Source organism: Hemiscyllium ocellatum, chromosome 23, assembly GCF_020745735.1.
Source record: "Hemiscyllium ocellatum isolate sHemOce1 chromosome 23, sHemOce1.pat.X.cur, whole genome shotgun sequence".
Taxonomy (NCBI): domain Eukaryota; kingdom Metazoa; phylum Chordata; class Chondrichthyes; order Orectolobiformes; family Hemiscylliidae; genus Hemiscyllium; species Hemiscyllium ocellatum.
In genome coordinates this window covers 30,436,836-30,490,326 of record NC_083423.1, presented here as the reverse complement: position 1 = coordinate 30,490,326, position 53,491 = coordinate 30,436,836, and the positions used below count along the sequence as shown (strand labels likewise).

At 38.7% G+C, this 53,491-nt stretch overlaps 2 protein-coding genes across 3 annotated transcripts; one reads left to right on the top strand and one right to left on the bottom strand.

The window, feature by feature from the left end:
• The first annotated feature begins 5,656 nt into the window (after positions 1–5,656).
• On the top strand, positions 5,657–41,880 carry hdac10 (histone deacetylase 10). 2 transcript variants are annotated; one of them, XM_060843165.1, is made up of 21 exons: positions 5,657–5,706; positions 6,806–6,872; positions 9,954–10,088; positions 11,610–11,706; positions 13,727–13,824; positions 13,916–14,020; positions 14,100–14,168; positions 14,618–14,744; positions 15,110–15,175; positions 15,266–15,325; positions 15,786–15,875; positions 17,465–17,571; positions 18,264–18,331; positions 24,920–25,208; positions 27,065–27,155; positions 28,958–29,040; positions 30,257–30,313; positions 31,860–31,941; positions 35,742–35,930; positions 37,594–37,744; positions 41,731–41,880. In XM_060843165.1, exons 2-20 carry the CDS (start codon positions 6,808–6,810, stop codon positions 37,735–37,737), a joined length of 2,022 nt encoding a protein of 673 aa, XP_060699148.1. In that variant the 5' UTR covers positions 5,657–5,706; positions 6,806–6,807; the 3' UTR covers positions 37,738–37,744; positions 41,731–41,880. The 2 variants fall into 2 exon arrangements, with proteins under 2 accessions (XP_060699148.1, XP_060699149.1); XM_060843166.1 differs by lacking the exon at positions 37,594–37,744.
• A 6,706-nt stretch (positions 41,881–48,586) lies between these two features.
• On the bottom strand, positions 48,587–49,943 carry szl (sizzled). The gene is made up of 4 exons (XM_060842555.1): positions 49,666–49,943; positions 49,327–49,496; positions 49,065–49,157; positions 48,587–48,897 (listed from the first exon to the last, which is right to left on the bottom strand). The coding sequence occupies exons 1-4, from the start codon at positions 49,941–49,943 to the stop codon at positions 48,587–48,589; spliced, it is 852 nt and encodes a 283-aa protein (XP_060698538.1).
• Positions 49,944–53,491: the final 3,548 nt, after the last annotated feature.

The following is a 53,491-nucleotide window of genomic DNA, read 5'->3' as shown; positions in this document are numbered from 1 at the left end:
ATAAACCTATTGGACTCTAACCTGCTGTCGTGTGACTTTTGACTTTGTCCACAAATATTGCCAGATCTGCTGAATTTCTCCAGCACTTTGTTTTTACTTCAGATTACCAGTATCTGGAGTATCTTGCTTTTATTTTAGTGGAAACTTCAGCCTTTTCTCTTGCCTTATCCACACTTCAATGTACAGTACATGTATTAGAATTTGGTTCTGTCACGTGTGTCCCAAGTTCAAAAGTACAATGAAAACTGTACTATGTTGCCACATAGCGCCAGTTTAGGTACAAGGTAATGTTACAACGCAAAACTAGCAACATGAGATTTATCCTGTACAGTAATGTGAAAATTTGAGGCCAAGAACTATTTTTAAAGTAAAAATTAAAACTTTGTTAAATTAGAAGAGAATAATCAGCTCACAACTATTTACACCTTTTCTTTAATCTATCCTTACCTTTCTTTCTATAATAGTCTGATAAAACTGTCAATTAAGATTTACAGGAAAAATCAAATTTTAAAACTAGCCAGCAGTCAAATCATCTTTCTCTGTGCAAACTCCTTCTCTAAACAGGTACCTTTTGAGAATTCTGATTAGCAGTCTACAGCTGTTGGCAGCTCTCCAAACTGTTCAATTTTCCCCAGTCTTACAATTGATACTTTAGAATATATTATTTAAGATTATCAATGTACTCAATACTAAATTCCAATCAAGGTTGAATTATTTTGGGGGGGGGGGGGGGAGAGGGTATAATTTTAACTGATGGGCTGAATTCAAATCTGTTATTTTGTTCCCAGGCAACTAGCTACCCCAGTTACCTTGTGTCTTATTGAGAACACTTGGTGTAGTCACTGCTCGTTTTTACTCTCTTTCTTTAAGGTATATCATACCCACATATTCATACCAGGAGCTAGTTCCAAATCTTAGATACAGGCCATTCTCCAATAATGCATATTGTGTCGACGTGATTTGGCTGTAATGCAATCAGTGAATTGGGGCATGTTTTTTTTTCAAAACACGAACTCCTGTTGGCTAACTCACAATTCTGTTGAGATCACGAACAAAGAAACTTGAGATGGAGTAAGTGTGTGTGAGATATTGTGTTGTGATATTGTGTGTGAATAGACCCAGAATGAACCCTGAGGTGCTAAGTGGGAATGAACATATCAGTGCTGTCAAAGTCTGTGGAAAGGAGACCAGGATTCATGCCTCCCAATACAGCAGGACCAGAGAATGGCTAACCACTTTGCTGTTGTTATTATATGTATTCGACTATATATGTTTTCTTTTTGCAAAGTGTAGTTGCCAAAATGTTAAAAGTATATAAGCTAGGATAAAAATTGTGATTCTCATGGAAAGGTCCATGTAGAATCAAAAAAGGTGACTGAGATATTGTGTTATAGGTTATCTTTATTAAATCACTCACCAGCTTGCTATGTTTTACTGCATTTTCACACCTTATCAGCCCTTGTTACAAGCAGTGCTTACCCCTGAATATGTGTAGTGTCCAGAACAATACCATCCCCATCAGGTCTCCACGAAACATAATATTAATCAACCCTTACCAGCCATCTCTTGGACCTGAATAGATTCCCCAATTAGTAAGTACCAGTTAAATACCTTTTAACTGAGCCATTATCCCTTTAAGAAACTAACTGACAAAACCAATTTTGTGAAATTGCATGGGTGAATGAATGAAACTCATACAGGCAATTAGTAAGTAAATCTCTCAACCCAGCTGCAGTAATCAGTTTAACATACTTTTATTAAGTATAGGTGCAATTTCTAACTTATTTAGATCATAGAGGCCTAGTAGTTTTGCTAACATTTACTAATTTAAAAGACAAAAGCACAAATACCTTAATTATGCAAGCAGACTGGACAGACACTCTTAATCCCATCCGAAGTAGCAGCCAGCATTTAGCATGTTTTAACCTATCTCCTGCCTCCCAGGATGGAAGCCCTTCAAAACTTTGTGTACTATAGATAAAAAATGTAAAACCATAATAATGGAATTTTAATATGTAAGAACTATATTTTAGGATTCTGTTGCCATCTCGAACTTGTGCTGTGATTGTTGAATAAAATAGCTTATTTTCACCACTCAACGATTCTGGTTATTATTTGAACTCGATCCCACAGTGTCTGTATAGAATATCCATTTTTTAAAAAAGTGATCTGGGACTACCTTTCTCACCATAAAACAGAAAGCATTATCAATTTATGAGGATCTAAGGGAAAAAAACTGAAAATCCTGCAGTTCTGCCTGTGTTCAGTGCTAGTTTGCTGGCTTTAAGAACCGCTAAGCTTTTCTAAATTATGTGGTAGATCTGCCAGTGCAAGTGAGGAACGTGCGCCGTCATTTCCTCCTGGGGTGAAAAAATTGATTGAGGAAGAAGGCTACACCTTGGATCAAATCTTCCATTTGGATGAGACCAGTTTATATCAGAATTGAATGCCCTCCAGAACCTACATTTCTGAGAATGAAGCGCACGCTCGAGGTTTAAGGTTGCAAAGGATCATGTAACTGTATTGCTGGGTGCCAATGCTAGTGAAAACTTAAAACTTAGGCCTGTGTTGTACCACTCTGCCAACCAACAAGTCTGGAAAAGTTATCTTTAGTCCACTCTCTGTGTTTTCCTTTAGGACAAGCAAGAGAGGTTGGATATCGGGGCAAACTTTTTTCTGATCTTGATGTTTTTAGAAATTATTGCAGGAGAAAAAATTTGGATTTCAAAGTTCTCCTCATTCTGGTCAATGCACCAAGTGGAGACTGATTGACAACAACTTGTTACTGTGGGAGAAACTGAAGTTCAAGATGAAGATGAAAAAGTCCAGAATGCAACATCCCCAGAACTTCTCACTTCTCTTTTGTCTTCTATCCTGAGGGAAGTTGAAAAGCGGTTGCAGCTCTTAGAAGATGATGACCACAATGCGGAACGCAGCAGGATAGCAGTTTGTGGTATAAAGTCTTATGTGATACCCTAGAACCAGCTTCTTTGTGATAGAAAAAAGATGGCAAAGCAGCAAAAACTAGAAGGAGAAAGTGAGGACTGCAGATGCTGGAGATTCAGGATTCCTGAAGAAGGGCTCGGGCCTGAAAGGTCGACTCTCCTGCTCCTTGGATGCTGCCTGACCTGCTGTGCTTTTCCAGCAACACATTTTCAGCAAAAACTAGAAGCTTTTTTTTAAGCCAACTTCCAAGAAATAGTCTGAGGACAATAAACCACAGCCATCTACTTCTTGACTAAGGGCAGCACACTGGCACAGTGGTTAGCACTGCTGCCTCACAGCACCAGAGACCCGGGTTTAATTCCTGCCTCGTGCACCTGCCTGTGTGGAGTTCGCACATTCTCCCAGTGTCTGCGTGGGCTAAATTGCCTATAGTGTTAGGCGAAGGGGTAAATGTAGAGGAATGAGTCTGGGTGAGTTGCTCTTCGGAGGGTCAGTGTGGACTTGTTGGGCCGAAGGGCCTGTTTCCACACTGTAAGTAATCTAATGTAACCTAAATATTAACTCTTATTTTGTTTCGATTTTTACTGATATTATTGGTGGTCTGCCCGTAACCCTGTTTTCCCGTTAGCCACCTTATTTCTATTGTGCAATTTTCTAATATAACACTTGAGTTCCGTGTGATCTAATATAACGGAATAGAGTGTACTAAAATAGATTAGGTACAAAATAGAGCAATAAAGAAAAACAAAAATTTCTACATTCCAGTTCTTCTTTGTATAAATGAGGAAAGTAAAGAAATAAAGTTCAAAGAAGGGCGGTACAGTTGCTCAGTGGTTAGCACTGCTGCCTCACAGAGTCAGGGTCGATTCCAGCCTCAGGCTGTGTGGAGTTTGCACTTTCTCCCCGTGTCTGTGTGGGTTTCCTCTGGGTGCTCCAGTTTCCTCCCACAGTCCAAAGGTGTGCAGGTCAGGTGAATTGGCCATGCTAAATTGAAAAGGGAATTGGGTCTGGGTGGACTGGTTTGGTCGAAGGGCCTGTTTCCATACTGTAGGGAATCTAATCTAATCTAATCATAAACATTACAGCCCTTTGCACATGCAGTCACGCTGGGGCTGGCCCCAACCGCTCTCACAAGATGTTGGCCTCTGTCTGTAACAGACTGACCACACTGACCTCCCCACCAGCCAGCCTGTTCGAGCCCGCTGGCCGTCCAACGCTGGGAGTTTGACCGCCAACCTGCTGGCTGTCCTGCTTTGCTCCATTGATCATCCTTTTCTGCACTGGACCACTGTCTGTCCCAATCTGGGTCCGTAACTGCTGCAACGCTCCGTCACCGCCGTTCAAGGTCTAGCTTTATAAAAATAAACTACACCACCGTTTTATATATTTGTAAGATCTATCTGGGAGCTTTGTGATTTTGTTTTTAAAAGCACGATTTCCATATAGATAGGCAGATTTCACAATCGTGCTTCTTTTTTGGATCACAAACTTTATCTCGGGAAATCCACAAATACTGTACACACATTTTCCTTATGGAATTGGAAAATAACGTTCAATTCTCTTATGTTGGTTCTGCTGTTTAATCTTATTTTCTGTTATGAAAATGATATTTTCTAAAGTGAATATTGAATTATTGTTATGCATTTATTAATGCGTGTTTGACAATCATATTAACACAGTTTTCAATCATAATGTAGCTTTTGATAACTGGACGACGTTGATTTGCATGTAACATTATAACTAATCCTTTAGTCGTGAATTCCACTTCACTGTTTCGGGATAAAGTTCATGTATTGGTGTTCTACAGTAGCGTTCTGTACCCACAAGTTTTTTCCCGACAAATCTTGGCTGACTTTGTCCATTTCGTCCTGTTCGTAACAAACGAGTTGGATCTTCCAACGCCAACAGAGGTGAAGGTTGAAATATCCATCACTTTTGCACTCTTGGACCCACTAGAGGTTCTGACATTTTGCCCGTGTGTAGTTATTACCTGGGAAGTTTAAATTTGAAATGGGTTGGTTTCTCCTTTGCAAGAATATTTGATACACGCTGGAAACACAAAACGTAACAGAATATATATCAAAGTATATTATGCCATAATTTAATTTCTGGTATAAATGAGTTATTCCCAGTGTAATTCAACCCAAATGACTCGCTTACCACTCCTGACTCCACCCAACCACAGATACCCGACCTAAATCAGACGAGGGGCTCTCATGACCGACACCAGCTAGTCACCCACCCGATGTTCCCACTTCCCCCGATCTGCATATTCAGCCAAACTTGCCCCCGAGCTGCTTGTTTACCCAGCCCTCCAAGAGTGCACCAAGTCCCACTCTTTGTTTTCCCTTTCCCTGTTACTCGACCACCCTCTCCTCCTCCAACCCCTTGACCAGCTGCTCATCCACCCCCCCCCCATCTCCCCCCTCCATTCCTCCCTTCAGCCAGGCGACCCTCATCCATTCTCACCTTCCCCATCATCCATTCCCAGCCCCCTTATGTCCATCTACTCCTACTGCATGTATTGAACCCCCACTCCGGCCAGCTATGCATAACTTCTATCCATCCACCTCGCATGCCCCCATCTAATTTTGCCCCCATCTAATCTCCTCAGATATTGTTGGTCTCCTGAAACCTTTTCAAAAACTTTAAATAAAGCTAATTGCAGCTGATGCCGTGAAACAGTAGGAGGAGAGTGACCTGAGATTCGCTGGGTGGCTGCTCTGAGTGATCGCTGCTGATGGTCAAATTTCATTTCAGGTAGCATGGTGTTGAATAACTGCTTAACAATGAGCATGTTTCATTAACGCGCTTGGTGGAGAGATGTGAGCGGAATTGCTCTCGAAATTGGCGAGAAGTTTAGGAGAACTTGTGCTGCAAAGAGATCGAGGTTTTGGAGGGAATGTTTTCGTAGTTTTCTGTATGTTAGTTCACCTGGAGATATTGTTCAACAACGTTCGGAGTTGTTAACGGGACAGCGTTTACCACACTAGGCCAGAGACTGAGATTTAGTCCAAGAAATTAAGAATTCGCGTGACAAGAAAAGGTCAATGTTAAACAATTAAAGTGAAACAGTGTGGGAAGCGTGACCTTTCACAGTTCTTCCACATCTCATTCCTAAACTACTTTGTTTGAGACACGACGTGGAGGTGCCGGTATTGGACTGGGGTGGGCGAGGTTAAAAATCACTCAATACCAGGTGATAGGAGAAAGCGGGGACTGCAGATGCTGGAGATCAGAGTCCAGAGTGCGGTGCTGGAAAAGCACAGCAGGTCAAGCAGCATCCGAGGAGGAGGAGGAGAGTCGATAAAGGGCTAATTCTCCTGCTCCGAGGCTGCTGCCTGATCTTCTGTGCTTCTCCAGCACCCCACACTCAAACACCAGGTTATCGACAACAGGTTCATTTGGAAGTACCTGTACTAGCTTTTGGAGCAGATGTGAACAGGTTGTTTTCTCCTTGTGGGAGAGTCTAGGACTAAAGGGTGTAAGATCTGAATAAGGGGTCACCCATTCAAAATGAAGATGAGGAGAGATTTCTTCTGAGGATTGTGAATCTGTGCAATTCTTTCCCAAAGTGGACTGTCGAGGCTGGGTCATTTAGTATATTCAAGGTTACATTGTTGAGTATTGAGTATATTCAGGGCTGAGAGGTTTTTTTTGATTAGTAGAGGAGTGGAGGGCATTGGGGCAAAGGGGTTGAGGATTTTCATATCAGATATGATTTCATTGAATGGTGCAGCATTCAATGTGGAGCCTACTTCTGCTTCCACATCTTCTGATCTTAAGCTCTTAACATATACTTTAAAGTTAAAATTGATTTTATTTTGGATTGAGTGACAATGTATTTTCATTTCTTCAGTCATGGCTTTGAGAACCGGTTTGGTCTACAATGAACAAATGAAGAATTACAGCCTGCTGTGGGATTTGTAAGTGGTGTAATATGTCTTATGTTTCTAAAGCAATCAATTCTTTTGCTTTAAAGTTTTTAAGAAGCACTGTAAATAGGTAAACCTTGAAACATCAGCAATTCTTGACTTCACACAAAGCAATTTTAAACTTAAGTAGTTCAGCACACCATTTTCCTACAAATCTCTCCAGTGTGATGCAGTTGGGTGGGACGATGCTTTGCTTCCTAATTTTAATTTTGTCAACTTAATGCAAGTCACTTTCAAAGCATAGTAATCCAGTGACATCTGTTAATGATCTTGAGACAGAGGTTCAATTTCACTTTGGCAATGGGCAGAATATAACTGTAACTACTACTGGAACTAATATTATGAACTATAACTGGAATTGAAAGCCCCTCTGCATAATGGTAATTTTGTAAAAATCCAATTTGATTCACCAATACCCTTTAGGGAAGGACATCTTTGCCCAATTTGACCTACAAGTAACTCCAGATCCACAGTTATGTGGTTGACACTTAACTGTCCTCTGAAATGGTTTTGCAAGCTGTTTAATTCAAGAATATTTAGGATGAGCAGCAATTGCTGATCCTGCAAGCGATGCACATGTGCTATCTTCCCACTCATATCATTATCTCTGATATTCCTTGAGAACCTGTCTTTGATCCCTCTACATATGGAACATAGAAAAATACAGCGCAGTACAGGCACTTCGGCCCTCGATGTTGCGCCGATCCAAGCCCACCTAACCTACACTTGCCCACTATCCTCCATATGCCTATCCAATGCCTGTTTAAATGCCCATAAAGAGGGAGAGTCCACCACTGTTACTGGCAGGGCATTCCATGAACACACAACTCGCTGAGTAAAGAATCTACCCCTAACATCAGTCCTATACCTACCACCCCTTAATTTAAAGCTATGCCCCCTCATAATATCTGACTCCATACGTGGAAAAAGGTTCTCATGGTCAACCCTATCTAAACCCCTAATCATCTTGTACACCTCTATCAAGTCACCCCTAAACCTTCTTTTCTCCAATGAAAACAGCCCCAAGTGCCTCAGCCTTTCCTTATACGATCTTCCTACCGTACCAGGCAACATCCTGGTAAACCTCCTCTGCACCCATTCCAGTGCCTCCACATCCTTCCTATAGTTTGGCGACCAAAACTGCACACAATACTCCAGATGCGGCCGCACCAGAGTCTTATACAACTGCAACATGACCTCAGGACTCCGGAACTCAATTCCTCTACCAATAAAACCCAGTACGCCATATGCCTTCTTCACAGCACTATTTACCTGGGTGGCAACTTTCAGAGATCTGTGTACATGGACACCAAAATCCCTCTATTCATCCACACTACTAAGTATCCGACCATTAGCCCAGTACCCCATCTTCTTGTTACTCTTACCAAAGTGAATCACTTCACACTTACCTACATTGAACTCCATTTGCCACCTTTCTGCCCAGCTCTGCAGCTTATCTATATCCCGCTGTAACCTGCCACATCCTTCCTCACTGTCAACAACTCCACCGACTTTCATATCATCTGCAAACTTGCTCACCCAACCTTCTAGCCCCTCCTCCAGGTCATTTATAAAAATGACAAACAGCAATGGTCCCAAAACAGATCCTTGCGGAACACCGCTGGTAACTGCACTCCAAGATGAACCTTTATCATCAACTACTACCGTCTGTCTTCTTCCAGCCAGCCAATTCCTAATCCAAATCTCCAACTCACCCTCAGTGCCATACCTCCATATTTTTTTGCAGAAGCCTACCATGGGGAACCTTATCAAATGCCTTACTAAAATCCATATACACCACATCTACTGCTTTACCCTCGTCCACCTCCTTACTCACCTTCTCAAAGAATTCAATAAGGTTTGTGGGGCATGACCTGCCTTCACAAAACCATGCTGACTATCCTTGATCACATTATTCCTATCCAGATGTTCATAAATCTTATCCCTTACAATTCTGTTTTTCATCTACATTCTGCTTCACAACAATATTACCTGAAAGCTCAGCATGTAATCTGACAGTTAGCTGTATCTTACCACCACCTTTCATGACTTGTCAATTGTTCCTAAATTATCAGCCTGTTTATCTAACATCTGGAACTAGATAATTAAATATTGGGAAAACTGAAATAATTGTATATAGTCTAGTTAGGTTCTAAGGAAGGTTAATTATTATATACCTGAAACCCAACCAGTCTGATTTTCTTTCTAAGTACTGCACTCTTTTTATACTTGGGTGTCAAACAGGTTCAGAAAAGATTTATGAGCATGTTGCTGGGACTGGAGGATTTGAGTCATAAGGGGAGGCTGGATAGGCTGGAACCTTTTGCACTAGAGTGTAGGAGGTTAAGGGTTAAGCTTGAAGAGGTTTATAAAAATCGTGAGGGGAATAGATAAAGTGAATAGCAGAAGTCTTTTCCCAAAGGTGGGGGTGTTCAAAATTAGGGAGCATATTTTTCAGGCAAGAAGGGACAAATTTTAAAAGGACCAGTGGAGCCATGTTTTTCACACAGTGGTTCAAATGTAAAATAAACTGCCAGAGAAAGTGGTAAATGGGATACAGTCACACAATTAGGAAAGCTTTAGATAAATATGGACTAAATGCAGGCAACTGGGACTAGTGTAGTTTTGGAAACTTAGTTGGCAAAGATGAGTTGGACTGAAGGGTCTGTTTCAGTGCTGTATTACAGCCTTTCAGTAGAAGCTTATGCTGACCATTATCATATGTGTTAGCCAAAAAAAAGGTATGATAGCACAATAGATATGTTTTCTTTATGCTGTTTGTCATGGCAACTCTGAATAAAATATTGAAGTTCTCAAACTAATTAAATACCATCCTTTTCCTAATTGCCATTGGTTCTGTAGAAAGATCACTGGACCCAAGACATGAACTGTGACTTCCCTCTACAGAAGTTGCCAAATCTGTTGAGACTTTGCAGCAATTTCTGATTTTTGTTTCAGATTTCCAGCATCCAGAGTTTTTTGGTTCTTTGAACTTTCATCTGGCAAGTAAAGAATTGCTTATGACACATTATATTAATCTTGGTAACACTCCTACTTTTGGCTACATTTTAGCCCAGTTTGCAGTATCGAAAAGCCAGAGCGACTGTCTGCTTCTCATGAAAAACTGAAATACTATGGTCTTCTGGAAAGATGCATCCCACTATCTGTTCGAGAAGCCATTGAAGAAGAACTTCTGTTGGTTCACAGGTTGTACCTGCATTTAAACTTATGTTATCAAGTGTATTTATATGTTTATCCCCTTTGACTTAAAGATTGGGCAGCAGGCTGTCACCCTTCTGTGTCTTTCCTACTATTATTCCTAAGAATATCAAGTGATCTTGACATGTAATTGTTTCTCCTATTTGTTTTGGCGATAAACAGCCAGTTTCTTATTTGCATTGCTCAGGGGGAACATATGCTCTGTCTTTTTCCACTGATTTTTGGGTTTTTTTTAAACAATATAGCAAATTAAAAATTTAGTGCTTAAGAAAGGTCATAAAGGTAAGAGGTAGAGAAGCCAAGTACTAAATCAGGCCCATGAACAAGAGAATTCGAATATTGCAGGAAAAAACACAACATTTTGCTGAAGCTTTTGTTTTACACACATCGGGACAATTCACAAGAATACCAGTGTGAAAGGAAACAATATTTATTCTCTTTTAAGAGGAAAGTACTGATTGGTTGGCTACTGGATTCTGATTCATAGAGGCATTGCCATTGGAAAACACACTAGTTAAATGATTGAAACAGATCAGCAAGAGGGTGAGGTAATGTTTCATGGTAATGTCACTGGACTAGCAATCAAGAACCCCAAGCCAATGTTCTGTGGTCACGGGTTTGAATCCATGATAGATGGTGAGATTTAAATCAATTTAAAAAAAACTTGGAATAAAGAGTTGGCCTGATGGTTACTACTGTCAGTTGTAATAAAAATCCATCTGGCTCAGAAATGCCCTTCAGGAAAGGAAACTTGCCATCCTCGTAGCGATGTGGTTGACTCCAAACTGCCCTCTGAAATGGTCTATCAAACCCACTCAATTGTATTAATCGTTAGTTGTGGACTGCAGCAGTTCAAGAAGGCAGCTCAACACCACCTTCTCAGGGGCAACTAGGGATAGGCAATAAACGCTGGCCAGCCAGCGAGACCCATATTACACAAGGGAATAAAACAAAAAGAATGTGTGTACCTCTGTACATAACCTGCTGCATGATGCAAAGGTGTATAAATTACAAATTGTTTTTATTGACCAAAAATTGCACAAATTTGGGGAATGAGTATGGCTTCAGAAATTGATTTTATTAAATCATTTTCTTCTGTAATGACATTTGTTTAATTGGAAGTTTTAATCATTTTCAACAAGTGAGTACAACAAATACTAATTTTATAACTGCAATACTTGAGCTTTGAAAAAGTGAACCGGTCCAGCCAGATCGCCTAGATTTCCAGTTTTGCCATTGCCACTTTTGAAGGTTTTCCGAGGACATGTCTATCTTGTTGACACAAGCATGGAAGCATAGGAACAGGGGTAGGCTTGTGAAGCTGGATTCATGATTTCATTAGATCATGGACTGATTAATTCAATGATAAAGCTAATCACATCAATCCATGATCAGAAACTATAATACATATTACCATTGCTAAATCTACATACTGTATTGCAAAATGCAATTAATTTCGCTAAACTAGTGATTTGAGTTAGTTCACATTGAAGTGTTTTCTTTCTTTAGCTTGGATTACATAGAAGATGTGAAATCTACTGTATCTATGAATGTTGAAGAGCTGAAGACATTTTCCTATAATTATAATGATGTGTACTTCCATCCTGTAAGTAAAATGCTACTTGTATCAAAAAAATTCATAATTAAAATTCAGGAGAAAAATCATGTTTCTATTTCTTTTACTGTGCCAACTCTCTTGCATTGGCAGCACTTTCACTTGCATTGGACTTGGTAACTTCAAGACTCCATCCCAGGACTGGTCACATAACTTAGGCCAGGTATCTCCTATCTGTGTATTAGGAATCCATAGAAATCTCCTATGGATTAAATCTGGGCAAATGGGTCCTCTTGTGGCACAGTGGTGGTGTCCCTGGACTGGGAGGCCCAGGTTCAGGTTCCATCCGCTCCAGTGGTGTGTATTAACATTTCTGAACAAGTTGATTAGAAAAATAGGTTAAATGTGGATAAATGAGCCCTTTTGTGACGTAGTGATAGTGTCTGTATCCCTGGACCGAGAGACCTGGGTTAAAGTTCCATCGACTCCAGAGCAATAAAATCTCTAGTCAGGTTGTTTTGGAAAAATAGATTACATTAAACATTACATCTGAGCAATTAACTCTGGTGATCAACCAACAGGGCTCCACCTCCTTATTGAAGAGCTTTGGCTGCTTTAGTTTTAGATTTTTAAATGTAGGACTAATGGATTGATGTAAATTGCGTTTTGATAGATCTAAAATGGATTGATTGAACAAGACCACATTCTCGTTGGTAGAGTTCTGTGAAGCTATGAAAATCAGAAGTTTGTGAACTCCTAATCTAAGCTGTCACTTCAGTAGAACTTTTGAAGTTTTCTGTTTTATTGTCAATTTTGTTTTTCCCAAGAGCTGTCAAACTCAATCTACTTGTTCTGTGTAAGAAGATTTCCTAACCCTTGTTAGCATTCTAATCGCAAAAGACTATTTGCCATTTGTGGTATGCTAATATAGCAGATTAGCTGCACTCTTTCCTTGTGATTCACAAGTAATTTGTTGAATGTGAGGTGCTTTGTGATAAGCTGCAGACATGTTAAGGGGTCATGCAATTTAGAAGATATCTACTTTTTGCTCCATGTACTCACTCTGACTTCAGTGAAAATTACTGGAAATAGGAAAATCTTTCAATATGGAGTACTGGGGTAGCATGTACAACACTATCTTGATTTATGTCACATTTAACATTTGTTTTTTAATTCTTATACATGTGCTGAATGCAGAGTTTCAACTAGGGATTGAATTATGAATCGAAAAATGATTGCATTAACAATAATTAAAAGAAAAACACGACTAGAGAGTCGAGCATTTGAACTCTGTGGGCCCAGTTAATCTTATACACGGCAGAGCTGCTTTAGTTAGCTTGACATTTCTGGGCTAAGGGACATCTTATGACTAACAAAAATGGAGTATCTAAGGTCCCGGTTGTAAGCTGTTACTCTATAACCCTTTTTATGTGCTGATGAATGAGAAGTGTTAGAGATGTCATTTCTCCCAACTGCGGCAAAACATCTTACTGATGTTAGAGTCCAGGCAAGAAACGTAACTACCAGTGTGCGATGGTGGACAAGTTATTGGGTATGTATCCATATTGAGAACGTGAAAGAAGAAAATTTGCAAAATGAGGGCCCTCGTGTGGCACAGTGGTAGTGTGCCTGCCCTTGGACAGGGAGGTCTGTGTTCAAGTCCCACCTGCTCCAGAGATGTACAATAACATCTCTAAACAGGTTGACTTAAAAAAAAATGTTTTTTTTAAAAGAAAATTATCTTGAAAGACTTGAACCAGGAGGAAGTCAGGCAGCATGTTGTGACACAATGGATCTGTATGAGAGTAATCCAATACTAAGTTTGCTAAAATAATTAATCAACACTTAAACATGTCTAATAACCCAAGCCACAAAAATAATTACAGATAAGAAAGTAAACCTAAGGCAACATTTTTGCCTGCTGGAGAGTATTTTGAGAATTTATCAACTAGGTAAACTGTTTTTAAAAAAAATAGTGGTTGAATTGATTACTGGCAACTAAGTTTTTCAGCATGTTAATTCAACTATGTGACTTTATTACTAGTTTTATCAAAATCTCATTTTGTTTTAGAATTCTTACCACTGTGCCAAAGTAGCTCTGGGAGCAACTCTGCAGCTTGTTGATGCAGTTATGTTGGGTAAAGTAAGAAATGGGATGGCATTGGTCAGGTACTGGATAAATTCATATTTATATATTTCATTTGATTTTGTGAAATATGTGTTCGCATGATAAGACTTTTTTAAAAATTCATTTTCCCAGACCTCCAGGTCATCATAGCCAGAAGAGTAAAGCCTGTGGATTTTGTATCTTTAATAATGTAGCAATAGCAGCCAAATATGCAAAAGAAAAATATGGAGCAAAGAGGTGAAGATCTTTTTTTAATTAGAAAACTTGGTTTATTTTGCTGATATCATTTATAATTTATATCAGTCATCTCTTCCAGGATTCTGATTGTTGATTGGGATGTGCATCATGGCCAAGGAACTCAGTACACATTTGAGGAGGATCCCAGGTTAGTACAATCTCATTTGTGCTTTTACAAAACCAAAATTGATATTACAGGGGAGAAATCTATCCTGGCCAGTGGTTTTGTTATAGTTCCTGTCATGAGAAAGTCATCTAAATTTCCAAGCGAACTTGGCTCTTCCAATAGCTGTGTTGATGAGTGCTAAATTGATTTTTTTTTTAAAAATCCTTTCTTTCTCATCAACATGTTCAGAGATGTTATTACACATCTCTGGAGAGGGTGGGACCCAAACCCAGGCCTCTCTGTTCAGGCATTAGGGACACTATGCTGCACAACAAGGGGGCTGTACTGATAAATTGGTAAAGTCCCTGATTTAATTGTCTTCACCCGGATGGCCATTGGCATACTGAGGTTTAACTGGGTTCCCAGGAGGCTAGTTATTTTAATGTGATTTATGTACAAACAAGCAATTTTGTATCTTTGGTTTCTTTTAGTGTTCTATATTTCTCATGGCATCGTTATGAAAACCAGCAGTTCTGGCCCAATTTAAAGGACTCTGACTACAGTGCTATTGGAAAAGGCAAAGGGGCAGGATTCAATGTAAACATTCCATGGAACAAGGTGTTTTTATTGTAAAAAAATTATTTTGATTTGAACTATCAAGCTGTTTGCATCTTATAAAACTAACAGTGCAGTAGGGGAGTGGTGCTGCCTGTCATATATGTGCTGGTGCAAGCTTTTGAACTGGTTGTTTCTTCCTTACCCACTTTCCTTGCATCCTTTTAATTTATTTCTGGTCTTGCTGACATAATCAATAACAATGGCTTCTCTTCCTACTGCACTGTTACCGGAGAGATTTCCCAAGGATTTAACTTGGAACCATGGGTATTTCTTAACTGCATCTCTCACTGGCAATCATCTATAAGCATAGCGTTAAATTCCATACTTCATAAGTTAAGTAAAAATAACTTTTTCTTTTATAACAGACAGGAATGGAAAATGTTGACTATCTGGCAGCTTTCTTCTACGTTTTACTTCCGATGGCTTATGAGGTAATTATTGTTACATTTAACTATTTCAATAATAGGATTGTACTCCTTTGTATTTGTAATTTGTTAATAAATGACTTATTGTCATTACAGTTTAATCCAGAATTGATTCTGGTTTCAGCTGGATTTGACACTGCAATTGGAGATCCAGAGGTATTTTTATAAATTGTCTTTACTACTTCAAACATAGACATGATTTGATCAAGATGAAGTTATTTGTATACGACCATGCTGACTATTTTCGATTTACTTTTTTATATTACTAATATATGACTAATAAGCTGTTTCCTCTATTGCTCTTTCTTACTTGCACACAGCACTATTTATGTGCAACATAAAACTATTGACCTAACTGGAATCAATTGTTTTCTTTTGTTTCAAAAAGTTGTTAATATTTTTAACTGAGCCATATTTTAAAATAGATGCACTTTAAATTGCATATCATTTCAAATTATAGCACCACTAGGCATGAACAATTTATAAAAGTTGAATCAACTTGCATAGATAACTTCTCCCCAGTAAAATATGTCTTATTTCTAGAAAGTTACTTCAAGATGTCCAAGTGTTTTGGCCCTAGGAACACAATTTGACAATTTCCTCTGTCATCCTCCAGGGTGAAATGTGTGCTACACCTGAGTGTTTTGCTCATCTGACTCACTTGCTGATGCCACTAGCTAATGGGAAACTATGTGTTGTGTTAGAGGTATGAACATTTTCTCTCAAATTATGCATGCTACCACAGAGCATTTTATCAAATTGCTTGTGATAAAGGATTATGTACGAAAATTCACTGGTTTATCTTTTATATGGGTAACTTTGAACCTATTAAATATACATTAAAATCAGGTACATGTTTGCTAGTTAATATGTAGATAATGTAATATTTGTGAAGATGCAATTTATTCAAGTTTTGCAGCAGATTGGAATGTCGTGGAGAGATTATTTCTGATATCATGCTGGATGATTTTATCTTTTTTACTTACAATTACTAAACTGGTCTAAATATGTAGTTTCTCTCCAGTATTACAAGTGGAATTCAGAAAAACATAAATGTACCTCAAGTTTTATCCCATTTCTTTGTTTCTCTTTCAATTCTGTGAGGAATTATCATTCATTTAAGGTTTAGTAATTTGTCATAACCTATGCCATTTTGATATTAGTAGTTTCTTGTCTTTTGGGGTGGTGATTCAAAACCCCACATTGATATTTCATTCTTAATCTAATCCATTGGAGAGCTGAGGTTTTGCCTTTCAGCTGAGGCATTAGCTGAGGTACAATCTGCCTGTTTAGGTGAATGTTAAAGAAAACTGACGATGGCAAACACAACATTGTTCTATTAGAAGCATAGATTGCTTGAATTAGTGAGACAGGCATAGACACCCAATTGTATTTTTGCTGGCTGTTGCTGATTGTTTCAGTGGAAATATAAATGGTAGGGCTGGAAAGCCAGTGTAGTGCCATTGTTGTATCCCTGTGTTGTTGAAGTATCTTAGAATTAAAAGAGCGAGGAATGGAGACTGCATGGTTGAATGGTAAGATATACATTTTGAGCTTGTGGCACATAGTTTCCTTCCTTTCCCTATGCTGTTTGCCTGGCAGCTGGTGTCAGGTCTTGTTTGGTTACTGCACAATAGCAACTTCTTGACCCGGGATTGTGACTAATGTGGACAAATCAAATCATTAGCAGGAGATAGATAAGGATTTCTCAGAAATAGAAGGGTCTTGAAATAACCTTTGAATCTTTATGTTCAACTGATAAGCTATAGGTGAAAGTAGCTTTGATTGGCTTTAGAGAATGAATGTTGAAGGCACACATAACATGTCCAATCACATCACTGTGGTTTGCAAAGTTGTGTGTTTTTTTTGGATTATATTTTATCTTTTATATCCTCTCAATTGGGGAATGAGAATATTATTATGTATACTATGTTATCTATTATAACTTGTATTATATAATGTTATCTACATTTTGTTTCCAAATCTTACAATCTCATGACCCTTTGTCCACCATTATTGTTTATCCTAGAAAGGCTTTATCCATAAGCTAGATACTATTCCTGAATTAATTTTTAGTAGAAAATTTTTAACTATAAGAAATAAAACAATGATGACTTGAATTTCAAAATTATATTTTCAGTTTAATAAAATTAAATAAAGTTTACTTGATTAATATTAAAGTGGTTTGATGCATATGTTAATGGACTTCGAGAGAATTTCCTCTTCATGTCAATTGTGTCATGTCCATATCTATTCTCCATGAGACCCTGTAACCATAAGGATTTTTTCTTTTAGGGAGGATACAATTTACGTTCCCTTTCGGAATCTGTCTGTATGACTGTCCGAGCATTACTAGGAGACCCTATGCCTCCGTTGGTTGGGGAAATTGTGCCATGCATAAGGTATTTAATCAATTAGCGTGGTTTTGTTTCTTTTATTTTACCACATTACTCAGTTTGTGTTGGACTTTAACAATGTGTAGATATCATAGAAGGACAAATATAAGTTGTTGGAGAAAGCTCTTCAAGGGTCACTGGACTTGAAATGTTAACTCTGTTTTCTCTTCTCAGGTGCTGCCAGACCTGCTGAGTTTTTCCAGCAAATCTCCAGCATCTGCAATTATTTGTTTTATTTAAGGATAAACAAATTGTAAAATTTGCTTCAAGTTTCTAGTGCTTACTTTATTTGCATAGCAGCTATTTACATACTTACTCCAAATCATTGTTCTTGGTTTATATTTAATTCTTCACCCTAAGGTTTTTTGCTCAAAAAAAGGTGGAGTGCATTTTCTTTAACAAAATTGTTCTAAAGTTTATTGTTACATTAACACTTTGGTATTAATGAAATTGAGTATTTTTAATTGCTGCACACGAAGAGTTTTTCAAGATGAGACTGATCACCAGATCAGGATGCTGCAAATGTTAGTGGAATCTGAGAAATAGCTGCCAATGTAGTGGTAGTTACATAAATTTCAGGGCTAGGAGCCTAGTGATAATATTACATAGTGATGTGATGGCAAACTTCAAATGCAGACCATTTGAATTTTATACATTAACAACTGAATAAATTATTTTAAAAAATTGTGTCCCAACAGTGCCATAGAATCTGTTCAGAATGTGAGAGCTGTGCACCAGCCATACTGGAAGTTTTTAAAATATCAAGGTAACCTTGTGAAAAATTATTTGTGCCATAATTTGACTCTTTAGGGTTGTAGAAGCAAGGTATGGGATTTGACATTCATGCCACTGAAGAGCTTCAGTGTCCCAGAAAGAAACATTGAATATGCATATATATCTTCAGTCACTCTGTGTGGCAAGTACAGTGGCCAGATGCAGAATAAAACTCATGATTTGGTGATGTCGGTGTTGGACTGGGGTGTACAAAATTAAAAATCGCACAACACCAGGTTATAGTCCAACAGGTTTAATTGGAAACACACTAGCTTTCGGAGCAGCGCTCCTTCATCACCTGATGAAGGAGCGTCGCTCCGAAAGCTAGTGTGCTTCCAATTAAACCTGTTGGACTATAACCTGGTGTTGCAGAATAAAACTGTTCACTTTGGGGCAATTCAAAATGGTGGTGGTCTGAAAAGTCTGCGATGTTGGGGCAAGATGGATTTCCACCCCCTCCACCTCCAGCAACCCCTAAGAAAAATAGTTAGCACAAAGTAGGTAAAATATCTAGAACCTTTTTAAATTTGGATCTGGAAGCTCTGGAATCGAGATGAAAATTACTAAGGGAATAGGAGCGAAAGGATGACAGCAGGCAGGGCATTCTCCCACGGTGTCGGGCACTCCCGCAGCTGCTGCTTCGACTCCCCTGGTTACGCCTTTGAACCCGGTGGAGCAGCAGCATCTACTCTGCGTTTGCAAAACTCCGACAAAAAAAAATTGAACCAATGCTGGAGCCGATCTCTGCCATGCTGAAAAAGCATGAGCAGGAGATTCAGTCATTGGATCAAGGTGTGGAAGCGGTCGAGTAAAGGACAGTGGCATCAGAGATCACGACAGAAAACTCTGAGGGACAGAGCTGAACTCTGGAGGGCCAGGTTTAGGCCGTGCTGGACCAGGTCGACGACTTTGATAATCGAGGTCGGAGGAAAACTTGCAGGTCGTAGGTCTTCTGGAGCGTGGTGAGGAGGACAAGAGTCTGGTTGGGTTCCTGGAGAAGTGGCTCCCGAAGTTGCTGGGGCTGGAGATCGAGTCGGGCCGGCTGACTATGGAGAGGGCCTATCAGATCACGATGCACAGGTCTGGGTCAGGCCAGCACCTGGTCCTCATGCGTCTCCAGCACTACAAAGACAAGCAGATAATAATAGAAACTTCCAGAAGATTGGGAAGAGATCTACTGGCGCTGGTATTTTAAGGTTCAAGAATAATGTTTTTTCAAGACTTTTCTGGGGCCATAATAAGAGGAAATCTTTTGATGTTCTGAAAAATTGAAAATTTAATATCCAATATTCTCTGAGGTATCCGGCAGCACTGTGTTTTAATCATGGGGAATCTGTTTCTAATTTCGACTCAGTGGAAAAAGCAAAAGAATTTGTGAACTCTGAAATAATTAACTTGGGCCGAAGCCGGAAGTGGAAAAATAAGTTTGTGGACAATGGTCTAATACTTTTTTCTTTTTCTTTGTTCTTTTCCCTTTTGTGGATTTTAGTCCTATAGGCTTGGCATTGCTTTGGTATAAAATTTGGAATGTTTAATATTTCATGTTATTTCACTTTTTTTTCTAGGTGAGGGGTGGTTACTACTTTTGATAAAGATATATGGGGTTGAGATATGGAGGGGAGGGTGTCCATTGTTAACTTTCATGAGTGTAAATAACACTTTTTTTCTGTCTGTGCGTTGCCTGGGTTTGGGATGCAGTTTTAGATGGAAGGAACCAGGAGGGCAATAAGGTTTGGAGTGAATGTCCCAATTAGCAAGGTGGGGAGATCTCTTGTGATTTGTCATTTATATGTTTGTTCATTCAAGTTAGGAGTGGTGGTTAGTTTTTTTTTAGTTTTAGTAGTGTTTGTAGGGTTAGTTGTTAGATTTTATAAAGTCTGTGTCGTTTCCACTCGCTGCATATTGAATGGGCTTCTTCCTCTTGGGGGACTATGGCCTGCGGTGGGTGGCCATGGCTAGTAATCTGTTCAGATAGTGCACCTGGAATATAAAAGGGAGCCACCACCACCACCTCCACACCGCCCCCCCCCCCCAACCCTGCCATTACAAGAAAGAATGTGCTGTCCAACCTTAGGAAGGAAAAGGGTTGACATTGCTCTGCTGCAAGAGATGCACTTAACTGATAGGGAACATTTGAAGTTACAGCAGAGGGGGATACTATAGGTTATTCTTCTCCTTCAACTCTAAAAGTAGCAGAGTAGCCATACGTGAATGGAGGAACCTCCCATTTTGAATGATAGATCAAATCCAGGATGAGCATGGATGGTTCATCATTCTCAAGGCTTGAGGACATTGAGAAGAGTATGGCATCCTGAATGTTTATTGTCCCCTGGCGCAACCCCTCAAATTTTTAGTTGTTGCAGTCTATAAACTAACGGCTCTTGAGATGCGCTGTACGATTATAGGAGGAAACTTCAATCATCTCACAGACTCTGTGGTCGGCAGGATGCCAAGGGCTCTGTCGGGTACACCTCTGCAATCTAGACAGCTAGGAGTTGGGGCTAATGGATGTATGGAGGTGGCTCCACCCAAATGGGAGGGATTTTACCTTCTCCAACCTGCACAAATGCCACATGAGAATTGATACGTTCTTTATTCCATCTGTTGTTTGGACTCTGTTGGCCTGCGAGATTGAGAATATAACTATTTCGGACCATGCGGCAGTGTACTTGGTTGTCATGATTAAGGGTAGTGGAACAGGCATGTGGCACTGGCGTGTGAATCCCTTTCTGTTGAGGGATGGCAACTTTATACATGACAAGAGAGTTCAGGGCCTTCTGGGATGTCAATTTGAGTATGGCCAGTAATCCTTTGGTGCTTTGGGAGACCACCGAGATGTATGTAAGGGGTCTGATTATCTCATATACAACAACTAGAAAGTGGCAGAAAGAGGAGCAGCAACGGGTGCTTGAGGCCTGACTGAGAGCAGCTGAGTCAGCGTGTTGTAACAGACCATCTGTGGTTAAGTTACATTGGATAACAGTTCTCTGAGCTGCTCTGGACTCAGTGCGCACACAGATGGCAAAGGGAGGAGTCTCCTTTACAAAGCACAGATTGTTCAAATATGGAGATAGGAAGAAAAGTGCTCTGCAGTCCATTATATCTTTGGGAGAGAGCTGGTACCATCATCCATGAGCTGAATAAGATTAATACCAGATTTTGGTAATTCTATGCAGGGTTATACCAGTCGGAGGGCTGAGAGGATGGAGTAGCGAGAATGGAATCCTTCAAAAATCTGGACCTCTCTGGTTTAAACACAGAGCAGGCCTCCCTTTTGAATGCACCCCTGACAATACAAGAGGTGCAAGAGGCAGTAGGGCAGCTCCAAAGTGGCAAACCACCTGGCCCAGATGGGTTCCCAAGTGAGTTTTACAAGGAGTTTATATACCTGTTGGCTGAGCCACTTCTGGGGATATATAGTCTCTCGTGTAGCCAGGACTGCCTTCTGTCCTCTCGTGGGGTGGCCAATATCCCCTTCATTTTAAAGAAAGGGAAAGACGCCAAGGATTATGCTTCATACAGCCCTATCTCATTTTTGAATGTAGACTTCAAAATAGACATCAAAGGTGCTGGCCCTGAGGTTAGAAATAGTACTGCCTGTTATTATAAAAGACGACCATACTGGCTTTATCAAGGGCCGTAGCTCTTCCTATAGTATCAGGAGGGTATTGAATATAGTGCAAGTATGTCAATAGAGATTAATTCCAGGCTTGGTGGTCTCCCTGGATGTGGAAAAGGCGTTTGATCGGGTGGAGTGGTATTCTAGATTGTTTTGGTCTTCGCTAGGTGAGTGGCAGTGCTATGTAGTGACCCCAAGGCGGTGGTTATCACGAACAGTGTTAAATTGGATAATTTTAGAATTGGGAGAGGCAGCTTTCTTGCCGCTGCTATCTACTTTGGTAATTGAGATGTTGGCGAAGGCTATCCAGAAGGACAGCGAAATAATAGCACCAAAGGTATGAATTGAGGAGTTCAAAATGACTCTTTATGCAGATGATACAGAAGAAGACCATGCTCTTGGCTCAACCCTACAAGTCAGACATAAAGAGAAGAATGCTTCGATGTGGGGACACTTTCAGTCAGTACCATATATCATTTACAGAGAGGGAGCACCTTGGGAGATATGGAGAGACTCCATGGGACCTGGAATCAGGAACTAGGAAAAGAAATTTAATTGGAAACATGGGGGGATAAATGGGAGAATGTGAAGAAAATTTCAATATGCAATAAAGCACAAACTATGTAATTGAAGAACCTTCACAGGGCCCTTCTGGCACCAGAGAGGTTAGCAAAAGTCTTCTCCAGGATGTCCCAATTGTAAAGTAAGCACAGGCACCTGTACACATTTGCTTTTGGTCCTGTTAAAAGATTTATGAATACTGGGGTGCCATAGTGAATGAGCTAGAGAAGATCCTGGGAGTTGAAGTTAAGGTGGGCCCAGTATCCCTTCTTTTGGGACTGCCGAATCTGTCCTCTCTGGGTGAACTCGGGAAGAGTTTATTTAACATTCTTACACACTGTGCAAGGAAGAACATTCTAATGAACTGAATATCAGAAACACCACCCCGCCCAAGTCTTTTGGGGTGATAGTCTTGGGGTACGTGCTCTATCTTACAAATATAGTGCACCATGGAACAGACCAATTTTATAAGACATGGAGGCCCTTTCTAAGTTGCACAGGCACTGATCTATTGGTGGTACTGATTAGGGCCTATTATATAGTCATGAGGACCCAGCGGGGAGGAGGCATAGTAAATATACGCATAATAATTGTTGCTCCTGTGGACAGGAGCTTCAGTGAAGGTGCGGTGAGTGGAGTAATATAATGTAACTTAATTTAATTGGAGCTTAATTTAATCTCACTTTGTTTAATTTAGTTTAAGTTAATTAGACAGGAGACTATTGCACCCTGTAGAGTAGTAGATAGTTTATTGTTACAACATTATTAATACAATAATATTATTATCTCTTCTGGGTCTTAATTTTTTTGTAAAAGAATAAAAATGTTTTCAATTTTAAAAAAAATTGCTCACTGTGCTGTAAAATGTATGCAGTAATTCTAATATAGTATAGTACATTTCATTATAGTTTTTTTTTCTAGGTTTAGGAATTTTTCAAATCTGAAAGCCATATTTTCCACCTGTTTAGAATTTTTAAAAAAGGACAAAAACCCACCATTAGATTTGCGTAATCCATTGTGTTCTACATTTTGGCAATTTTATGCCACGGACCAGTGTTTTTCAGAACTGGATTGCTTCCACGTGGCATTCGATGCAGAGGCTTTCCAAAATGCTATGAAAATTTTAATCATTCTCATTAGATTCAAATCTGCAATATTTGGTTAGAAAAGAGACTTGCCAATTACAGAAAAGAACAATAGGAAAATAAAATGTGAGTAAGCATTCTAGTTATCTTTAATAACTCATTAAACTCATTCAAATGAGTGTCAAGGGCACACTGAGTCATTCATTTTTATAAATCATCCATATTTCAGTTCAAATCATGCCATTTGCCCAAACCTGTCTATGTACGATGTATTCAAATACAAAATTGATTAAATTCATACTTTTTCTCATCAGTAAGGTTGCATTTTATGCATTTAACTTTGAAATGATATTTCAACAACATTTCTTGTGTCAATTCTTAATGGTACGCTGTTGGATTTGCTCACCTTTTTTTACGAACAAGGAGAGGGATAGGCCATTTGGCCCCTCAAGCATGCTTTACTATTAAGATCACAGCTGGTTTGACTGCAGCCACACATCATCTTTCTTGTACATCCCCAATAACTTTTCACCCCTTCCTTGCCAAGAATCTGTCCACCTTTGCCTTTCAAATATTTCAAGACTTTGCTTCCTCACTTCCTCTTTGGAGAAAGAGAACTCCAACGAGTCATGACCCTCCATAAGAAACATGTTTTGTTTCATCTCTCTCTCTATTTTAAACAGGAGACTCAAATTTTTAAACAGTGTGACCCCTCGTTCTTGATTCTCCCACGAGAGAGCATAATTTCCACATTTACTCCTTTTAAGACCCCTCACTTAAAGCTCCTGTTGCTATTTACTTTTCTAAACTCCTGCAAGTACAAACCCAACCTGTTCTCATAACACAATGCACACAGTCCAGGTAACAGAATTAAAAGCAATGAAGATCTGAAACAAACACGAAATGTTTGAGATGGGTATTGAAAAGTTTCTGTTCCTCTCTCCCACAGATGCTCCTAGACCTGAGTTTCTTCAGCATCCTCTGTTTGTTCCAGGTCACACAAAACCTGACTTCTCCTCTTTGCTTACGGAGTGGTTTTGATTTGTTTTTCTAGGTGATTGAAGCAGTAAATTTAGTTTTATAATTAAAGTGTATTCAGAAGATTGGTTGAATTGAGTTTTGATACATAGGACAGGCAGGATCATCTCCTATATTGATGGTAGGAAAGTTTGTCTTATTTTGCAAATATACCGCTGCTTCATTCCTGAAATAATATCTCATTTTCTTTTGTGTGTAAACAATAAGAAAGTGGGCTAAATACAGACAAATTAATTTGTGCTGTTAACTAGTCTTTTACTTTTTACAATTTTTTCAGATGTACTTATTAATGAGACACAACCGAAGAAACAGAACTTTGGGTTTGATGAAAGTGATTCTGAATCAAGTACAGTTACAAGTACAGAAGAGAAGAAAGTCCCTACAGGCTCCGATGTGAATCAAGACTTTGAGGAGTTTATGGATTCCCACATGAAGAAAGTTCTAATATCAGCCCCTGCCATAAGAACTGCATTTGCTGGTTGTATAGAAAAGCTAACCAAATTGGATCAATGCCTCAAAGTAGAAGAGAGGAAAGTCACCATAGACGAAGCTGGAATTCTCTGCAGGTTAGCTTGAATTGCATAAACTTAATTTTTTGGAGGCACAGTTCAAGGGTAATCTGGAGTGATTGGTTTCTAAAAAAAAAACCCAGGAAATTCAGTAAGAACTTGAAAGCAAGGTAATCACAGAATTGCCCAGTAAAGGAGGCCATATGGCTCAATGTGTTTGCACTGGTTCTATCATCTTGTACCTTCAGTAGAAATGTATTGGTTTCCTAATTCTCATAGTTAAAGTGAAGATTAATCTAAATTGTTGGAATAAAAAAATTTAAACCGAATAGGCTGCAAATTTTGCAAGTTAACTTGTAACCACAATGTTTCAGAAAGTCAGGAAACAGTCTAGGAAATGCATATCTCTTAATTTGACATCTTCAGTTGACAAGAGTGAACAATTTTTTTTTCCATTTGTTCAGGATGTATTACCCACCCGTATTACCGCGAATGTGGAGATATCTTCCTGAGCCACTGCATTTCTTAAATGTAGGAATACTAGACTGCTGTTAGGGAGGGAGTTCCATGTTTTGACCCAATGGCAGTGAAGGAATGCTAATATAGTTCCAAATCTGAATGTTGTGTGACTTTGAGGGGAGCTTGCAGGTGATGTGGGTTCCATGTGATGACTGTCAATTATTTTTCTATGTAGTAGAGGTCTTGGGTTTTGAAGGTGCTTTTGAAGGAGCCTTTGTGAGTTATTCCTTTGTGTCTTGTCGATGGAGCATTCTTCTCCATTCAGAATTCCTAGCCTCTGACCTGCTCTTATAACAACAGTTTTTATATGACTGGTCTAGTTCAATTTCTAGTCAATGGTAACCCCCAAGATGTTGATTTGGGGGTTCAGGGTTCAATGATGGTATTACCATTTGATCATAGCAGTGTAATGGTTAGGTTCTGTCTTGTTTGAGATGGGCACTCGTGTTGTTTGCCACTTACCAGCCCATTCTTGAACATTGTCGAGGTCTTTCTGCATATGATGAGGAAGTGCTGGTGTTGGACTGGGTTGGAAAAAGTTAAAAAATCACCCACACCTGGTTATAGTTCAACAGGTTTATTTGGAAGTACTAGCTTTCAGCACCCTGCTGCTTGGTCAGGTAGCATTATTTAATTATCAGTGAATATTCCCACTTCTGACTTTATGACATCAGGAAGGTCACAGATGAAGCAGCTGGAGATGGTTGGAACCAGGATACTGTTCTGAGGAATTCCTGCAAGTGATATCCGAGGACTGAGATAACTGACCTCCAGCAATCACAGCTACCTTTCTTTCTTCTAGGTGCATTTCTTCCAACCAGCAAAGAGCACTCTTCCTGATTCCCATTGGCTTCCTTCTGCTAGAGTTCCTTATTGCTTTATTCCTTATTGCAGATTAAGGGTAGCCGCTCTCCACTCACTTCTAGAATTCAGCTGTTTGCCCATGTTTGGACCAAGGCTGTAATGAGATCAGGAGCTGAATGGCCCTGGCAGAACCCAAACTGGGCATTGATGAGCAGTTTATTCCTGAGCAAGTGCTTTTCAATAGATAGCATGACTGACTACCCCTTACAATGCTTTATCGATGATTGAGAATAGATTGAGAATTAGATTTCTCCAATATTGGAAAAGAAACATTTTTGATAATGTTTAAAAGTGTGTTAATCGCTGGGGGAAGAATCATATTACTAACTTGAAATAAAACTAAGTATTTTAATGCGTGCAGAGGAATTTCAAATTTTTCTTGGGTCTACAGAGAAACCTGTATGATGTGTCTATGTGGAAAAAAAACTCATTCAGAGAGATATGTGATGATGGTACCTTTTGTACTTACTTCATTTTGTCAGCTTGAGATTAACTTTCTTTGTGAAATCACTTTCCAAATTTCTCCACAGTGCCGGTGACTATACACAGCCAATGGTTGAACATCTTTTACTCTCCCTGGGAAAAATATTTCCACTGATTGATAAAATCATGCAAAGGGAGGTAGGTGAAATTTGAGTTCCTAATGATGCACACTCACTGTGGCAAGATTAGAAATTGCAAATGATTTGTGGGCAGATTAAATGATGCATTATTGTTCAGAATCTAAAGTAACAAACTTTACTGAGTTTAGTGCCAACAGTTCCAAATCAGAAAATGGAACTGCATTTTGTCTGTTAGGTGCTTCTGTGCTTGCCTGGCGTTAATGATAAATTTCTTGTTTTGCACTGAAGAGGGTATAGATGGTGAAATTCTAGTAAACGTTGACATTGTAGGAAGAAAATTGGGAGATGGAACACAAATTTCCCTAAGTATCTGCAGTCCTTGAAGTATAACCGTTAGAAAGGGATATATTTTCTATACTCTTCAGTGAAAGAGCCGAACTGAACTCCAAATCCGTGAGAACAGTTGCTTGTTCAGAATTACAGATTAAATGTCATTATGAAATTAAGTATTTAACATGTAACATAATTCATATTGTTTTTAAAATATGTTATTATGCAGCAGAAGCTACAAAATTAGGGGCACCATGCAGGCGTGTTATCTCATTGTGGCATGTGGCAGTTTTCATTGTGATGGTCAGCTTTCTTTCAAACATTACCTGATGTGGTTCAGGGGCTGCATTCTGTCAATGGCAATCTCTGCCACATTTACTGTGAAGGAAGACGGTGGAATAAGAAAATGGTCAAGGAATCATACATGGTTTTCTTTGAGCACTCTTCTTGACCAGCTGAATATTTTGTTTCAGATCGCCCTCTACTGGTATATCTATCCCGAAATAGGTAGCCATAAACCCAAGTTAGGGCATTGCAATGGGTACAGATAATGTCCCTAATAATTATATTCAGACTAAATGGGATAGAAATACCAGTGGAGGGTTAGTAAATAGCTATCAGTATCTTTAAGACATATCATTTATATTTCGTGGACTTAATAAATTAGTAGCAAAAATATCTTTGTTAAATTTAATTCTGAGGAACATGTTCAAGGTTGCACATGTAGATCAATCATAAGCTTACTTGTGCTCACATCTGTACTGAAACCATATGGAACAGAATTGGCCTTCTGCTTGATGTTGATTCTGGAAATCCTATTGGGATGCTAGCCATAAATGTACTAGTTTATGAATTATGAAGTCAGGCCACATTGTCTACAGACTTCACCAATATTGCTGATGTTCAAGCTAATAATATGGTTATAAACAACATTAGCTAGCATTTTTAGTGTGCTATAAAATATTTTTTAGTTTCTTTATCAGAATTCTAGTACCTGTAAATTTAAAATTCCCATCCTTCTGTTCAAATCTCACTGTGATCCCTTTCTGTAACTTGCAACGAGCACCATCCCAGCGCAATCAGTTTTTTTTTTCACTCTGCCTTTAGTGCATCCTCATTTTTGCTGCATTTCATTATTGGTGGCTCCACTTTCAACAATCCAGGCTTGAAGGACTTTTCTCCAACTGTGTACCTATCCCACCTCCTTCAAAATGCTGCTTTGTTGCTACTTTTTGACCATAGCTTTGGTAATCCGTCCTCAAATTCCCTTACTGGCTCAGTGTCAACTGTTGGCTGATGATGACTTTGTGAAGCACCATGGAAAGCTTTGCCATAGTAAAGGCACAAAAATGCAAGTTATAACAACAAATAAAAATTGTTCTGTGATTTTTGAGAATAGGCATGCAGTGTATCCACATCCATTTAGGTGATCATGACATTCTTTGCTGAAGCAAGTTCCAGTGAACATTTAATTGTAGAAAGGTGGCAATTATTATAGTGATTGTATAACCTTTGTTTACTGTTACATAGGCTAGAAATGGCATTGTGGTATCTTCGACACAATTAGCTGGCGTCTCTGCAGCACGTTATGCTCTCCAAGTTGGAGCAAACAGGTAAATAAATGTTAAACTTTTTTTGGTTTCTTTTCCAATTTTCAGCACTTGCTGCCTGCTGTCCTGAAAGTAACCAGTACAATGATATCACTGTGTTTGCTGGACAGATGTTAATGTGACCTCGGTAGCAATTAGTGCTTCCAGCAGGGAATTTTAGATATAAATCTGGAGCACAACCAGGGCTATTTGCCTCTGCCTAATTTAGTGCCACTTGCAAACCCTCTTGTTGAGAAGAAGCTGATCAGTTAGCACTGAATAAGGAGAGTTTGTATCTCAGATTGGGATACAGAATTCCAAAAGATTCAGAGTGTTGACTACTGCATAACTGAATACATTTATTCAATGGAAATGGAAAGAATTTTGGCTTCTCGGGTCAGAGGTATTTGAGGAGCAGGTGAGAAAGTGGAGTTGATGCATGAAATCAGCCAGGATTGTACTGAATGATAGAACAAGCTTGATGTAACAAATGGTGTACTCCTTCTATTTCTTATGCATCTGTAGTTCCCTGGTACTGGCCATCCCACCCCTGCTGAGAGCAGCTAAATGAGTCCAAACTAGAGATCTAACTTGACCATCGCCATTCATTATAAAAGTCAAAATATGGGCAAAGGAGACTGTGATTGTTTACTTTTAAAACTGGCAGAGTCACTTGTTTGCTAATCATTGATTTTACTGCTGGAGCTCAATGAAAGAGGACCAAACAGTCTCAAAGGGTAAAAGTGATTTATTTAGGTCCAAAGCTACCCTGTCATTGCCTAAGTCTTTATTTAGAATGCACCCGATGCTTTTGGAAAATATTTGCGAGTAAGTTGATTGAGGTAAACATTTGTCACCTGTTAAATTAGAAAACTTATGTTCAAAGTTTACTTTCATAGATTTTATGCACCTCTTTAAGTCTGCTCTTTTTTTTTCCCTTTTCTTTTAAATTGGATAAATATAAGGTGAATCATTTAATGTCCAATAGATTTTAAACCTTGCATTTCTCTGCTCTTTAATGTTCTATTTATCTTGGTGAACAGTCTTAGTACTTGTTTGTTTATATGTCATGGTGTTAAAATGAATATAGGTTCAAAACGTGACTTGGAGAGTTCATGGCATGTAGCCATAACATACCTTTACATCTATGGTCTCATCTTTTTATTGGCATTTTGGTTACTGTTTAAACATTGACTTGTCTACTAATGCTGTAAATTATGTTTATTTTTCTCTTTTTAAGAATTTTTCTTCTGCTGCTTGGAGAAGCTAATATTCCAATTGATATTCAAGAGGATGAGTATGTCCCCTCCATTTATCTGCAAACCATGTATAAAATCTTATTGCTTTAAAATGTTCATGTTGTTTAAGAATCTGGTCTTACACCAAGAATGAACGTTTCCTACCTTGGGACTTACGAGTTATTTTTAAAAGTCGATTGGAGCTCCTTTTTGACCCAGAGAACTTCATTGATAGCCATGCAGCTAAGGAAGGCTTTTTCACCGATTTTTGAAATAGCTGATGAGAGTCTCGACAGCAGCATAATAACCATATAAAAATGAGCTTTAGTACAATATTGGAGAGGATAAAGTAGATGGTGTTCTTCCTTGACTAACTGTTCAGAGAACTTTGCTAAAAATGCAAATTCACCAGGAACTAAAGATGGTCTTGACTGTCATGATCAAGCAACCATTGATTGTCAGAATATTGGACAGGGGGAAAGGTCAGAATGATAGCTAGTGCCAGTCAACGAAAGTCTCTCCAATCCAGAAATCCTTTTCTTAGCAGAGCAGTGATGTTGGGGTTGGAAATTAAATTAAACAAAGATGTTTTCAAACAAGCACTACAAAATGAAGTTCATTTGTTGAGCTAATTATCACAGATGTTCATTGCTGACTTTTATTTACTTTGCCAAAATGTCCTCCCTCAAAGGAATCTTATGGTATTTCAGCTTAATGGTTGTTAGCAATCTGTGAGCTTCAGTGATGGAAGGCAGTATGACCGTCAGAGGCAGTGCTCATGGAGTGGGACTGCGAGTTCTTACTTGAAAGTGTTCCGTTGCTCAGGAAAACTGTTCATCCCCTAATTAAATCAGAAGAAAATCTTCCTTTGTACATCAAACTCGGAAATTTAGAATTCCGATCACATGTTGCTTCTTTCCTTTCTTTCAACACAAACAGGCACTTTTTAGTACAAGAGTGTTATAAAGAGCAGAAGACATAGGAGCAGAAATTAGACCATTCATCCATTGAGTCTGCTCTGCCATTAAATCATGGCTGATAAGTTTCTCAACCTCATTTTCCCACTTTCTCCCTGTAACCTTTGATTTCCTTGATACTCAAGAACCTATCCATCTCAGTCTTAAATATACTCAATTACCTGGCCTCCATGGTCTTCTGTGGCAATTAATTCCACAGATAAATACAATCAGGAACCAAGAATTACATCTCTCTTTTCTCATACCTATTTTGGCTATTTCTGTCCTAACATCATTTGGGACCTTGTTTCTATGGATGAACATTTTAACAATTGGTGTTTATTCTCAAAAAGGATCCATAGAGGACAGAGCTTAAAAATTTGATTCTGCCTACCCAACAATAAAAAGAATAGAAGTATCACGAAGAGACTTGGATATTCAGGTGGCTGCTATGCAATTACGTTGCGATACAATCATGACTGCATGGCTGACAGAGGTACATTGCTAATCCTTGCAGTGCCCTGTCCAGTTTTCTCAAAGTAAATCTGATGAATTGAAAAGTTGTAAAATTAAAAATCTGACTAGCTAGGTTGTTTAATGTCTTTAAAAAAAAGAAATATCTTAACATCTTTTGAAATGTAATTTTCAGAAAAATTCTGGTGCTGCAGATAAATGGTAAACAGGATGAGAAGAAGCTCAGCAAGTACTACATTCCAGTCTGCTGGGAGGAGGTGTGTACAGAAGCCACTATTAGGTGTAGAGTGTCTCGTATATGGACACGATGTCTATTTTGGGAAATGTTTTATTCTCCAGTAACTGGATCATTTAGAATTATTTAATGTGTTTGGTGAGTGTAAGTAAACTTACCAGATTCAGGTTCAGGGTTGCAGGAATAATGTGGACCTAACCAGGACAACCATGCCCTGAAGATATGCCAATACCAGAGAAACTACTTAGTCCTTACACAAAAGTATTTGTGTTCCCATCATTTACCCCCATTGTAGTGTGTGCACTCTACATCACTTTTGATTTCATTGGGAGCTTATTTATTGGATATATGCAGACTCTCTCTTCAGGAAGATATAGGAAAATGGAAGTAAATCTGGATCTCTTTCCTGGATAATATGTAAATAATCACAGAGAACCCTACAGGATTCAGGTCTAAGTTGGACATTTGGGTTGATGAAATCAGTTCAAAACTATAATTTGTGTCATGAAACAGACTGGAATACTATAATTTTTATGGATACAAGGGTTCACTCTACAGTCTTCCCATACAGGAAGTTGGTAGCAGGAGTCTCCATCAGAGTGAAGATGACCAGGAAGATGATAACAGGTTGTCTATTTTATATTATTGGACAAAATCCACACAAATGATGAGTGGAAGCCACTGAAAGACTGTACTGTATTGCTTCCCATTATTCCTCAAACAAGAAATTAATATCCTATTATTTTATCTGTTACTATGCAACTCTAATCTCTATCATTGATTCCATTGTCTGCTTTGATATCTCCTAAATTATTATATCTTATGTGAGATAATTGAAGCGGTTTCAGTGGGAATTAGTGGAGTTATTTGTTTGTTATAGCAAGGATCCAAAAAAATCTAATTATGTACTGATGTTTTCCAATTAAGAAGCACAGTTGGCAAGATGTATAACTGTATCTGTTAATCATCTGCCATTCAATCGCATACTTGAGTCTGCTATTGCAAAACCTTCAGAGTATTTAGGAGTTTTGTTCTAGATTTAATGCCATTTCATTTTAGCACACTGAACTTGCTAGCTTATTAGACCACAACTGTTTGATATATCCTTATGTGTGGAAGATATAGAATGCTGCTGAAATATGATTATTCATCTGGGCAGTTTCATTTCTCCTCATCAGAACATAATCCCATCTTTTAAGGTTTGCATAAAGATTTGTAGTTCGAGTGCTGGCTGTCGTAGTTGTGGGTATGTTCACTGAGCTGGGAAATTGCTTTGCAGGCGTTTTGTCCGCTGTCAAGGTGATGTCTTCAGTGCAGTGGAGCCTCTTGCGAAGCACTGCTGTACTGTCTCCTGGAATTTATTTGGTTCCATTTCTGCTGTTCCTGTTGGTTGGTTGGTTGTTGTAGTGGCCAGTATATTGGGTCTAGATCTGTGTTTGTTGATAGAGTGGATGAGTGCTGTGCTTCTAGAAATTCTCTGGCTGTCCTCTGTTTAGCTTGTCCTATGATCGGTGTGTTGGCCCAGTCAAATTTATGGTCCTTGTCATCTGTATGTAAGGCTACTGGGGACAACTGGTTGTGGCGTTTAGTGGCGAGTTGGTGTTCATGGATGTGAATTGCTAGTTGTCTGCCTGTTTGACGTATGTAGTGTTTTGTGCAGCCTTTGCATGGTATCTTGTAAATTATGTTTGTCTTGCACATGATAGGTATAGGGTCTTTTGTTCTGGTGAGTTGTTGTCTGCACATGGCTGTCAGTTTGTGGGCTGTCATGAATCGGAGTGGTCAGAGAAGTCTGGTTGTCAGTTCCAAGATATTTTTATATAAGATAGCATGGCTCAAGAGTTAGGTTGTGGCTTGTCCTCATTGCATTGTTTGTCTGTTCAGCATCGATGGATGAAGTTGTAGGGATATCTGTGCTTGAAGACTCTGTAGAAGTATTCTTCAAGGTCTCTATGGTGTCTTTGCCAAGAATGGATATCCCAAAACTTCAAGTGCAGATGCCTAACGGATAAACAACATGACAAGGACATGCCACGACCTAACTCACTAGCCATGCTACTTTACATAAGAAAAACCTCTGAACTAACAGCCAGAATTCTCTGATCACTTGGATTCATGACAGCCCACAAACCGACAGCTCACCAGAACAAAAGACCCTATACCCATAATGTGAAATATGAACATAATTTACAAGATACCATGCAAAGACCACACAAAATGCTGTATAGGACAGACAGGCAGACAACCCGCAATCCGCATCCATGAACTCGACTAGCCACTAAATGCCTCGACTAGCTGTTCTTATTAGCAATACATACAGATGACAAGGACCACAAATTCAACTGGGTCAATACAACAATCATAGGACAAGCGAAAAAGGGACAGCCAGAGAACTCTTTCGAAGCATGACACTCATCCACAGGCTCCATTAACAAGCATATAGACCTGGACTCAATATACCGGCCACTACAGCCAGCAACCGGAAGCAGCAGAAATGGAATCAAACAAATTTCAGAAGACACAGTACAGCAACACTTCACAGGAGGCTCCAAATCACTGAAGATGTCACCGAGACAGGGGACAAAATATCTGCAAACCAACGTCCTAGCTCAGCGAACATACCCATACGCTTGTAGGGATTTAGGGCCAAAACAAATGGGCATACATTGCAGGGACTTAATCTTTGTGTCTGGAGAAGGAGCCACGGTACCGTACTATCTATTGGAAAAGTCACGATGGTTTGATGTGCATACTTATCTAACATTTGTGTAAGAAGGACATACGTCACTCAAAGAATCAAGGTTGTAATGGATAGACAATTTAACTTTGAGAAATGTTAATTTATCAAAATGAAAATTCACTTGTACTAGATTTTGAAATACTATGGTGCAGTTGTGAAAACCAAAATATGAGTAAAATATATATAATGTGCATCACATGTACACTTGTTTATTTTCTTCATAAGTAGGATAATCCAAACAATCCAAATTTGAGGACTAACACATTAGACTACTTCATCACTTCAGTTTTCTGTCAGCAGCCAAGTACTGGTGTGATTCTTGATAGATCATGTGTGAAATATGTAAATCTTATGTTTGGTGCTGTTACGTGGATTTAAATTGTTAGTTTTTCCACTACAACAAATGCAAATTTAGAATCTTTACAATTTGCTCAAACGTAACTCAATCTTCATTTAATGTATACTTTGCCACCAACAAAAGTCTAATTTTGCATTTTGGAATTCAATTTCTGATGTTTCCATCACTAGTGGTAACATCACAGGCGCTGCACTGCACAGCTGGGAACTGCACCCCCTGCAGTTGCAGCGGCATCAAATAAAGCTGGCGTGAGGCCAGAAATCCTTACTGCAGTGTATCCCAAGACTTTTTCCACTATGACCCCATTTCGAGGCTTGAAAATTGTCACAACCCTTCAGTAAGAATTGAGTGTTGGATAGGTTGAAGGGGGAGCTATTAAAGAGGGAACCTGTTAGAGAGTACACTGTTTTCACTCAGTTGGAACTCCACAGTTGCCTTGGACATTGTGACCACCCAGGATATTCTGAATCTTATTGAGGAGCTATCCTTTACAGGTTAGGAAAATATATTAAAAAATTGGGTTGTACTGTTGCCAAGTGGTACAGTAATAATTAAACTGTAATAGAGACTATTTGCATATCATGGTTACTGCTGGTACTCTCCTTCCTTATACAGAGATCCAATAGTCTTATATAGAGGAAGCTTTTATTTTTACATTAAGGTCACAAAACTTCATTTACAAATTCTTTTGAAAAAGCATTTTATTTTCCTCTCTATTTTGCAGGATAATGAATGGGATGGGGATCTTCTTTATTCACTCTGTGAGGTTATTCTACCTTTGGCATGTGGATACAGACCTGAACTGGTGATCTTGGTAGTGGGATCTAATATTGGAATTCAAGCAAATACGATAGCTCATGTGACACATTTACTCCAAGTGCTTGCTCAGGGTCGGATCCTTGTAATAAGCCAGGTATGGATAAATTAATTGATCCTTTAGGCTTCAGGCTTTTTTTTTTCAGAGGTTTAGAATATATATTTAATGTAGTTTTGTGTAAGTGTGAGAGTGTCAATTGGAAGACGGCAAAATGTGTCTATGATAGATATGCATTGTTGTTTCAATTAATACTAGACACACAGTGCAATATACACTCTGAGCCACTCCCAATAGATCAGGCAATTAATTTGATCCTAAAAAAAGTCCAATCGCATGATTCCCACATGTGCTCACTTAACTAATCACAGCTATGATAGAAGAAAAGAAAACAATTTGTGCTCAAAATTTCAAGCTGGGAAAGGTGGATAAATGGCTTGTATTCCCACTGCTGATCATTCCAGTGACCTCTGATGTAAACTCAGCAGTTATGCCCACACTTTCACTCCATTCACATATAAATGTCCTTTTTTGCCAAGGTGCTGCAAGTTCAATACCCATGAAATTGTGGAACAAAACCAGTAAGCACATTGAGAGAGGGAATATAGAAACATGGGGAAAGGGAATTAAAAGAGAAATTTGAAAGTGATGTATACTTACATGAGTTGAACTACCATGGTTTGTCTCAAAATAACTGCAAATAATATTTTTACAAGTTTCTGTTGTTGGTAACTCCACAAGTTGCCTTTAATTCAGCTACTTATTAAGAAATCTCAAACAATCAAATACTGAAATAATAAGTCAAACATTATTGCATGTAGCAACCAAATATTAGACACCTAAAGCAAGTATAAGCCTGCGACCCATCTTAGTTATTACCGGATTCATGGTGAAATATGGTCAAGACTTCAATTAACAGTAATCTCTCTCTGGATTTCCAGGGTTCAGACCTTGTGCAGTGTCATTCTTTGAAGTTCTGCCGTTGAATTGTTCTGGTGTTTGATTCTTATACAGGTTTTTGTCCTTTGGTCTTTGAGGTTATACATTTATAATTTCTTCAGAGTCTTTCATACAAGTTACTGCAAGACTGTAGCTGACCATAACAATGTGGAAACAGGCCATTTGGCCCAACACTTCCACACCGACCCTCCGAAGAGTATCCCATCCAGACCCATTTGCCTAACCTATTACTCTACCCTTGGCCCAACTAATGCACCTAGCTTATGTATCCCTCAATGTGATGGGTGATTTAGCACTGCCAATTCACCTAAACTTGCACATCTTTGGACTGTGGGAGGAAACTGGAACACCCAGAGGAAACTCACGCAGACACTGGGAGAAGTTGCAAACTCCACTCAGACAGTTGCCCGAGGCTGGGATCGCACCAGAGTCCCTGGCACTGTGAGGTAGCAGTGCTAACTACTTAGCCACCCGGGCTGCCCTAATCAAAAGTGATTTCTTTGTTTCTTGTTATATTTTGCATTGATTGTTCAAAGACACTACTTTCCTGTGATTAATTCTTTAAATTCTTCTTCAGGGCAATAAGACATCAAGTTTATGTAAATTTGCTAAGACATGGCTAATTGCTTGAGTCTCTGTATAATAGCCTGTCTTTGGAATAAACTATTAAGGAACAGAGTTATTACTGTGTTTAACAGTTTGTTGATTTATTCGGTGCACAAACAGTAATTGAAGTTCAGAAGTCTATAATGTCACATTTCTAATCGGTCATAAGATAGATTTTCATACTACTTTTATTCAGGCTTGTGACGTCGTGGAGACTTTGCTGAATTCTTTAATTGGTGATGCATTATCTGCAATGAGTTCTCTTGACATAAAACAAGAAAACACCCAAGTATTGGTAAAACTTCGACAAGAATTGAAAAAACACTGGAGGTTGCTTTAGACCAGAGGTATGCAAATAAATTTAAACATTAAAACAGACATTAAAAATTAAGTATCAATCATGCAATGCCTTGCACTATGTTGCACCCTGAAAAATGCCATGCAGCAAACTTCTAATCTCAAGCTCGCTGTCCAGTGGGATAGTGGAGAGCAGTGTCAAAAACAGGCATTGATATTTTTCATCAACCTGTTCAGACATTGTATCAAATGTATCTGGAGCAGGTGGGACTTGGATGTGGGCCTTCTGATACACAGGACTCCCTCTCAAAAGCAAACATATCCTTAGAAAGGGAAAGAAAAATGGAATACAATTATGCTGGTCAATTAAGGAAAAACTGACATGAAACAAGAAAATTGGGCTTGTTTAAACCTACCTTCTGAACAGACCTGAAATTATCAGCTCTACTTAAAGGCGAAGCTCCCAAGAAATGTGAAATTTTAAAACCTCAAAATATAATGATCAAAAAGAGAATGCAATGCTGCCCATGATTTTCAATGCTAACCAATTGAACTCCAAAGGTGGTCTCTGCTTGACAATGTGTTTGTTACATACTTCATTATGTCTATACTTGCTCTGACAACTATTAGCCTCCTAAATTACTATTTGTCCAAGTTTTTTTGAGTATATTAATCAGCATTAGAATTGGAGTCATAGTGGTATACAGCATGGAAACAGACCCTTGGGTTGCCATGCTTTAGCTGGACCAAATATCCTAAATAAATCTAGTCCCATTTGCCAACATTTGGCCGATATCACTTTAAACCCTTCCTATTCATATACCCATTCAGGTGCCTTTTAAATGTTGTAATTGTACCAGCCTCCACCACTTCCTCTGGCAGCTTGCTCCATGTACACACCACCCTCTGTGTGGAAAAAGTTGCACCTTAGGTACCTTTTTAAAGCTTTCCCCTCTCACCTTAAACCTATGCCTTCTAAATTTGGCTCCCCCCACACCTCATGATTTTATAAACCTCTATAAGGTTACCCTTATCCTCATATGCTCCAGGGAAAATAGCCCCAGTCTATTTAGCTTCTCCTGATAGCTCAAACCCACCAACCCTGGCAACATCCTTAAATCTTTTCTGAACCCTTTCAAATTTCACGGCATCCTTCCTACAGCACGTAGACCAAAATTGCAAACAGTTATTTTTAAATATAGTTGACTCAATTATCTACTGATACTATTAATTTCTAATCTTGCTTCTGGTCCTTAAATTTGAACCCATGTTGTTAGTTTTGAATTTGCAGCAAAGCTTGTATGATCCGTTTGGCCCCATATTTTCTATAACTAGCATTTTTAGGCCCCAGGTCCTTTCTCTCCCTTCAGTCTACCTCTGGTAACAATAAGCTCACAAAATAGCTCAACACGTTCCTGTAGCGATTCCAGGAGCCATATAAGCTAATCTGTATTCCTTTTGCTTCTTTCAGAAAAGAGATGCAACATGTGTTTTTTTTTATTCAAAGAGCTTCAGAAAATTTTGTTTACCATGCGTGCTATGGAATGACCATGACACCACCTGTATTTTGAATGGAAATTAGCTGGAATTGCTGATATCACTTTAAAATCCCTAATTTTCTTTAGTAATCATTAGCTACTAATGGATCATCTGAATGTCGGTCCTTCATTTTTTTTCTCTGTAAATGACCATAGCCAGTACCTGTTAAGTATTTCCAAAGTTGGATACTCAGTTCTTAACACTGAGTTATTGATTCTGATGCACTACAAGGTTATGTAAATTAGTCATTTCAAAAGGCAAGGAAATTCAGAAATCAGATATCCTTTGCCCCTCCTAGCAACTTTTGAAGAAAGGTTTGTAGCAGATTACTTAGTCCATCCTTTCTAGCAAGGAAGGTATGTGATAACAAATGCTGCAAAAGCAGGACAAAAAGAAAAATAATTACACATAGCAATTCCTATTTGTCCTTTGTTACAAACAGGGGAGTGAGAGAACTAAAACATTAATTCCCTCCCTTGACTGTTGGTAAATAATGTGTTTACAAAAAGGATAATGTGTTTATTTCTTTGCCATTGACACTTATCAATGAACTAGTTGAAAATGAGGACTGCTGATGCTGGAGGTCAGATTCGATTATGTAGTGTTGGAAAAGCACAGCAGGTCAGGCAGCATCTGAGGAGCAGGAAAATCAAAGTTTCAGGTAAAAGACATCCTGATGAAGGGCTTTTGTCCAAAATGTTGATTTTTCCTGCTCCTCGAATGTTGCCTGACTTGCTGTGCTTTTCCAGCACCACACTCTTGACTTGCTTATAAGTGAACAGCAGGCCTTCATGAGTTTAAATGAAGAGGAGTATTTATTTTCTTATTCATCCAAGGAGTGGCTAACATATCATGTGCTCAGGAAACATCCAGTTAGACAATATTGTTGCAAAGTTTGTAATATTAGCTGTAACATAAAGTTAAACATTGTTACACCTAACACTGTGATTCTGTAACAAAGCTAGCAATTTCAGGCACAGCATTCCTCTTACCTGACTTTAACCCTAGCCAACTGATGAAGGAGCAGTACTCCAAAAGCTTGTATTTCCAAATAAACCTGTTAGACTAACTCCTGGAGTTGTGTAATTTTTAGCTTTGTCCACTCCAGTCCAACACTGGCTTCTCCACATCCTGACTTTGAAAGGTCAAACAAATATTCTCTATCTGGCATCTTCCATTTACTACTACTTCTGTTTGTGTGCTGCAAGATAGTTTAAAACAGAAATTTGATAACAGGATGAACTTTATTGTCAATATTTTAAATATTTTTAATATAGCACCTATTCAAATCCCATCAATAGGAAAGAAATTAAAGCACTTTTATAGCTCTGTTAAGTTATTAAAAGAAGCGTTCTTGGATTCTTTAGACAGCCTGTCAGAATGCAAAGTGGCATTTTTAAAAATTCTTTCGAGGTCATAATGACTCTGTTTCACAACTGTTTCAGCGCCCCCCCCCCTCGCTTATGTTACTTGTGTCTTGGTACTGTTATGAGATTATCTTGTTTATATCTTTTTTGTTGTTCTAATCTTTCTGCTGATGGAGGAGAAGGTTCTCCAAGGGTGTTTATTGAAACCAGTCTCTGCATCCAAGGCTGACTGTCTAAAGAAATCTAATTTAAGTTTCTAGTAACTAAAACATTAAAACTACTATTATTGTGCAAATGTGTTCACTCTAATATGTAATTATAATTATTTAAGAGGCCTCAAAGAAGGTGAGTCAAGCTTTCCCTTTTTATTTCGTAGAGAGTAAAATCTGGAAATTTCGAATCAGATGGTTTTCATCTGAGTTGCCTTATCTGAGGGTTACAGTAAACATTTCTAGCCCTATCTTACTAAGACTCAGGCATTTTATTGTCTGTCTGTGAAGGCCAGGAATTGAGCTATATAAAATGCTGCATCTGCTGCAATTTTCCTTGAACATCTTGGATCAGTTTTTAAAAACAAATCACAAGCAGCCATTTTGCCACATTTCACCATGGACAGCTGCAACATCAGATGAATCTATGATCAGTAATTCTATTGTCCATCCAGAATGATTTGAAATTTGACGCCAGTGCTATACAACTTGGAAAGGATGGTGGCCGTGCACACACCTTCATGATTAATTCATTTATGCGGTTATCTTTTGGTAAGTGTCAAGCTCTGAGACCGTGGGTCTTGGAATCCATAAATAAGTAAGTCACAAAACATAGGAGGTGTGAATTGCCCAATTTCTTTATAGATATATTTTTTCGAGGGAGGCACTTTAACCCTGATCTTTCAGTTGTTCCTGGAGAGTAAAGATGGTTCAATGTAGATGCAGCAATTGCAAAAATCACCATACCAACAGCAGCTAAATTAGAGACATTTAATATCCATTTTTATAAGCAAAGTCCATTCCAGAAACTCTATTGAATATAGTCCATCATTAAAATTATGGATACAATATGCTTTACTGAACACGACGCTGAGTTCTTTCCTCCTGAACAACTGATGATTGTGCTTTGTTGGTCCTTAGGAGCCCTGTTGGGAGTCTTCATATCTAACCTGAGCAGTGAAAGTAAATTCACTATTCAACTGGAGCAATTTGCATCTGCTTCAATCAACGCATTCCAGACATGATCGTCCAAACCACTTTAAATAGGCCAGAGAGAGACCCTGAACCATTCCTGAGATGCTATGTTTACAATTTTCATTTTTGTAATGTACTGTATTATGCATTGATCCATTGCATATTTTATTCTCATGAACTCATATTGGTGTTTTGGCTTCAATTGTGCTTTTCTCAACTGATGCAAGGTTGAGACTTTGCATACAACATTCATATATAATAAATGTAATTTTTCCTCTTTCCAAAATGTATTAAATTAGGCACTTGAGTTTGTTTTTTGAAGTTGGAAGTTGGAATAACTTGAATTCATACTTCGGAAGCATTTTTGGCAATGCATATATTAGCAGTTGTGTTATTACCTTTGAATTCAAATAGTCATAGATTCTTCCAGCACAGAAACAGATCCTTCGGACAAATTTATTGATGCCGACCAGATATACCAACCCAATCTAGGTCCACTTGCCAGCACCTGGCCCATACCCCTCTAAACCCTTCTTATGCATATACCTATCCAAATGCCTTTTAAATGTTGCAATTCTACCATGCTCCACCACTTCCTCTACAGCTCATTCCATACACGCACTACCCTCTATGTGAAAAAGTTGCCCCTTAGGTCTCTATTATATCATTCCCACCTCACCCTAAACCTATGCCCTCTAGTTCTGGACTCTTTTTCCGCCCCCACCCAACCCAGGGAAAAGACCTCGTCTGTTTATTCTATCTATGCCACCCATGATTTTATAAACCTCTATACGGTTCCCCCCTTAGGCTCCGACACTCCAGGAAAAACAGCCTTAGCCTATTCAATCTCTCCCTATAGCTTAAGTCCTCCAATTGTGGCAATGTTCTTGTAAATCTTTTCTGAACCCTTTCGAGTTTCACAACATCCTTCCAATAGGAAGGAGACCAGAATTGCACAGTATTCCAAAAGTGACCTAACTAATGTCCTGTCATGTACAGCTGCAACATGACCTCCCAACCCCTGTCCTCAATACTCTGACCAATAAAGGAAGACATAGCCTTCACTATCCTATCTACCTGCGACTCCACTTTCAAGGAGTTATAAACCTGTACTCCAAGGTCTCTTTGTTCATCAACACTCCCTAGGATCTTACCATTAAGTGTATAAGGCCTACTAAGATTTGCAGCACCTTGCATTTATTTTAATTAAACTCCATCTGCCACTCCTCAACCCATTGGCCTATCTGATCAAGATCCTGTTATAGTCTGAGGTAACCTTCTTTGCTGTCCATTCCACCTCCAATTTTGGTGTCATCTGCAAACTTACTAATTATACCTCTTATGCTCACATCCAAGTCATTTATATTAATGATGAAAAGCAGAGGGCCCAGCACTAATCTTTGTGGCACTCCACTGGCCACAGGCCTCCAATCTGAAAAACAGCCCTCCACCACCACCCTCTGTCTTCTACCTTTGAGCCAGTTCTGTATCCAAATGGCTATTCCATGAGATCTAACCTTGCTAACCAGTCTCCCTTGGGGAACCTTGTTAAACACCTTACTGAAGTCCATATAGATCACATCTACCGCTCTGCCCTCATTAATCCTCTTTGTTACTTCTTCAAAAAACTAAATCACTTTGTCAGACAAGATTTCCCACGCACAAAGCTATGTTGACTATCCCGAATCAGTCCTTGCCTTTCGAAATACATGTACACCCTGTCCCTCAGGATTCCCTCCAACAACTTGCCCACCACCGACGTCAGGCTCACTAGTCTATTGTTCCTTGGCTTGTCCTTACCACCTTTCTTAAATAGTGGCACCACGTTAGCCAACCTCCAGTCTTCCAGCACCTCACTTGTGACTATAGCTAATACAAATATCCTGACAAGAGGCCCAACAATCACTTCCCAGCTTCCCACAGAGTTCTAGGGTACACCTGATCAGGCCCAGAAGATTTATCCACTTTCAAGATATCCAGCACTTCCTTCTCTGTAATATGGACATTTTTCAAGAAGTCACCATCTATTTCCATACATTCTATCTTCCGTGTCCTTTTCCACAGTAGACACCGGTGCAAAATACTCGTTTAGTACTTTCCCCCATCTCATGCAGCTCCACACAAAGGCTGCCTTGCTGATCTTTGAGGGGCCATATTCTCACCTTAGTTCCCCTTTTGTCCTTAATGTATTTGTAAAAAACCCTTTGGATTCTCTTTAACTCTCTTTGCCAACACTAACTCATGTCCCCTTTTTACCCTCCTGATTTCCCTCTTAAGTATACTCCTACTGCCTTTCTATTCCTCTAAGGATTCTCTTGATCTCACCTGTCAATACCTGACATATGCTTCCTTCTTTTTCTTAACCAAACCCTCAATTTCTTTAATCATCTAGCATTCCCTACACCTACCAGCCTCTCCTTTTCATCCTAACAGGAATGTACTGTCTCTGTACTTGTAGCATACCTTTAATCTTGACAGCTATGCAACTTGGACCATTTAAGTTTCATCTCTGTCATCTGTAACTTCTGTTTTATTTTTAGCCATGGTATTTGATTGGATAAAATGTTAACACTTACCCTGTGTTAAGCTTAAAATTAATGAGATCTTTATTGATATGAAAAAGTTCTGTCAAGTTTGATTTGGTTGGATCACCAGTTTCACCTTAGTTAATGCTGATGATACTATTGCTTTAAGTCTTTGTAACAGTAAGCATTTGACTTGTTCTGTAAGCTACCTCTAAATGTACTCCTGAAAAAAATCTAACATTTTACAGATATGGTATTCTTTCTTAATAGCTAATCACTGCTTATGCCTGTGCAGCTTTGTTATTCCACAGTAGTTAGCTTTTCACTGGTCTATATTTTCTATACTTTATAAACAGAGTGGAGTCTTTTGCTCATGTGATACATTTTTTCCTTCTCAGGATTTCTGTAACTCCCCTAATTTCTACCTCCAGCACATTTTGAATAACTTTGTCCAATATCAAATTTTCTTTTGACTGTAATAAATCTGACAAAGGTTCATCAATAAGTCCAACAATTTGTCTAATATACATTCTAAATTCAAAACTCTGTGGTTTATTCTTCCCCAACCCCAACTATTTTGTAGAGATCATGAGTGGAATTATCTGTAGACCCCAAGGATGCTGAACTGTTCTGTTAAATCTTGCTCTTTCATGATTTATTTTAAATAATGTGGAACCATTGGTGTTGGACTGGGATAGACTTCTGACTTTGATTTTTATATGGTCTCTGATTAAAGTAATTGTCAAAAGCTTGTAGAACTTAACCAAAATATTTTTACAAAACTTATTTTATGCCATTATCTGTAGATACAATTAAAAATGACAATGTGTATTCTTGTTCAGCTTGTGATTTAGTATTTAATCATGAAGCAATTCTATATCTTCACAACTGGTTTGTCCAATTTTGTTCTATTTGGCCTATCTATGATATTAAAGCTTGCAGCTAGCATTTTTGCAGCGAGAAATGTCTTTCCATTGTCCTGATTTACCACTTATTCTATGCAGAATTTAAAGGTATCATAAGGTATCATGTTTTTGTAATGTTTTTCCTTTGAAGGTCAAGTGATTTTATCTTTCTTGACTTAAAGCTATTAAACTGTGCAGTAAAGCATGCTGCATTATTTCCATTCTTTAAAACTTTTAAATCTGTTAATAGTAATGTTATGTACCTGCACTGCTTACAAGGAGTTGTTTCTGTATTTTTGCAGTCACAATGGAGACTCCATCCCTTTTGTGGATATAATGGAGGTTTCCTGCCATCACATAGGCAAAATGGATAGCTTCCCACCTTTCTCTGCCCAATAACCAAAGTTCATTTTTTTCCATGACTTTCTAAGTAAAACTCTGTGTCTGTGGTCTTCATTTGTTCCCACTAAAAGTCTGGTTTACAGATTTAGGATACTCATTGTGGCCTGGGAACTCTTCTATCTTTGTCTGCTTTAGCTTTCACATAATTCCTTTTGCTTTAATTTGGTTTAACAGCATTTCTGATATTGTTACAACAGTACAAAGTACTGTTTGATTTCCCTACTATATGAATACTTTGTTGTGTCCACTCACTATGATTGTAATTCTCATTGTGAGCTATAAGTAAACTTTTTTAAAAAAAATTCTAACCACCTTCGCATTTTTCGTTAATACCATTAATTCAAATTTTTCCTTTTTTTTTCCAACAGGGATGTTTTAACTTTACTCAGGAGCTCTGATGCATTTGTTATGTATCTGAAACTTCAACATGAAGTGCGCCCACAGGTTCCCAGTGAGTCCCTAAATTCCAAATAGGTCTGTTCTTTTAGGCTGCTTCTTCTGAAGATCTGAAGTAAAGACTTCCACCTTTTAGTGCTCATTTATCTCCTTGTTGATATTTCCCTGAGTTCCAGCGGACTGCTTGTGTTTAAATACTTGCAAATACTGTCCATTTGTACAAATTGTTCCTCAAGCAAAGCCAGAGCTGCTCTGTGGTTGTGTCCCTATATCTGAGCCAGAAGACTAGGTCTCTCCTGTGTAAATACATCTCTGACCAGGTTGATTAAAATAACTCTTAAAGAAATATGTACTTTTATGCTCTAAAATCACTTGGTCTGATAGAAATTTGTTCTCCTGGGACTAATGGGTTTGTTCACCATTGTACCTTGTGGTATTAAGAAACAGTGGCCACTGCTGATCCCCATGTGGTCATAGAGTCATAGAGATGTACAGCATCTTCAGTCCAACCCTTCTATGCCGACCAGATATCCCAATCCAATCTAGTCCCACCTGCCAGCACCCGGCCCATATCATGTTTATGAAAAGCTGCTTCGACAAATCCTCTTTCTTGACATTGTCAAAGCATCTAACTGGGTTTATAGTGGTAGAAAATCAACAATTTAACAAAATGAAGCTCCTATGATATAGTTTATTGCAATTAGGTACAAATTATGTTAGCTAATTAAACATATTAGTAACTGAAGAGACCTTTTAGATAAGGATTTTCATTCAATGAGATGCTCAGGTGTTCTGCCTTATTCTCACCCAAGTCAGAATTATATCATCAGATTGGTTGGAGTTTAATGAATTATCTAGTATTAACCCTTTCAGAATTGTGTGTGCAGTGAAATTGTTTTGTCACACTGAAGTATGATTTGATTCGGAATAGCTTGGGAATCACTACCACAATAGGTTTATACAACAATCACCATTTCTGGAAGGCTCCTAACATCACTCTCAATTTCTTATGTGCACATTCTCTCGTCAGTGTGTCTTAAAACTTATTTTGTTACAAAATGGTTTTAGCAGGTTTTATTCCGAGTAAGCTTAATCATTTTAATGCACTTGTGCACATGGTACTGGAAGCCCTTATTAAAGTTGTTGGTGTAGTGGCTATGAGTGCTTATGTGAGTAGTATTGTGGCAATCTAAAGGTCAGGACATTTTAAATGCAACTTTCAAAATTATTTGTTTGTATTTTCCTCTATCTTTTATACCAGTTTAAACATCCAATTTGCTGGACATTTTTTTTGAACTTCCAGGAATATGGCTGGGAGAGGGGAGGGATGGGAGCTAAATCAAAATAGAGTTGGAAAGGTCCCCTGTTTCAGCTTAATTACTAAACTGCACCAGATGTTTACACTTTTTATAAAGTATTCTTTGATTTATCAATGGGAAGAAAATATAACCTATTCAGTAAGATCACACTGCTCAATTGTTTTGGATTATGGTAAGTTTTAGCATAAATTTGAAGCCTACCCATACATCACAATTTTAAATGTATTTGTCGTGTCTTTTCCTGATTTTTTTTTGCCAAGGTGGAATCTTGATCTTTTTATATCTGGTTTAACTTTGCTTTATTATGTTTGCAAGGTTGCATTTAGAGCTGCACTCAATACTCCATCGTTCCCTGTTTGTTTGTACAGCTGTTTCTGCTGAGCCAACCAGACTGGAGCATTGTGAATTTAACTGAGCAAGCTGCAGAGAAGAAATGTGTATGAGGGAGTATAGGTTAATTCAGAGTTAGATCAGAATCTAACAGGGAAACGGATTGGATTACGATAGTAAAAGAAAAGTAAAACAAAACTTGCATCTTTAAAATATCCAATAAATAAAACAAAAACAGAAGTCCTGAGGAAGGGTCACCAGAACTGAAACATTAACTCTGATTTCTCACTACAGATGCTGCCTGACCTGCTGAGCTTTTCCAGCAACTACTATTTTATTTGATTTACAGTAGCCACAGTTCTTTCGGTTTTTACCCAGTAATTAAAACCCGAATTAATGAGACTGAGCATTTGTAAATTAACCTTCAGTGCTAGCGTTGTTGATTGGCAAGTTGACATTTGCCGGATTGTTAGAAGGGGGTGTGCATTAGAAAGAACAACGCTGTTATCTGTAAATGGTGAAGCAGACGCTGTGATACCAGTTTCATAAAGTTAATGGCGCAGCTATATCATCTAACTACGCACCGTCTTTGTCATTCATGTAAAAATGTTAGAATATTAATGAGGCCCTTAGCCTGCCCATTGATTAATTTGGTACTTCATTCCTTATATTTCTCGCACCGAAAGTAAACCCATGCAATTGCGTTTTGAAGAGTTTATATAATACTGTATACAGCTACATTCTTCCATATGCAATACTCCACAGTTTAAATAATAATGCAGTTACATCTTTAACAGGCCAATTCCAACCTACACGTTTACAAACATTAGCAGCTGTACATTATTTTACATTATAAATTTATATTTACAATATGCAAATTGAGTGCATTAATATGTCACATACAGTATACGAAACCAATCGTCGTCTAGCATCGATGTTGCTTCCATTTACGAGCGGCGAGTGTGAGTGGAATATCCTTTCTATGCCACAAGTAGATTTTATTCACGATTACATTGGTGTCCTGAACATTGCCAATAAGGACGTATTGCACGGCGCGGTTGCTGCTGGGTGTAAGTTTGTGGGCGCAGTTTGTATTGATCAGGAGCCACTGCTGAATAATAGCGCGTGATCCAAAGGGAAACAGCGAACCAGGGCTAATCATCTCCACCCATCCTTCCACCTCATACTCGGAATCTCCTGAGGCACGCTTCCTTTTCGTCAGGGTAACTTTCACAGCTGTGGGTAAAGCAACAAGGGGCCATCAATGACTTTTATACAGAGATGTCCAAGGCATGGAGCTGCATGGTCGTTTCACAGTGTCAAACAAACGCCCAGTTTCCATGGTCCGGTTGTGTGTATAATCTCTCTACTGCATTTTAAAACAAAAACTCCCCCAGACTTACCGAAATTGTTCTGACAAAATGCTTGCAGAACTCTTTTGTGGGCTCCTGGTTCCTCTGTAGTAGGACAGCCCTGGCAAGTTGGCTTGGGGAAAACTGCAAACCAGAGAGACAAAGATCATTACAGTTATTGTTGATTCCCACTCACGCTTTAAAAACAAGCAATTACCAAAGTAGAATTGAACCGCGACGTGGTCCATTAGGTCGCTTTTTTGTTTAAACAGGCTGTAACGCTCAGACAAGTAGAATCTCTCGCAGCTCTCACGTTTTCGATAGGTAGAAGATTCGGTGCCGACCGATGTGAGGCAGGTGTCCTCCTCGGCGGGGAATCGATCACAGTCAAAGGCATCGGGCCAGGACTGTCCGTGGCAGGTGAGAACTTGGCTACAGCTGTCCCTGACCGCTACACACAGACTCCTGCAAGGCTGAAGGAACCTGCAAACCACACAATGGGGCAATATTACTCATTTTCCCCCCAAGTGTTCCCCAACAGTGACGAAGCGATATGCAGATTCTACTCAATAATTTTCTCAACGACCACAATCAAAGGAAGGTTTAGGAGAAGTAGCCTGGCGGGGTATTTAAAGCGGAGTACAGTACTTACGTGTCTAAGCAGACGGGAGCAAACAAGGAGCAGAGAAAGGTGGCACTCTGTGAGTGACAGCCAGTACGAAGCAGCGTCTCCCACTCAATAGATTTCGGGATAACTTCCCTGAGTGTCGTGTGGCCCATCAGATTGGGAAGCCTCATTTCTGAGTACCCAACATCCTGACACAAGCGCATTTCTTTCGGTACGTTTACGCACTTTGTCGATATTCCAATGTCAAAGCAATCGATTAGCGCAAATGACAGGGCACCGACCAGCGAAAGAAGACCAGGCATCTCTGAGCACAAAAGTAAACCGCAGATTTGTTTTCTCTTTGCTCCAGCGTTTGTGGCAGTATTTATATCTGTAGTGATGTGCTTTATCAATTATCAGCAACCTGTCAAAATACTTCAGATAAGCCTCCGACTCGATTCTCCATTTAAATGATGGTTGCGATTATAGTGGAGGCAGAGGTGATAAACATTGCATCGTTTCCAGGGGTGCATCGATTCACATGTAGCGACTCAGTGCCCTGAGGTTTACTGCACTTTCTTTGTTTCACTTGCTAGATGTCTCTGGATTGTACTTAATATTTAAAGCAAATCTCAAATATACGCAGTTCCAAGTTCGACTTTAGGGATGTTGTGCATAGTTTTCACTAGACAGGCAGACTCCAACAACCCAACTGTCTCTGTTTTGCTTTGACAAATGCCAAATGTGAGAAATGAAACAAAAGAATGAATTAACCGAGTGAGGACGTTTCTGCCAGTGCTAATTGTCTCGACTCTCTTGTCTTCAGCACCCGGAGACATGGTTCTGGCCCTTGATGACCGTGATGTCTGGAATCCCACTAAAGGTATGAAAGGTTGAAGAAGTGGAAAACGGAAGATAACGCTTGTTCAATTTCAAGTCTCGCTAAAGGACCGTAACATTTCAGGAAGAAATAAATAACAGGTGTACTCGGGTTTAACAAGTTCGGTACATAGTAAATCTGAACATACGCCAGAAAAACATATTGGGATTTGTATTTGGGACTTGTTCTGCAGTAGACTAAAATTGTATAAATTCATACATGGATCATAGAAACATTATACGTGTGTCATTGTAATGGTTGATAAGATTGAAGAATAGGCCAAACTACATTCAGCACCTCAGTTTTTTTCCCCTCAGAAATAACGTTTCAAGGTTGATTTTACGTGTCCCCAAACTAATTTAATCAATCAACGAATTACAATTAATTTATAGTTTTGTTTGTTAAAACGAGTCACAAATTAATTACAAATTGCAAATTAATTGATGAAATTAATTTGTGGTTCATTTTAACAAATGTAATTATTATTGTACCAAAGTTAGTAACTGGACATTGATGTGCATTATTATTTTATTTTGTACTCTCATGCAGCATACAGTATCTGAATATGGAAGCATATTTTACCACATATATGTTCTTTAACGTTAAGTATGCATTTAATCTATTTCCAATCCATGCATAAAATTATGATCTTTAATTTTCATTGAATGTTACAAGTGAAGCTTCCTGCCACAAGTTTAATGTGTTAGATCAATGTATATAATTTATAAACTTTTAATTTTACTTCATTAAAGTCCCAAGTACAAATAAACATGCAACACAAACAGATAATGGACAGCTAGGAGAAAGTGAGGACTGCACATGCTGAAGATCAGAGCTGAAAAATGTGTTGCTGAAGAAGGGCTCGGGCCCGAAACATCGACTCTCCTGCTCCTTGGATGCTGCCTGACCTGCTGCGCTTTTCCAGCAACACATTTTTCAGATAATGGACAGCTCTCATTTTAGTAAATTCACAAATATATATGGTTTGATATAACTTTACTGAGTCATTAAAATATAAAGTTTGCAAGTTATTTACTGTAATTTTGTTAATTTCCTTTTAGTTCTCCTGAGATATTGCTTGATATGAACAGTAATTATTCTCCAAGTCACCTTTCTTAATCTGTTAACTTATTCAGCTGGTGGCAGTCCACTACTTGGATACAAAGGAAATTACAGTTGATTTTGATTAATTTTCATTTAATGTCTAAATATTGACCATCCAGAAGAACCTTGGGTTGATCATTCTTCATTGCTCAAGAGCATTGAAGCCAATTGATGTATTTTATACACGTGCTTGTATAATTAAGGTTTCAGGGAGAAAGTGAGGACTGCAGATGCTAGAGATCAGAGCTGAAAATGTGTTGCTGGAAAAGCGCAGCAGATCGGGCAGCATCCAAGGAGCAGGAGAATCGACGTTTCGGGCATGAGCCCTTCCTCATTCCTGAAAAAGGGCTCATGCCCGAAACGTCGATTCTCATGATCCTTCGATGCTGCCCGACCTGCTGCGCTTTTCCAGCAACACATTTTCAGCAACTAATTAAGGTTTTAGAAGACTGGCATGTAAGTGCCTGACACAAATCTTTGTACTGCTAAATCCAGCTATTCACTGCTAGAATTGCATACTCACGAAAAACTAGACCTGCAATTCTGCTGCTGGAATTCATTTCTGAAATAAAGACTTACTGTTTTCTTTTAAATGTCACTCTCAGTTGTACCTGAGACCTGGTAACAGCTTTGACAAAGAATTGAAATCAGACCTACGTAAGTGGAAATGCTATAATTGCTACCTGGTCATCCAGCAAATGTGGAGTGATTAAGTGTGTTATTATATTTAATGCATTCTTGCCCAGCACGTCAGAAGAACACTCTATTCTTCTTTAAACAATGACATGCAATCTTTGCTATCTGCCTGAACCAGTGAAATACTTAACTGGGACTTTGTTAATATTTCATCAAAATGTATCCTCGGTATTTTTCCCTATATTGAGTTCAAGTTCAGAATATTCTGATGCAGAAGTTCACAAGAAAAGTTAATGCAAATAATCTGCTGCCCAGACTCTAAAAACACAAAACTCAAAGTGGCCTTATGCAGCTATATTGTCAAAGTTCATATATTTCAATATGTTAAGGGAAAGTAATAGTAAAAGATCTTTATTGTTAAATTATATCTGATGGTTCTCATATATCATCTCTAATTCATTAAAATATCATAATTATTAAATCATCCAGCGCCTCTTCTGGCAGGCAGACACCTGACCAACAGACAGAAGTCTTGCATGCATGATTTGCTTTTCATTGAAGAGGCAATGCAGAGGCAGGTCTGATTAATTATTTATAAATACCTAAATTGTTCACACTTCATTAAGTGCAATAAACACTAGTCAGTCCTACTCCTTCCTTATCTGTCTTGCAAATTCTTCACATTCAGGTATTGTAACTATCATACCTTTCCCCACCCATCCAATTCAAGATGTTTGGTAAAATGTTAAATGGGGATTATAAATGAAGGGATTATTTTGAAATCTCACCATTATAATTTTTGTAAGAGTTTGCTTGCTGAAAAATTCAATTAATGTCTTTATATTTGTCCAAATTATGTTTAAAGTGTATTCTCAATCCAGTCAGACGTCTAGGAACATGGAAGGGTGAGTAGGCCATTCAAGCCTTCAAACTTGCTCCACCATTCTAAATCATGGCTTTTCAACCATCTTTATGCCTTATTCTCATGCTCTTCCCATATCTCTTGATATCTAACTAAAACTCTGCAGACTGAAAACAAAAAATGCTGGAGATTACAGTGGGTCAGGCAGCATCCACGGAGAGAAAGCAAGCTAACATTCCGAATGTAGATGGCTCTTCGTCAGAGCTCTGAAGAGTCATCTAGACTCAAAACAGCTTGCTTTCTCTCCATGGATGCTGCCTGACCTGCTGAGATTTCCAAACTTTGTTTTCAGTACAGATTCCAGCATCTGCAGTAATTTACTCCTAAAA

Bases quoted from the DNA above. Each gene is read 5' to 3' on its own strand.
- hdac10 (XM_060843165.1), top strand. From the start codon at position 6,808: ATGGCTTTGAGAACCGGTTTGGTCTACAATGAACAAATGAAGAATTAC. The intron at 18,332-24,919 runs GTAACCTTGTGA...CAATTTTTTCAG, and splicing joins GAAGTTTTTAAAATATCAAG to ATGTACTTATTAATGAGACA. The intron at 27,156-28,957 runs GTAGGTGAAATT...ACTGTTACATAG, and splicing joins ATAAAATCATGCAAAGGGAG to GCTAGAAATGGCATTGTGGT.
- szl (XM_060842555.1), bottom strand. From the start codon at position 49,943: ATGCCTGGTCTTCTTTCGCTGGTCGGTGCCCTGTCATTTGCGCTAATC. The intron at 49,497-49,665 runs GTAAGTACTGTA...TGTGGTTTGCAG, and splicing joins GCTCCCGTCTGCTTAGACAC to GTTCCTTCAGCCTTGCAGGA. The intron at 48,898-49,064 runs GTAAGTCTGGGG...CTTTACCCACAG, and splicing joins ATTTTGTCAGAACAATTTCG to CTGTGAAAGTTACCCTGACG.